Here is a 72,089-nt window from a genome sequence, read left to right on the forward strand (position 1 = left end):
TATTCAAGAAAAAAATATATTTTCATAAATTTATCAGTACGATATTATTATAAAAAAACCTAAATCATATAAAACAATCTATATAATATTTTATTCTTAATTAATTTTCAATTTTTTTAGAGAAAAAAAAGTTTTTCGTATGTACCCCCAATGATTTCTAGTACATAGAATGTGTGAGTGGGGTGATAAATGGGAACCAGATTACAGAATATGTTATCTGGAGTTGGCTCATTTATGGCATATTTACACTTTTCCATATCAAGAAATAAATATTAAATGATCAAATTTAAATTTGTTTGTCAGAATTAAATGAGTGGGAATTGGTAACTTGTCGAAAAGTATTTGGAGAAGAGCCAGACATGGCCATGCTATGCCAACTTAGCATTCACTCAAAATCTTACCCAATATATAAAATATGTCTCTTGTGAGACGGTCTCATTAATCTTTATCTGTGAGACAGATCAAACCTATCAATATTCACAATAAAAAATAATACTCTTAGCATAAAAAAGTAATATATTTTTTCATTGATTACCCCAATAAGATATATGTCTCACAATATACGACATATGAGAACGTCTCTCACAAATTTTTGATATATTATATCCAAAATAAGAATGTGCAAAATTAATTATTTCTAAAGTTTATCAAGTAATTAATATTTCTTAAAATGTTATTTTTCAAAACAATCTTTTTTACCAATTAATCATGAACAATATTTTTCTTTATATTACAAAAGCGTCTATTTTTAATTCTCTAATTTTTTACTTTGTTGTAGCTGATGTAATATACATGATTATTTATTTTTTTAATATCTAAAATTTGGAAATTTTCATTTTTGGTTCTGTATGATTGTTTCGTCGAAGGTGTAGATACGACATCGTACACGTCAACGTCACATAAGAAAAAAGATTAAATTTTTTTTAAAAAAAATAGCTAACATAGACTGAAATTTGACAACTTGATCAAAAATACAATTTTTTTGTACAAATAATATCAGAAACCAAGCAATGAATGCATCATCCTCACGTAATATAATGTATGATAGTAATACATTCGTTCAGAATCATGTGCAAAAATGCTTCCACCAGCATGGAATCCTATAATTCCATGCGTGTGGATTTTTTACCAGATCAGATCTTTCCTTAAATACTCCAAACTCATATCTTTAGATCTGTAGGTACCAAGATTTGATAAACGTACTATTTTCTGTGTTTAATGTTTATTTTTTTCAAACTATTTTACGAGTCAGATCCCTTCGAAGAAAAACGACTTCACTTTTTTTAACATTACATTGACGGTCTTAGGAATATCTGGATGAAATTGTGGGTAAACAAAAGTGTAATATCGAGTGTTGAGGCCAAACCTCATTGAATAAAAACAAACATCGTCCTCTGTCGTTCTATGTTATTAATATTTTCTTAACACGAAGCGTTGCTGGTCATTGTGTCACAGCTGGATTTGCTTTTAACTTTTCAAAGAAAATATTGTACGAATTTCACGACAAATAATTGTTTAAAAGATTATTCAATCTGTGGCTTTGATCCCTTAATTTTGTGTGTGTGTCGAGATATATATATATATATATATATATATATATATATATATATATATATATATATATATATATATATATATATAGTTTTGATATGCTGCACACCTACTGTGTACATCTATGTGAGCACCAATGAGGTGTCACTCACCCATTGAATGCGCAATTTCTCTATATTTCATCACATCCAATAGGTGAGTGACACCTCATCGGTGCTCATATAGATGTGCTCGGTAGGTGTGCAGCATATCAAAGCTGATAAATATATATATATATATATATATATATATATATATATATATATATATATATATATATATATATTGTGGCGTACAATAGGAATGCAATAGTTAGCGAACAAACTATTTAGTTTAGATTGTTATACGATTTAAATATTTGAGTAGCAATATCGTTACCATCAACTATAACTTTTGAGAAAACAATAAACATTCGTCCGGCATATATGCACATTAAATATTATAGTTTTGTACAACACAATAATATAATTAAATTTCATATATTTTTACCGATAATAGTATTTGATAAAAAAATGAAATATTTAAATTTGTATGTTTTTTATAAGACGATCTCACTAATTTTTATCTTATTTATTTATGTTAACTCTATAGCTTCTCCTCGTTATTTTAGGGAAATAATATATAATAAAAAATGATAAAAACTTGTGTTAGACGGTCTCACATGTCGTATTTTGTGAGGCGGATCTCTTATTTGAGTCATCCATGAAAAAATATTATTTTTTATGCTAAGAATATTATTTTTTATTATGAATATCAGTAGGATGGACCCATCTCACAGATAAAAATTATTGAGATCGTCTCACAAGAAATATACTCTAAAAAAATGTAGATATTTTAGAATTGCTCACATTTTTATTTTATATTATTATTGATTTCAGATAACTTTTTTTATGGATATGAAATGTCTCCTAGAAGGAATCTGTGACCGAGTTGACAGCATAAAAAAGAGACATAGGAAAAAATAATAATGGATTGCCCACATATTACTGTTGTTTGATGAGATGGTCGAAATTCCTCGCTAACTAATGATAATAATACTTAAAATCAGTGTTTTTCTCGCAATTTGGATTGAAAGTCAACCGAAAACAATTATTCAAATACTCCCATTTTATAATAATATATTGCACATAATGTCGCTAATAATGTAGAATGCATCCCATACATACCTTTCAGTTGGGAGGTAGGATTTAATTTTTATTATGTATCTCCAAAGAATAGATTATCTATAAATTTTTTTGTATCTGTTTATAATTTTATTGTGTCTTATTTCATTTTGAATTCAAGGATTATATGATTTTTTTTGTAATCATATATTTTATTTCAATTATTTTCATGGCAAAAACTTGTGTGAGATGGTCTCACGGGTCAAATTTGTGAGACGGATCTCTTATTTGGGCCATCCATGAAAAATTATTACTTTTTATGCTAAGAATATTACTTTTAATTGTGAATATCCATAGAGTTGACCCGTCTCACGGATTAAGATCCGTGAGAGTTTAGAAGTGGTAAATAAACCCTTTTAAAATTTTGCAAAACTATAGCGGTTCTTATTAATTTTTAGGTCGTGAAGACAAATTCTTGAACGGTGCTGAACCACTGAAATTATACAATTGTGGAAATGATCCGACTTATTAATAAAATATATATTTGATGCAAACAATCCGTTGACAAAAAAAAAAAAAATAGATATGCAAACATGTAGTATAAAATGGGTAAGGTAAAGATAGATATTTATGGATGTTCGGAGACGAATACTCTTACGTTGAGTTTGAACACTTTTAAAAACAACCTGTCAATCGATATTTGTTAGGATAATGTGCAATAATGCTTTATATATATCAGTTGAGTTCAAAGTATACATCTCATTTTGATCATATCTGACTGGTTGCAATGCTGTTGGATTTTAATGTTTATACTTGTAAAGTCAGATAATCTATTACGACTTGAGTTAATTGATAAAATATGTCTGACTTGATCTAGCGTTTGGAAAAATATGTAAATACAAAGGATAAACAGCTGGATAATGAAATAGTTCGATGATGTTGTTTCTCAATAATCAAACTTAAAAAACAGAAATATTCAACAATTTTGAAAATCAAACCAAAAACGATGTTAAAAACAACACAATTAAAAGCCATAAATTTAAGAGAGAGTGATTACAGGCATTTTACTTAGTAAATAGTAACGAAATTTATATGAAAACGAGACTAAATAGTCTGATCAAATTATATATAACTTGCAATAATAGACAAAATATCATCTGTTTTTCTTAAACTTTCCATCAATCCTAGTATAAATCAAGATTAATAAGCCATAAATGACTATCTAACGTAACCACATAAAATATGTAGTTAATCCACCCGTTTTAATTATTATTATTATTCAAACATACTTTTCTTTCACTGTAAAACTATCTAAGTAGATTGGGACTTAGGTTTATTACCCAATTAGAGATCTTTCTCACAAAATACGACTCATGAGACTGTCTAACACAAGTTTTTAATATATATATGTATAAACCGTGTGAACCATATCCATCATGTTTAAATCCCTAATTTAAGAAATAAATCGAGAAAATAGTAAAATATTTTGTTTCGTTTAGAACAAAAAGAAAAATTAATGGAATCGAATCCATAATCAACAAGTCTACTTGTGTTACATAGAAAGTAACAAATCCATAAGCAACAAGTCTACTTGTGTTACATTTTCCAAAAAAGACCAAACTAATCGTCTGGCTATTTTTTTAAATAAATTAAATTATATTCAATACAAATAAAAACAATTTTATTCTCTTGTGGCAATATATATAATCATGTAATAATTGAAATTAGTTCTCTATGACATACACACACATATATATATATATATATGAATCGATTACAAAATTAAATAAAAAGAGAAAATAATAAAATATGTGAATATAGGCAACAAAAGGATGTAAAAAAGGAAACTATTTTAAAATAAAATTATAATTTTTGTTTTTCTCATCCCTATGAATACTATACATATATACTCTAATGGAGATAGATATATAGATAGATATACACGTACATTTGGGTGGTAACAGCGTCGAGAGAATTAAGAGAGATTCTTCACAAAAATATGTGCAATCCCAACACTAATCCTACAGTCTGCATCTGCATAGAGAATGGGCATGATTATCACAGGCAGCAGCAGCAGCCCCACCTGTTTCTTGATCTGATATCAGTCTCCGCCACCTTCAAACCCCAAGAAACCACCAAGAAGGCTCCACCGGAGGTGAGCAATCTTCCGACCCCATCTGAATTTGTTGAGGAGACAAGAGCGCTTTTCAGATTAGCATTTCCCATAGCCCTGACAGCCCTAATTCTGTACTCGAGGTCGATGCTTTCTATGCTGTTTTTAGGCCATCTGGGTGACCTAGAGCTGGCTTCGGGTTCATTGGCCATGGCTTTTGCTAATATAAGTGGCTATTCGGTTCTTTCTGGGCTAGCATTAGGGATGGAGCCTCTTTGCTCGCAAGCCTTCGGAGCTCAGCGGCCCAAGCTTCTTTCTTTGACGCTGCAGAGGTCTGTGATTTTCCTTCTTGTTTGCTCGGTGCCAATCTCCTTTCTTTGGTTGAATTTCTCTAATATTTTTCTGCATTTACACCAAGACCCGAGTATCACCTCATTGGCCCAGACTTATCTTCTCTTTTCGATCCCTGATCTTGTCACGAATTCCTTTCTTCACCCCATAAGGATTTACCTTCGGGCTCAAGGTATCACCCATCCTTTGACTTTCGCTTCCTTTGTTGGAACGGCTTTCCATTTGCCCATAAATTATTTGTTTGTTTCTCGACTCAAACTCGGCGCTGCTGGCGTGGCGGCTGCTTCCGCCGCGTCTAACGTCATGGTGCTGCTAGCCTTGGTTCTGCACATCTGGGCTCGGGGGCTACACGTCCCAACGTGGTCCAACCCGAGCCTGAAGTGCTTCACCGGCTGGGCGCCTCTCATTCGGCTGGCGGCGCCGAGCTGTGTCTCCGTGTGCCTTGAATGGTGGTGGTATGAGATCATGATAGTGTTGTGTGGGTTGCTTGTGGACCCCAAGGCCACCATGGCATCCATGGGTGTCTTGATTCAGACAACTTCGTTGCTTTATGTGTTCCCTTCTTCCCTCGGGTTCGCCGTCTCTACTCGGATCGGGAACGATCTGGGGGCGAAACGTTCACAGAAGGCAAGAATATCAGCCGTCGTCTCCATTTTTCTAGCAGGCCTGATGGGATTATCCGCGATGACATTCGCTACCTCTGTGCGGAGCTTCTGGGCACGAATGTTCACGAGCGATGAACACATCCTACGGCTGACATCGGTGGCGCTGCCCATCCTAGGGCTGTGCGAGCTCGGTAACTGCCCGCAGACTGTTGGATGTGGGGTTTTACGAGGGACAGCGCGGCCTTCTATCGCCGCGAACGTGAACCTTGGTGCATTCTACTTAGTGGGGATGCCTGTCGCTGTTGGGCTCGGGTTCGTGCTCGGAGTTGGGTTCTGTGGGCTTTGGATTGGGCTTCTGTCGGCCCAAATATGTTGCGCCGGGCTGATGCTGTACGAGGTGGCGATCACGAACTGGGGCTTCCAGGCAGCCAGGGCTCAGATGCTGACGTGTGGTGAATCATCGTTGCCTCGTGAATGTGAGGAGAATGACAGAGCCCTTGATTTGTGTACAAGTGACGTCACACGATGAGGACCTTTCGACAAAAGTGACACCCTCCCCCATTGTGTGATTTCATTTTTTCTTTTTTTTTGGATTTTAGACAGTATCCGTTTTGTGTATTAATGAGTTTTTTTTTTTTTTTTGTGGGCATTTGTAGTTTTTATTAATTGGGTTAAAGATATTTATGTAATGTAAAGATATAAGATGTAAGGAGAGAGTGGTTAATGAGAAATTTTTGTCCGTAATCTTTCCAAAAACTATGTTTTCTTATGCTCATATTAGACTATCACTACTCCAATATATTAGACAATTTGTTCAACGCTGATGTGATACTTACTTGGATATACAATTCTGATATGTTTCATCACGTCTGACATATAAATGTCACCTCAACAATGATCGCAAAAATAAATAAAATTAATGAACAACATAACAAAATGATTTTGTACACATTTTGTCCATCTCGTTTCCTCCAAAATCAAACAATATTTATCAACACAATTATATTCCACTATATTTCTATGAACTAAAAATTTCATTTTCATGTCCAATAAAATCAGATATAATGAATTCCATAAAGAATACATGAAATCAATTAATTAGATTTTTTATTTGAATGGCCTTGTCTCTCGACATGCGGCAGCCTTTTGGGTCACTATCAACAATAATAAGTTTGAAATGCGAAGTGACGACAAAGGTCACTCTCCAAAAATTGAATTATACGAGTGTGATGTAGTTTGAGGCTAAGTGCATTTATGCAAAAAAAAAATGTTACCTAATCCAATATTCATATGAAACTGACCAGACCAATATATATGGTTGTCTACGGAATAAAATGGTCTAACTCCATACTCCAGTTGTTCATTTGTCATGGCCACAAAACAAACCTTTCCTGGCTCATGGCTCAAGTAAGTACGAGTTATAGCCATGAAAACGAATCGCTTCGAAATTATGCGTAAAATGTTAAAAACGATATTTTTTCGTTAATAGTTTCGATTTTAAGAAAGGGCAATTTTTTTTTATTTAAATGCAATTTGTTAGTAGTGTAAGTTCATTTCAGAAAATTTGGATGTGGTGAGATATTTAGATGTATTATTGGGATAGATATATATATAATTGGATGTGCTGATTTCTGATATTTTCTGTAAACTTCAATTTGTGGGGCAAAAAAAGCCAATGAGGAAATTAAATGTATCCAATTTGTTACACCATATGGTGAGTGAGACAGGGAATGAGAGGTGAAATTATATGTTCGTTAATTTATTTTTTTTAAAAAAATTATACTATGATTTTTATCAGCACCCTCGGATCTCTCTTCGGGGAAGATACTATAACAAATAGGTCACCGATGTAACTTGATATTTTTAGATTACGCGAGTCTCTCATATTATGGATCAAGATCCACCCGTGAGTGAGTCGGTAAACCCCGTCCCTTTGTGTATGTTCTTGATAGTAACATATCTGATATCGAGGCCAATGGATAGGGAGAAAATACGAGTCCAAGGGATCAAGTGGAAAGAAAATGAAAAGTGGGAAGGGTGAGAACGGGAATATGATTGAAATAGAGCATCGGAAAAGGGAAACAAAAATGGGGTCTTGTCCACATTTTGAGAGGCAGAATCGATGGTGAGCAGGACTGGTCCGCTGTGCCAGAAAAAAAGTTTCGATCCAATTCCCACTCCAAATTGTAACGTAGCGAGGTACAATTTCAGCCGTTTGCAGAAGAAGAAAACAATAATAGAAGTGGAACAGAAACTGGGGCTTCTGTTGTTGCTGTACACGTTGTATTAAAGGATAGAAGCTCAGAAATGGGGTCGTGGCACTCTTTTCTTCGCCATGCCCTACTTCCACTCACGTCCATCAAATCCACTGCTATTTTAGCAACTTAGATTAAACCATTCTCCACTTGCAACTCTTGCACCTTCTTCTTCATCTTTTTTTTTTTGTTATTTTTATTTACCTCATTATATATATATATATATATATATATATATATATACAATGTTTATATCTGTCAAGATTAGGATTTTGAAATAACTTAATCTCAAAAGTGAGTAAAATGAGGATAATTGTCCAAGTCCACACACACACATATACACACACACACACACACACAACTCTCATGACTAGCTAACACACCTCCTCATGCCCATGAATGAACATTTGAAGCGTTAAGTTTATAAATAACTCAACTATGAGCAGTCCAACACATAACGGTGAAAATGAGCTCTGATAAGATGTTAAAATTAAGACTTAAACCTGAATTAACCTCAAAAACTAATTCAAAATAAGTTGTCCACATTCATATATGTAAATTTTATCCAACCGACGTAGGATAAATACAAGTGGTCAACCTATTGCCTGTTCTACGGTCAGGGGCGGAGCTACATGGGTTTGTACCCGGGCTTTGGCCTGGGCGGCCCAATTTTTTTTTGAAAAAATATATAGATAAATTTTATATAATTTTATAATAATATGATATTAGTCCTGGTATATCAATTTAAAATATTAAAAAATTCTAGAGTCTAAAATTATAGTCCGGATCGAACGGAACCATATTTTTGACTCCGCCACTGTCTACGGTTGCCTCTAGATTCTATAACCGTTCTATAAGGTTTATAACAATTAATCACGAGACTTAAATATTTTGATACAAATATGTAAATAATCAGAACGAAAACGGCAGAGATAAATTTCTATATTTGTTACGTTTATTGGTTTCATTTCTTTCTCTTGATATATTCCTTAATATATTTGTTTCCACTCAAGATTGTTGTATTTAAATGTTCTTGTTGGCAAGGAAATAGCATCAACTTGGTAAAAAAATTTGAAAAAAACCTCAAAAAATTGCCCCCCAACTTGGGTTCGGTGGTGAATTGAAGAAGAGGCCGGGAAAATAAAATTGAGTCGTTGACAGCTAGCTAGATAGAATGATACACACTCGTGTAATTTTTGGCTTATTTTGACAAGTCCAATATTCTCTTCCTTTTTACTGTTTTCGGTTCAATCTCTCCAAACAATGCATGCAAATCACGTGGTCCCTTCGAAATGTTACGCACAACCCAAAAATAATTTTCTCTCCAACGGATTGTTAAATCATTTTTTTAAAGACTAATTATTTCACTAAATTTAAAACATTTGTATAATTAGTGTTTTAACTCATTTTTCGACATAAAAAACAATTTCTTCTTTTTTTTTTAGGTTCAGCTAATGGGCCCTTTTTTTTGTCAGAATTTTGGAAACACGTACGTTTGTTTTTAGCTTAGTAGCTTTTTCTGTTTTTCGAAATTTGAGAGCAAATATAGAGTACCAACAAAATGAAAACAAAACTCACATTTCAATAATATTTTCACCAAATTATTTTTTTCGTAAACTAAATTTTAAGATAATATTATAATTAAAAATAATAATATAGAATATATATTAATTATTAAATTTAATATATTATGAATTTATTAATTAAAACTAATATATATAATATATTAATTAAAATGAGCATAAAAATATATATATTTATAGTATTATATAAACGAAAATTATAAATAAAGATAGTAAAAAATATATAGAATGATGTATTAATTGATAAGGTCTGACAAAAAAATTGTTTTGTGGTTGTATGATTGGGAGAAGAATTTTATAGAAGTTAGAGATTTTTTTAACTTTTGACTGTGACAATAATGTTGAATTTTAAGTTTATGACTGTGGACACCCTTATAGTAACAAAAGAGGATCAAGTTGTGGAGGAAATCTTTCGTGAGACGGTCTCACGAATCTTTATATGTGAGACTGGTCAACCCCATCGATATTTACAATAAAAAGTAATACTCTTAGCATAAAAAGTAATTCTTTTCACAGATGACTCAAATGATATTTAAATAACTTGATCAAAATGCACCATAAGATACTAAGATCTTGGGTTGTAATGGATTCTTTATTCTATGTATTTAATATGAAAACATAAAAATTACTCTCCTTGATTTTTTTTGAGTTTTCGTTTTTTTTCATATGTGAAATTTCTTAAATCCTAACTCTGATGTTGTCGATGATCTTTTGATCTAGTAGCAAGAACAAAGCTTCAAGATCCAAATTATATATACGCGCACACACGAATAGGACCAAAAATAAAATTTATCGACTATGCACATTTACATTTTATGACGATGATATAAATGTAATATATATATATATATATATATATATATATATATATATATATATATATATGTGTGTGTGTGTGTGTGTGCAGTAAATTCATGAGAAATTGAAGAAAAAAAAAGCATAGGTAAATTTATGACTAAGTCATAAATTGTATAAAATATTTTACTACATCTAGCACAGTAGGATGCTACGGTGAAAAATATATAAATAAAATGTTTAATCACCTGCGCTGACCTAAGTCAACGTCATGATTGAAAGTATATTTTGCTCGAATTCTCCATGTCAGATGAATCTCATTAAATTATGTCTCGCTTATGATCAATTCATTCCCGTTCATGAAAGTTGATCTATAAACCTAAAAACACATGTCATTGATATATATTTTTGTTCTAAATTTTCTCGTCATCTATGTACACATATGTATATGCAATCGCTCCTATAGCCTGAGTTCCTAAAATCACGGTCGAGCTAGACAACTTTGGTCGGGGAAAGATTTTTTAGAACATTTAAGTTTTGATGATGAGTTAACAGAAAGAATTTACTCAAGATTATTAAAATCATAATCGTGAAATCATTCAGTAGAAAGTAGCCAATAATCTTCTATGTAACTAGAGTACACAGAATCTAATGGATAAGCAACTACCGATCATTAACATACTGTTGAATCTTGATAACGGTCATTTATGAGTATTGAATATATTCTCGTACGCATTGAAGCATAAAATAAGAAGAAATAACATGTTCATCATTCTAGTTATACCTTCTGACTGTTTGACAGACAGTGTCAAGAATTAATTGTCGCTTTCTATTTTTAGAGCTAGTCAATTTTATCTGATATGTTGTACAAATGTATTACTGATCTTGGTACGACCATTTCATAGCCATTCAGATCCGACCGTTGAAGATCGTCAATATAAGGTAAGATCATATTTTAACAAGACACACAATACAACAAAACGCGAACATATCATATGACTCAGCAGTGCTGAAAATAAATTAGGATCATACTCATACTATATCTTCTAAGAGAACAGTGTTTGTCATTTTCTACTGTTTGTAATCTCATTCCTACATTAGCATTTTGAGTAAATTTTGGTAACTGACGGAAAAAGTTTTTCTGACAAAAGTCAGTACATAAGTTGTAAGTGGGTTGATACTAAGAGTTTCAGTAGACATTGTTAAGTTCTATTGAAATTGGTGTTTACAGAAGCTGTAAACATAAAAGTCTTTTAGTGAATATTTTCTGAAAATAGAAGAAGAGGTAACGTAGAAGGTTTTCTTCTTTCGAACTTCCAGAAACAATCACTGTGTCTTTTGAGTACTTCTATTATTGTTCACATAGTTCAGTAGACTCTTTCTAAATTACTCATTAATTGCTTACTAACATTTGAAGGTTGAGATCAGATTTCTACTGCTAAAACCAATAGAGGTCATCTGAAAAAGAAAAAAATAATAAAACTTAGTAGTTTTTATTCACTCTTCTTTAAAATACCATATTCACAGATATTTTTCCCTCCGAAGAATTTATGCCTCTTTAAGTTTTCCATCTAATTGACCAACGATCACACTAAATATCGTTGTCCTTTTTAAGAACATCGCATGCGACTAAATTATGAAAGAGTGGATCTCACGTGAAACCGTCTCGTGGATCATAATCTGTGAGACGTATCAACCCTATCCATATTTAAAATAAAGAGTAATACTCTTAGCATAAAAAGTAATACTTTTTCATGGGTGACCCAAATAAGAAATTCGTCTACACAAATACGATCCGTGAGACCGTCTCACACAAGTTTTTGTCATTATGAAAACAGGACAAAATTACTTGATTTATCGCATATTAAATTATTAATCAATAGAGTTTGACAATTTCCATTTAAAATATATTTTAATGTTAGTTATTGCATAGAGGAATATTGTACATCTTTCGTTAAATAATAAGGTTCTTTAAAATATACTTTAACGATCAATATTGTTTTTAGTCTCAAAGTAGAGATCATTTTTTATTCGATCTCTAATTTCGTTACAAATCCGTGTTTTTCTCATGTTATCATATTTTCTTAGTTTTTCTCATGCTATCATTTTTTATAAGAAAATTAGTCACTTGACATTCTCTCTCAAATTTAATTCCATGATCATATACACATGCATTATTGATCAATCAATGATTTAATTAATACGATATTCGTCTTTTTTCAAAAGAAATAAGTTGATTTGACACTCTTTAAATTTGATCATAATATATTCGTGTTCCAAAAAAAAAAAAAGCTGTGTGACTTGTAAATCGTGTTTTAATTCTATGTGATATAATGAAGCGTTTATCATTATGTCAAAAGCCATAATTATTAGCCAATGCGCAACTTTATTTCTTTGTACTGGCATAGCATAGTGCACCTAATTGGGTATCGGTGGTCGGGTTGTTAGACCCGTGAGTCCAAAAAGGTGGATGTATATATATCTGGTGGTATTGTCATATATAGAGATCAGTCTTATACTTTTCTTATCATTGGTTCTATCCCCAGCAGATACATTATTACCCGTTAAGATCGACGTCACTCTTTTACGACTCATCTAACCAACTAGATTAAGTTGCGCAACATGAGCAGCTCGATACACGAGAACTTCTCAATATGTCATTCATCTCTCAATACTATTCTCATTCATTCGTGCTTAACCCAACACTAATTTAAGCAAATGATGCATTATGGACCACAAGTTTCTTCTTATGTTTGTTGTTCGATTCCCCCCTTTTCATTTAATTACGAGAACATACTGAATTTTATTGGTGTAGATTCTCTAAGAATACCCTCATTAGATCTGCAGCTTGAAGATAACAAAACTCAGAAAGTATGTTAACAAATTTGAAATAGAGGTAAGAGACAAATCTTTGTCCTTGTGACGAATTTTTTTCGCACATAGAGCTTATGAGATATGACAATCATATCCTAATATACAACTGTTAGAAAAATGAGTTTTGTATCTATTTATAATCGATAAAATAATTCGAACGAGCTACGTGACGAACATTATTATTTCTCGAATTTTATAATATTATATATATATAAATATAATTTTAAAAAATTACAAGAAATGGAAATCGCACGGCAAAATTGCCATGTGACTCTTCAACCACAATTCATTGACTTGGCCTCATTGAATGAAATGAAACAATGCATCGTTTCATGCATGGCTTTTCATCTTCTATGGATACGACTCCATTCATTTGCATTCAACGTACACATTTGTAAGGCCCGAGATTATATCATTTTAATCCGAGATTATTTAATTTACGAATTTTGGAATGAGGAGTTAAATTCCATGATTTTTGGTAATTAATTAGGATTGAAATGAGATTAAAAAGAGTTTTGAGGACTGAATTGCAAATAGTGAAGAATTCAGGGGCTAAAGTGCAATATTTGATTGGAGTGGACACTTGTCCTTTAGCCATGCAATTGATATGTATATAATAATCATTTCCTCGACATTTGCAAGGAAAAACCGAGAGAAAGCTTTAGAAAATTCTCAAAACTTGGTTTTGTGCGAGAATTGTGATTTTGGTTAATTCGGTTACCAGATTTTGAATCCGACTTCGGTATTGAGTTCCTGGCAACGTAGGCTACAACTGGACGTAAGTTTTACTACGTTTTGACATGTTTTAGAATTATGATATTGTCAGAATTGAATGGAATTCCTATATGATGTTCTTGACATATTAGACATCGTAGAATCGAAGTCAGATTAAGAAACGGACTGATTATGTAATTGTTATGAATTTCTGAGGTATATTGATCTATACCGGACAGATTTGAATTGTGACAGGATTACGGATTGTATTGGATATGAGTTATGGATTGTAACTATTATCTGTTGAATTGGTATTGACGGGGATATTGAAATTGTACCGTTATACCGTTGATTTGAATTAAATCCAGATTAATCAGATTGTTATTGAGTTGAACGGTATATTGACATGAGATTATTGATATTGTCATTGCCAGACAGGCTGTGAGTTCAGGATATCGACTGAGCCAGAAACCGACGAAAGAAAGGTATAAGTCAATGTGGTATTGGGAGATGGACTTGAGTCGGTTTAGACTTGGGTTTCCCTAAATCACATACTTTATTTTATTGCATGGATATTTGCATTAAATTGGCTAATGTACTTGTTCTCTTGAATTTAGATGACAGGTATTAGACAAGTTATCTTGTGACAGAAGTGCCGGATAGTGGTGGTATCGCCACGGCACATTGCACGATGTCTCAAGATAGGATGCTAGCGATAGAGCTACAGTCCTTAACGGTTAGGTCAGGACACTGGATGTTTGGTTATATCGAGTAATGGAATCTATTACGGAATTCGATATAGGAACACCATATTTGGTTATATCGAGTAAAGGGTATTGGAATTCTTCTATTACGGAATTCGATATAGGAATACCAGGGCACTGGTTATATCGAGTAATAGAGATTATGGTTCCATCCTTTACGGAATTCGATATAGGAATACCACATCTGGAAACCGGGATCCCTAGACTATGATTGAGTGTAGTCTGAATTATGATTGATGTCGACAGTTTGATTTGATATTGTTTATGTTTCAGATTTTGATACGTATTCATGTTACCTGATTACATGCTTTATATGATTTATATGATTGCATGTTTCATTGATTTATACTAGGGATTATATTCTCACCGGTATATCCGGCTGTTGTCTTGTCTGTATGTGTACTTGACAACAGGTGGGACAGGTCCAGGGTCGAGGAGATGAAGAGTTAGATCGTGATTAGAGTGGTGGCACCGGACTTGGACTAGATATATGGTTAAACACTTGACTTTAGTTTTAAACCCTAGTTTGAATAAATGTTGAAATACAGGATTTGTATTTTATATACTGATATGTATATATGTTGTATATCACTACGTTCCGCAGTTTAAAAAAAAAAAAATTTAGACCCTGTTTTATTATTGATTAATTGGTCCCAATGATGATTAAGAACTTGATTAGCGTCCGGGTTCCACAACATTAATTTTCCAAGACAAATAAAATAATATCAACCCATAACGACTTCAAACTTGTGATAGTAGCACCACAAATCACAAGTTACATAATCAGAAAATGAAGCGAACTTCCTTTTGAGAAGAAAGAAGAAGATAAGTTCAAAATGAATGCAAATACCCTTAATTTGTTTGATCCTCTCATAGTTGATGTTATGTTGTTTCTCATTGTCTTAATTCATTCAGATTGATTGATGTTTAAGTCACAAATCTCGAAAATGTGACCAAGAAACACATTTTGGTGACAAAAATCCATGAATACTCACGGGCGCAACCCTCATTAGTACTCCTGCAGCCTGGATTGTTCCAGGATGCATATGGGGGTACCTCCACACCAATTCTAGGCGCCTCAGCACCTCCCCTGGCCCCTGGAATAATTCCCTTCCAGTTTCATATACTATTAACTTAATTATCATTCGTCAAGCTTTAATTTATCTAACAAATTATACACAAAAACCAAATCAAACTCGACTTTACATGAAAAAGGAGTAACACGACCAAAGTAATTGATTACCGATCTAAGAGGACCTTACTATATATTTAGCTAAAATTAATTAAAACAACTTATAAATCCTATATTTTATTTGTTTTAGAAGCTGATAAAATGTAAAGTCAAAACAATTATATTGTGGAAATGTTCGAATAAAATAAACATAAAAAGCTTAAAGATTATGATAATATCAAGATAATATATATTAATATTATCCAAAAGATTCGATACTTTGAAAAATAGTCCTACAAACATTAATTCTAATGTAAAACTTTTGTTAGAAAGGCTCCCCTAATATATTAAAACCAAAAACACAAAACTATCAAACTTGAATGATAATTGAAAAAACAAACTAAAACTCAAAATCAACATATGGACGTACGTCCGTCCCTTAATATGCTTCTTGAGAAGTCCTCGAAGAAGTTCACCTCAAGTACTTATTATCCGAATAGGATGTGATCCCCGATTCGATCCGTGATTATAATACTTATGAAAAATCATAAAAATATATATAAAAGTGAGTCAAACACTAGATGAAACAAATATTTAGAAATAATAGGTGTCTTGTTCACTGCGCCGATCGGGTAGACATATGGGCGGAGCTATACGTGGGGCTGGCCACCTAATATTTATTTAAAAAAATAAATATGTTTTATTTTAAAAAATTTGTTGATTAGCCCAACGTCCAATCTGTTTTTTCTCTCTCTTTCCTGATCACAATTTTCATTACTTTAAATAGGCCGTAACTTTATCACCGGTCGCCAGTTTTCAAAATCGATTGTAGATTCGGAAATCCCACGGCATAAGTTTTCTTTTAATACCAAATTTTCAAAGTTTCTTTGTCGTCTTGAAATCAGTCGTCGCTCATCGGTTGTCGTTTTCACCGAAAATCATGAGGAAATTTTAGTGTTAGACTTTCTACAGCTCGTTCTTGTTGTTCTTAGTTAGATTTCAAATTTTAAAGGTAATTTCAATTTTAGTGTTTCGAAATTTGGGTATTTTGATTTTTTTGAATTTCGATAATTGATATATATTAAATTGTTGATTGTAGGTACTATATTTGAGCTGATTGATGATATTGATAATTTTTTGGAATTTATTTGAACATTATTTCGAATTTTCAGATTATATATTGGAGATTGTCGATTTTTAGTGTTGATATATTTACAGCTGCAATAGATTTTCAAGTTGAAGAGCTTAATAATAGATTCGAGAATGAGACAGTTGAACTTCTTAAACTTAGTTGTGCTTTGGAACCTAAAAAACTTTAATCTTCTTAATGTTGATCATATCTATCGACTTGATGAAAAATTCTATTATCTTGGTTTCGATTCACAAGATTTGCATCACTTGAGAATGCAATTGAATCATTATAAAGTTGATGTTGCTGGCCATGAAATATTTCAGAATTTATCAACTATTTCTGAATTATGTCGGAGATTATTTGAGACAAATAAGTCAGGAATTAACCTACGATTTGCTTGACAGATGATTTATATATTTTTATCTACGTCGTTTACTTAGTTATCGAATCTGATATATTTATTTAATTGGCAGGTTGATTCGTCTTGTTTTAACTCTCTCTGTTTCTACATCTACAGCGGAACGAGCATTTTCAGCAATGAAACTTGTTAAAACAGCTCTTCGTAACAAGATGGAAGCAGAGTTTTTCGAAGACTCTATGGTAATCTACATCGAACGAGATTTGGTTGCAAAAATGGATAATGATTTAATAATTAATGAGTTTTATTCTAAGAAGAATTGAATAGCACAACTTCAGTAGTGTTTTATCTCCATGTTTTTGAAGGTACTAGGTAAAGACACGTGCGACGCACGTGAAAATACATTTCTATTATCAATAATTGTTGTTAAAGAAATGAGATCGGAAGAGATTAATTTACAAAAAAATTATATATTAATGATTTTATGCTATATTAGTCGATAGAAAATGAGTAATGCTAAATGTGCAACCAAATTTGTATAATAATTCTTACAATTCAAAAAAAATCAATACAGAAATTTCATTTATAAAAATCTCATGATAAATTAAATATAAAATCACATTAGATAATAACAAAATCTCGCGATATAATTGTTATAAATATCGCAGTACGATATATTGGTTGTACCTTTAGCATTATCCGTAGGAAATTCAATGTAATATAATTTGTACTACATGTATTATAAAATGAGTGCAAAAGATATTTGTTTAAAATTTTATGTGTTATAAATCTAAGGTTATTCTTGAATGGATGGATTTCAATAAATTCAAATGTTTTTTTGTTATTTAGAAAAGTAACATCATAAACTTCAAATCCACTCATTTCATGTTTATATAGTAGTAATTCATGTTAATTATGATATTTCTCAAGTCCACCCAATAATAATGTTAATTATTTGAAATTTATTCTACTTTATATAAATAATAATATGTAAATAAGTAATGTGTATATTCAAGATTTGATATATTGTTTCATTGTTAACAAGAAAATTATAATTCTAATCCATAAATTTGAAATCAATTTATCCAAGTGCAATCTAAATAAATTAATAATTGTTGAAAAACATAGTAGTAATAAATATTATAATTTTGTATAAATTAGACATTGGAGAAAATATAATATAAAATTGATATCACAATAGTTATTAAAATTAAATTTGAGAGAAGAAAAAAAGATAATACATATCGTTGACCACTTATTTTACCATGTGTTATTGATTTATGAAAAATAAAAATATAATATAGATAATATATTCTAAACCTTAAATTAAATTATTGCGTCAAATGTTTTCTTATTTCATATTTTCAATTTATATTGCTTTCATGATTTTTTGTTGTCATCAGTTTTTCTTCTCTGTGAAAAACAATATTCTCGACATCTTCATTAGCAAATCTTATGAGAAGAAATGTATATTCTTCTCTAGTTGATTCCTCTACAAATCTCCACACAAATTAAGTGTTTTGTAAAAAAAAAAAAAAAGTTTGTTTCATCAAGCAAATAAAACCAAAGAATTTTGTTATTTCAGTATTCTACAAATTATATTTATTTTTTGTAAATATTTTAACTTAATCTACAAGCAAATAAAATCAAGGAATTTTGGTTATTCTATCTTCTAGACAACTGACAAAATACGATTTAATTAATATTTTATTATATTTATAAAAAAATGTTCAACTCTTAATGATATAACATATTTATGCAATATTTTATTTAAATACAAAAATTCAAAATTACGATAACATATATTTTTTTATATTTCATACTATATTATTGGAAGTATTAAATTTGTATATATTAATTTTTTCTAAGAAACTTCTTGCATATATAACTCATTCAAAAGATTATAGATTTACAAAATAAAACAAATCATATTCAATTCAATATTTTGTGAAAAATACATGTTCACTTCATCTACAAGCAAATAAAAACAAATAAATTTGACCTTTCTTATTTTCAATCATAACTCATAATGAGAAATATTGAGCAATAATGAAGAATTTTTGTAAAGATTTATTCATAATAATTTTAAAAATTTACCTTAAAAGACATGTCATTTCAAATTACATAAATCTATAATTGCTTTACTTATATCCATCCTTCATAAAAATACATCTTCGTCAACTGCAAGATCATCAAATAAGTAATTGTTATAGTTTATGATCTTTACAAAGACGAAAAATAGTTAAAATTAGTAAAACTGTATGTATTCAATCATATATTGTTAAATTTTAATAATAAAATAAGGCTTTGAAAAATATTAGTTGGATTTTTTTTAAAGAAAAATAGATAGAATAATTAATACTCACGAAATATTTATAAGGTCATCTTCCTTCTATATCCAATAATGCTTTGTATCATTTTTGTAAAATATAATTAACCGTCGAACATTCTTCATAACACCAACCCACATGATTTAATTATTTGGCTTCATTATTTTAATTCGTCGTTTTAAATTAATTATTCTCAGTTAATGCAAAATAAAGGATATTTAATATCATGTCCTTACACAAATTATGTTTTTTTGTGGAAAAAATTCACTATATTTACAACCAAATAAAACAAAAGAATTTTGGTATTTCAATATTGTACAAACTAATTTTTTTGGGAAAAAAATTATTTTGGCTTCATCTAGAAACAAATAAAACCAATGATTTTTTGTATTTCAATATTCTCAAATTAATATTTTGCGGAAAAAAAATATGTTCAATTCATCTACAAGAAAACAAAAACCAAAGAATTTTTGAGTTTCCATCTTCTTGGCAACTTGATCCTTGCCTAGTATACGTAGATTGATAATCTTGACATCATCATAATAATTGATTTTACAAAAACATCCTCACCAAATTAAAGATAAACTTCTTGCATATATAAAATCATTCAAAAGATTATAAATCTACAAAATAAAATAAATCACATTCAAACAAATATTTTTGTGAAAAACATTTGTTCACTTCATCTACAAGTAAATAAAAACCAAACAACTTTGACTTTGTCTATGGAGAAGCAGTGAGTATTGCTAATGAATAAATTTTATAGAAAATTTATTTATTATAATTTTAAAAATTTAGATTTGTCAATATATATCTCTTATAAAAATAACATTCGTTAATTGCAAGAATCTCTCATAAAATAATTGTTATAGTTTCTAGCCTTTAAAAAGAGGAAAATATAGTTAAAATTGTAGGACCGAACGCTTACCTCTTTACCAAAAGCTATAGCTAGTAGTAATGGTGGAACTCAAATCTTTTAAACCGCACAGCAGCTCAAGCACCACGGTTCGATCGCTCTACCAAGCAGGGACAATTATTGTACCCAACAATCTCCCTCCCAATAATTGCTTTTCATGCAATCAATGAGAATCGAACTCGTGACCTTGGCTCTGATACCAAATTGTAGGACCGAACGCTTGCCGCTTTACCAAAAGCTATAGCTAGTAGTAATTGTGCAACTCAAATCTTTTAAACCACACAGCAGCTCAAGTATCATGGTTCGATCGCTCTACCAAGTAGGGACAATTATTGCACCCAACAAAAATTAATACAAATATATTATTCAATCTTATATCGTTGAATTTTCATAATAAACCAACGCTTTGAACAATATTAGTTAACTTTCTTTTTCATAAAGAAATATAGATAAAATAAATATCAATGAAATATTTATTAGGATTATATCTGATAATTCTTGTATAATTTTGTAAATGTAATTAAATATCGGAACTTTCTTCGTGACACTAACCTTGTTAAAACAAAAACAAAATTAGTTTAATTATTTGGCTTCATTAGTTTAATTCTTCATTTAAAAAAAATTAATCTTAATGAACATAAAATAAAAGATATTTAACATCATATCGTTATACAAATTAAGTTTTTGTGGAAAAAATATTTTCACTTTATTTACGAAAAAATAAAACAAAAGAATAATTTTAATCTTCTAAAAAATAACTTTTAGTGAAAAAATTCTTTCACACTTTATCTATTAATAAATAAATAAAACTAATATACTTTTGTATTTCATTCTTTTCAAATTAATATTTTTTTATGAAAAAAGTTTGTTCAACTCATCTATAAGAAAATAAAAATAAAAGAATTTTAAAGTTTCAGCTTTTTTGGCAACTTGATCATTATCTAGCATAAATGTAGTTTGCCAATTTTGTCCTTATCATGATAACTGATTTGACAAAAACATCCTCACTAAATTTTTCCTCTATGTACAAACTAAGGACAAAGTTGACAATACACAATAAAAAACTCTGACCTTGATTCACACTTTTATAATATGTATAGAATCATGATAACTGATTTGACAAAAACATCCTCACTAAATTTTTCCTCTATGTACAAACTAAGGACAAAGTTGACAATACACAATAAAAAACTCTGACCTTGATTCACACTTTTATAATATGTATAGATGTATAGATTAATTATTAAATACTCTTGTTCTATGTTTTCATGAAGTCAATGTTTACATATTATTTATTTTAATTTTTTAGTTAATTATTTATTTTTGTTAAATACGACATGGGACGGAGCCAGCCCCAAATAATTTTGAATCATGGATCCGCCCCTTGGGGAGACACAATCAAGAGACGCTAAGGTGTATATTAAAAATGCATGGAATCAAATATATTTGTTGACGAAGGTATTTCTGCTCCTTTTTTGTCCACTGGATCGAATGCGAAGCCATGACACGGATTCTTTAATTTGCAGGTCCACACATGCACAGTCTCTCAGAATAGAACATGCCGATAATTAATTTTATAGTTAATTATGAACATTTATTACTAAGAAGCCTGCAGGGGAATTACTCCACAGACAACGTACACATGCAGACATTATTTCAAGGGTGGATGGAAATAAAATCCAGCAGCTCCATTTTGGGAAACATGTCATGATATTTGGTGAGATAAATTAAGAAACCCAGTTTTTAGTTATATATGAACCCCATTTCTTTCTTTCTTTCTTTTTACGCCCAAAAAGAATATTCAGAATCAAGTTGGAGTCCCCATGAAATTGTTGGACAGATGCTATATTTAGCGTCGGTTATTAAGTACAGATATCCTGGCCATATATATATATATATATAGGGCAGTAGCTAGCTAGGTGTAGATACAGTGATTGGGTCATATTTTAAGATGCAGACAGGCATGATAGGCGTGGGTGGGTGATGGCCTTGTTGGAGGGTTGTGAAACAGAAGAAATGGGAACAATTCATACCATAAAAGGTATTATATATGAAAAGTTATCTTGTAATTTACAATTTTTTTTTAAAATTTTGATCAATAATCATCAATTCGCAGTCTTATTTCATTATTGTGCATTTTAATCACTTTTTATCGTAATGTCCACGTGTTACATACATGTAAACAATTTTATTTGACACGTTCATTTTTCAATTTCATGTCACTAACTCGACGAAAAAACACTAAAACTGAAATTTTTCTCATATATAATGATATTAAGATAAGGTGACAACTGTAGAGAATGTGGAGTAAGCAAGAATTAGTTGATCGTGCATGCATGTGAGCGTTGGAAACATGGATGATGGCCTAAGATGAGTATGTCTACATTTTCTTTTCCTTTCAAATTTTTATCATGAACAGATCCAATTTTCCAAAGATATAATTCACCCTATAATTTATGCACGTGCATATATATATATATATATATATATATATATATATATATATATATATATATATTATATATCATGATTTCAAAATGTTTCTTTAAAAAAAAGTAGAATGGCCATTCTCGATATTCATATCAAAACGGCATTCCCTCAATGCGGAAAATTTTAATTGTTTGTGTTTTTACACTTACTTTTAAGGATTAGAAAGTCTAATGTTATATGGTATCACAAATCTATATCTGTGAGATGAGTCGATCTGGTTCACACATGCAGTGAAAAATAATATTTTTTTATGAGTTGATCAGATTAAAAATCCGTCTCATATGAATTTTTGTGGTTAAAAGATACTTAATATTTATATACATTGAAAGCTTCACCTCGTTGAATACCATATTAAGAGCTACATGATCAAGGATCATAGGTGGTTGGACTTTACAATCTTGAATCTTTGTAGGGCAGGCAAAGTCACCATGTGCTATTCATTTAAGTGCGTGTGTGTGTTTATATATATATATATATATAATAAAGCAAAACATGTATACTTCCACTTTAATTACCTAAAATATAGTTTGACACCAAGATTAAATTGCATAATTTATTGCAATTAATTCTTTAAAAAATGATAAATAATTGGAATTATACATAAACCGTGCTAACTCAAAATATTTACCAGTTTCGGATTGTTTCAACTCTCTATTTTTTGTGCTAATTCTACCTCGTCGTAGAAAATAAAACGAACTCATAATTTGTCTTGAAATGTATATCTAGTGCTAATTAAGTTAAAAAAAAATGCGAACAATATAACTTCTAATCATTCAAGCGATAATGTATATAAAATTTGATTGTCGATTCTAATATCCTAATAAAATATAACACTAAAACACTCGAATTGATGAAATAATCTACTGACATTTTTTTATCTTTAGTAGGAATTTACACAAACATTAAAATACATTAAAACTTGCCGGAAGAAACTAGAAATGGGCAAAAACTTGTGTGAGACGGTCTCACGGGTCGTATCTGTGAGACGAATCTCTTATTTGGGTTACCCATGCAAAAGTATTACTTTTTATTGTGAATATGGGTAGGGTTGACTCGTCTCACAGATTATGATCCGTGAGACGGTCTCACATGAGACCTACTCCTAAAAATGAAGAGGACGTGGAAGATTGAAAAACCTAATAAGATTTCTAAATTCTAACAATGCGTAAATATGAAGACTGAAATTTGCATAATGTTTTGTCCGACTCCATTTCTTCATTTACCGGCAACCAACTGATTCAAATTATTCAAGTAACTAATGGGCTGCTATTTAATTCCGTCCACCAATTTATCCTATTGGGCTTGGGCCAAAATTTAATTTTAGTCCAAACACATATATTGAGCGTCTCATGTGAATACACGAGAACTAATTAACTGGTTCTGATATCAATTGTAGGAAAATACAGTCGGATTTCATGAATTTGTGAATCGTGGCAATATTATTAGACAATGTAATCAAGTAGTCATTGTTTGTACAGATTATGACAGCATGAAAACTACCTACTCATCATGTAAAACTACATCTTCTGAACCTAAAATAAATCGGATTATTTCATCCTACCCCTGCAGGCAGTGCCTGCAGGGGTACATCCAAGGGCCAGAATTTTTTCTGGCCCAATTTTATTTTTTTTTAATTTTTTTTTGCCCCATGAGATGGAATCTCAACCACTCATATGGGGTGTGGGCACTGCCCCCACACCCATAATCGAACTAACCAAATAAATCTAAGAAATTCTGATCTAATAATTTGATGCACAACCATGCATGCATGCTATCAACATCATTATCATACATGAGCATGATCGATGATCATATGTTGACCCATTCGGATCCATCGATGAATGTAAGAGAAATAAAAGGCTTGGCTTCTTCGTCAGTCAGCTCTCTGGACCAAGGCACTCTCCCTGCATGGTTTGCTCCTGCTCCACTGCACTTGTATTGCCCGTAGAACACAGTCCTGGGTATATGTTATTTTTAAAGTTAACGGATGTAAATGTAAGGTTGATTAAAAAAAAAAAAGTTAGGAGAATTTTTAATATGTAAATTAAGAATATATACTTACATTTCTCTGGAGGGATCTCCCCAATTATACCATCCTTTTTGAATGATGATATTGTCCATATATGTGTAGGCGAAGACCACCCTAGAGAAGGCTCCCCATGCTCTCCCCAGGTACAGTGCGCCTGACCCCGTCACTTTACAGTTCACGAACGAGAACCCACTGTCGTCTAATATGCTCTTTCTTGCTTGTGCTGTCACTGCTCCTATCGCACCTGCTATCGCATGAACGGCACAGTTCTGCACCGTACGTACACCTCTACTTGTTAGTGTGTGTATATATCTACCAACCATGCATCGATCCAAATACTCTATTTCTTAGGAATTACATAATAAATTAAGTTAAAATGCGAGAGATGCACCATTAATGGAGTGAGAACATTTCAATGGACCATAGCGGAATAGTTGCAACAGTACTAGGTGGTGAGTGTGGACCCAAAAATTTGACGGTACCAATTATAGAACCGAGCACATGTGGTTTGATTTGCATACGTCACGTGGACGTAACAAAATCAATTGATTTTAGAGAATGATTTGTAATTACGTACCTCGAACATGGAGAGGCCATTCCCAAAGATGAAGTCCACGGAGCCTTCGATATAGCAATCTTTGTAATAATGCCTTCCTAAATGATCGTATAGTGTGTCCTGTGCACCCAAGAACTTGCAACCAACAAACGAAGCAGTGTCCGCAGATATTCTAAACGCTACCGCTTGTTTCCCGACCGCTCCCGGCGGGGGAACCGGTGCCGTATTCTGCACTTATTATTCAATAGAATAATTAATCGCTACCTAAAAACGGGATTCCCATTAGGAAAAATAGCGAAATTAGTCCTATTTTGGAACTCTAACAAATCAAATTTCGATCTTAATCTTATATAGGAGTATTGATCATTTACCTTGACGGTAATATTTTTGGCTATGAAGTATGGAGAATTGACTGCAAAAGTTGCGGAACCAAATGTGCCGAGAGGCTTGCCGATGGGGCCAATTGTCTGGGCAGTATCGCCCCATTGAATTATTGTTTTGTCGGCTCCTGCCCCCTCTATGCTTATGAATGATTTGCTTGCTGGTATTGACACCTTCTCCCTGCAGCATAGTCATATTCATATATCTAATTAATTTTCATTTAATTGCAATTACTTGCTGAATTATTCTAAGTTACATATGATGTATTTCTCTCTTTATTATGCAAGTAAATGTAAATCGTTGGATCATCAAGATATATGTCAACTCCTATAAACATACGAGGAATCCACGTGATATAATGATATTGGAATAAGGGAAGAAACACTTCTGACATAACATAGACTAACCTTCCATTGCTAGTCAAATTAATTAGTAACGAGTAACTAAACCATATAATATGTATTCAATAGTTTTGTAATAATTTAATAATTGAAATAAATAGTTTAAGATAATTTGTTTTCCTTTTTTTTATTATTATTATTATTGAGATCGTTTTAAACACAAAATAAAACAAATTTGACACACTGTTCCCCCCATCCTCCGTCCGAGTTCAAAACAAAATACAAAGAACATTAATAAGCACGTGTAAAAAGACAAAAATAAATTACTTTTTTAGAAATTTTCTTTTTTTAAAAAAAAAAAAGATATAGATTTGACCAGATCGACAGATAGTGTATACGATGTGTGATAATAACAAGATGTGTAGACGCTACCGATATTCAAAATAAAAAATAATATCTTTAACATAAAAAATAATATTTTTTCATAGATGACCCAAATAAGATATCTGTATCAAAAAATAAGCTCGTGAAACCGTCTCACACAAGTTTTTGCCTAACAAAATCAACGTAGTATTGTTACATAAATATTTATTACATTAATTCATGAGAATCGAACACACGACCAAAGCCAGAAACATGAATACTAACGTGTAAACTCCTGCATGAACTTTGATGACAACCCGGACAAGATTGATCATCGGCAACGAGTCGATAGCGTCTTGGATACAAGTAAAATCCCCGAGCGCAGCGTTCTTATCGACCGTAAGAGTAAACGAAGGGTTCACCTTATTCTTCGCAGCTTTGAAAGTGGTGTGCTTGTGCTTCCCAACAAAGCTAACCCATTTCATGAATTGTTGCTCCGAGTGTACTTGTGCTTGTACTGTCGCGTTCACCTTCATTTGCTTCCGGCCAGCATGACTTTTCTCTGTGTTGCATTCTTGCGTCGCGTTGGCTTTCGTTCGCTTCCCCGCATGATGACGCTTCATTGGCTGCGGTTGCTTCAAGTGGCAAAGTGTGTGGCTTGCATTTACAAGTAGAAAAAGGAAAGTGAAATACGAAATTTGCTTGAAATTCGACATTTTTTTCAAGAGAGAAAATGGTGTTTTGATTTGGAGTAGTTGCTTCGAGGGGGGAAATTATATATGAGAATGTGGTACACTAACTAAAGATTGGTTATCCGTATATCTTTATTAAATTGGTCGATATATATTGGATTATATTTATAGAACAAAAAGATGGTTGTGATTAAATTGGTTTTGTTTTTTTGATCGGAGAAGGGATCGTGAGGTGGGATTGAGGGGGTCACGGACGGTGCAAAGTACGTAAATGGAATGTGGGGCTTCGCACGAGTGCACTTTTTAGAGCTTTATTTGGCGTATAAAAAGGGTTTCGTGTCCTATATTTTGCCTTTTGTTGTTGTGGGTTTCAGTGTCACCCGTGACTGCGTGCTGTTTGTGTGCGGGGGTGAGTATACCCGCACTTGACGTTATAAATGTTTTTAATTTTTGATATCGTTCAACTCATTATAAGTTTATGATTAAGTCACGAATCTTTATTTGTGAGACGGCTCAACCCTACCGATATTCACAATAAAAAGTAATATTTTTAGCATAAAAAGTAATACATTTTCATGGATGACTCAAATAAACTATCAGTCTCACAAAATACGACCCTTGAGACCGCCTCACACAAGTTTTTGTCTGATTTTAGTCATTTTTTATTGGAGTGTTAACTCGGCAACATCATTCGCTATGTCAACAATTTTGGTGATACGTCGTTGTTTTTCGATGTCACGTCGATATTAATAATAATAAAAAAGACTAATCAGAAAACATACAAATTAATGGATTGATATATATAGTAAATTAACTACAATAATACAAATGAAAAATTAACAAATTACATTTAAAAAAAATAGTTAATTCATTTTGTGAGCTTAAAACTAAAAAATTAGAAGAGACTCGAAAAGTAAAAAATGGAAGGAGATTGTGTGTTTATTGGTGAAGTAAACATATTTGAAGTATTTTATCATGACATCGTAAGATAAGGACTAATATTGTGTTTTAAAAAAATATAGGGATCGAAAATGTTATATTAATGTGTTTACAGATTGAAAATATGACTCGCGAAATATTAAATAAAATAATTCAGGGTTGAGTTCTGCTCTGAAAAAATTCGAACATGTTCGAGTTCGGCTCGAATTGAAATGAAATATTTTTTGAGCCGAATCGATTCGTTTACACAATTTAAAACTCTGTTGGATCGCAAAATCATAGATAATATCAATTAGCAAGTGCGAATGATTTATAATCAAACTATTAATTTCTTTGTAAGACCTCGCCAGTTCGAAAACATGTAAGTGCAAAATCAGATGCGTATTCTCTATTTTGATTCTCTTAATTTACGTTTTTTTTTTGTCAATAATGTTTTTTCTTTATATCAATAGGGCCGCTCTCTTGCATCAAATTTGGTGCAATAATTTTCATTTTTTTAATAAAATTATTTATTTTTAATAATTATTAATAATGTGTAAATAATAATTTAATACCTATTTTAATAATTTAATAATTATATAATAAACATAAAAAATTCATGATAATTATTCATTAATTTTACAAATAAATGTTTAATTATTGTTTTTTAATATTTATTTATTTATGTTATTATTAATAATTAATGAATATTTCGATAATATTTTTTTTGGTGTAAGATTTGAAATAAATGATTTGGAGATTAATGTTGTATTTGGTGCAAAAATCGCACTATTTTAGTGTAAAATTTACACCAAAATAGATTTGTTGTTGTAGATGGCCTTAGAGAACAAAAAAATTGGGGTAAGTGCTACTAAAACTTGAAAAAAATTATCTTACAAGTGAATGATGTTAAGTTGGTAAGAAATAATACACAAAAACTCTCGTGAGACGGTTTGATAGGCTAATTTTGTGAAATATATCTTTTATTTGGGTCACTAATGAAAAAATTTATTTGTTTATATCAAAAATATTATTCTTTATTATAAATATAAGTATAGTTGATTCGTCTAACGTGAGACCTTCTTACCTACTCAAAATAATAATTATATACCCATTTGTCACTATTAGAAATATGAAGATGTGATTGCATCATCATACAGCGATGGTTGATAGAGAACAAATCAAGATCTGGCCAATGAAAAAGTATTAGATTTAGAACGAATCATTGGATATTATATCCTTCTGTTAACATCAATGATTAAAAATCTAAACATAAAAACTCTAATCATGAGATGGTCTAATATGTCAGATTTGTGAGACGTATATTCTATATGTGCCACTCATAAAAAAAAACATTATTTTTATTCTAAAATATTATTTTTTTATTGTAAATATATGTATGATTGACCCGTATCACGAATAAAGATATGTAAGATTGTCTCATACTAACAAAAGAATAAGGACATGAAGCAGATAATTTATAACAATTAAAGGATTAATCTTGCAATATTGCTATTCGAGCTCAATCAATTTCATTATGGGAGTGCCTCAGCATCCACTATTGGTTCAAGCCGCCTTTGTGATGTAATTAGGAAAAAAAAAAGTTAAATAATAAATTGGTAGCTTTCGGTACGTACATAATTTGTTTATATGTTTGTGATTATGTCATATGATGATAATGGAGTGGTTCTTAATTTAGAGTACGAGTGCGCATTATTCGAGCTTGACTCGATTTAGATTTTTTAGGCTCGAACTCGATCGAGTGTTCAATTTCGAAATCGAGCTCGATTCGTGAAATATCAAATTACTCGATCTCGTTCGTCGATTGATTTTAAGGTTTAACTTTTGTCTTTATATTGACAAAAATACCTTGAAATTATATATCTTGTAAAAATATTAATATATAGTTATTCAAATAAAAACAATTAAACTCGAACTCGAATTGACTGAAAAATTAAGATCGGTCAAATCAAATCCGAATTGAGTTTTGACTGAACCGCTTTCAAGGTACTCATGAATATCTTGATTCTTGTGCACCCCTAATTTGGAATACATAAGGTGGCTAATGTGTGGTGCATTTAGCTAAATCAAATCAAGAAAAAAAATTTAATATGGATTTTGGAAGTGTGTAAAATATATAACAGGGAAAAACTTGTGTGGACAGTCTCACGGATCGTATTTTATTAGACGAATATCTTATTTGGGTTATCTATGAAAAAATATTATTTTTATGCGAAAAGTATTATTTTTTATTGTGAATATCGGTAGGGTCGACTCGTCTCACATATAAAGATTCGTGAGACCGTCTCACAAAAGACATACTCTATATAAAAACATCTTCTTTTATGATTATGCATTGACAACATAAAATAATATGTTAATAGAAAAAAAGAAAATAGAGAAAATGTATGCAATAGACATAATTTCTTTGTATTATTAATCACATCAATATACATCCTCCGACCATATACAATGTACATTAACTTCTTTTTATAATTTATTACAACAATCTAGCTCTACATAATTAATTTAAAAAATTAATATAGTTAATCTAATATTTTTAATAATACATTCCAAACAAAATTGTGAAGAAATAATTAATTTTTGATCATATGAACAAAAACATGCATTTTACTTAATTGAATTGGTTGTTGACTCTAATATATATTTTTAATTGTAAGGATTCTTATTTCAAAAATTGTAGAGAGAGCCCGAATTAGTGGTCATAATGTAATGAATAATTTAGTGGTCAAAATTATAGAGAGCCCAAATTTATCTAGAAACTAGGTGATGATATGTTACTCTTATGACGCTGAATTTTTTGAAATTTAGGGAAAATTAGGATTTCGGTTATTTAAGCGTTAAGTTTATATGTTTTGAATTTTAGTTTTGAAACTTGTCAAAGTTTCATCCAATAACTTGATTTTTTTTGTTCTTTTTTTTTTCTCGATGGGTTAGTACTGAGGAGTGTGAGAGGATTGCAGATGAAGAGGTTGAGAAGTTCGGGGACATGCTATTGATACCGTCTTTACCGGTTTCTTGGGAATCCGGGGATGTGGTTATGAGGTCGATCGGTGGAATGGATGCCAATGAGGATTGGCAGGAAGGAAAAGGTGCCGAGGGGAAGATGGTGAAGAAATTTAAATCTAGATCTCCATATTATGTCACATTCTACTCCACAAATGGTGCATACAATCCATAATCCATGGGCGGTTTGTGGATTGTATTGCACGTAAGGTACTGTGCATACTGTGTGATATAATATAAATATCGCATTTATGTTTGAAACTGATGGCATAATGTTTCCCAGGTGACCTAAATTGCAGGATGATTCTGGACTGAAGTCAAATCAGAACATAATAGAAACAAAATATCCAAAAAGTAGGATTAGCAAGGCGTTTTTAGACAATTCATTTGATTCTTCTGGGGAAAAAATTTCTAATGCATAGTGTACAACAACTTAGTTCAATCAAACTGTACAATAAGCTGTAATGAGATGCCCCAAGGCTCGATTATCAGAGCAACCTCAACCATTGCTTTCTATATCTTAAATATATATATTTTTTACATGTATTCTAACTAAATATGTACAAAAAAAAAACCAGTAATCCATGAATGTGAAAGGCCCTTACTTCCATACCTTTATGGCTCCATCTCGGCTGCTTGATATCAGAAGTCTCTGGTTCAATTTCACAGAAGCCAAAGAGAGGATAGAATCATGGTGACACCCTGCAGAATCTGTGGCGGCAGCGGCAATAATAGCTTTCCTAGTCAATTTGGTTGCCAGTGGTCGTCTCTTTGCTTCCTGTTTGGAATTGCGCCAGAAAATAGTCTTAAGTACAAGTTTATGGATTACATGGAGATAATATGTTTCAATATTTAAACAAAGAAAAAAATTGCAACGTGATTCAGTAAATAAGGCATGCCAAATTTATTTTTTAAAACAGGCGATGGCTTTTAAGGGGTTCGAGTATTCAGGACTCATCATCCAAGGATTTTCTGGAATTATACAAATTACATGCGATGGACTTACTTTACTTGAAATTTCCCTATTCTTTCATGCTGTTATTTCATAATAAACTCGGAAAGCTAACATAATAAGATGCAAATCCACAAAGAAGATTTTTTTAATCAGATTTTTAACACTTCAATACACCACTGGCAGGAAAAAAAAAGGAGAAACTGGAGTCAAATATTTCTTTAGGCTTTAAAATGTAAATAATGAATACCTCACACAGATTTTGTTTTGTCAAACTAGGTTGTACGTAGAAGTGGAAATCTACCATAATAAGATGTAAATTTCCTTTGATTGCGCTTGGATTGTGGGATTTAAAACAATGGATTTCATTCCATTTGGTTGATTGAATGAATTTTTGTCGGATGAGTTTCAAATCCAACCCTTCTTTTAACTTATGTAAATGTAATGATAATTATGATGAATTTAAAAATCAACTAAGATAAGTGTTATTTCAAATTCATTGTTCAAATCCCTTATCAAATCAAATCCCTCCCTCCAAATCAAATATTTCCATCTAAGCGCTACATTAGAAAAGGTATCTGACCCATTTAAATTTTAAAGAACTTTTATTGCACCAATACCAACTGGAACAGAGAAATAAGAGGCAGATCTTAGCGGCTGATTACCTGCACAACTTGCACCCCGAAGCTAGATTTTGTCTCATAAAAATCATCATTTCCAACTCCTTTAACAGATGGTCCACATACACAATAACTCCGATCCGGGCTACACATACAAACAGTATCCAATAAGATGAGCAAAATTGTATAAGAAGTAAACGGAATACAAACACAAAAACCTCGATCTCAAAAGAAAAGAACAAATGAGTACCTGCAATGGTCCCATCGGCGTATCTTCAAGTCAGTTCCCCCAGTCAAAAGATCTCCACCAGGTAATGGAAGCAATGCACGGATACCAGGAAGACGAAGGGGGGATTCATTCAGCTCATCAATCCTATACTTCGAATTCAAATTTTGCCTCAATTCTGATTTAGTGTTGGTCTTAGCAGAGGGTCTGGCAAGTGCCCATGGCGGCTCATAATTCTCAGCTTCAGCCTCATTGTTTGCTGTTCTCAACACCTGCAAAAATGAGCAATGATTCCATACTAGAGTGACTAGTCATAGGTAGGTTCCTAGCTAAATTTCACCACTGGAAACAGCTTTTCGAAGTTCTTATGAATGACATGGAGAATCCAGAAAGTGCTCATGGAAATTGGTGACAAATCTAATGGAAGTAGCCATCTCAATTCTCATACAACTTTTTAATCCATGCACATTCTGTTCTTTTTGGTAAAATCAAAACAGGGCATACACCATGTTAAAAAAAACACATTATCACCCATTTTTCTTCAGTTTCATAATTGAAACAAATAACAATGTTACTTTACAAAACCTCTATTTAATACTGACATTGCCTCACTCGAAAACATGGTCATGAATCATACAAGAAAGAAGACGAATAAAATGGATCCAATCACACAAAAATAATAAACATCATGTAACAAGAACTAATATTTCATTTAATACATCAACATTATGATGCTGTGCAACGAGAAATATATAGGGGAAAACACCATAAAACAGGAAATATGACAAAACAGAATATTCTGTACCTGGTGGCGGCTTCCATTTTCTGCATTCCAAAGCGAAACTTCATTACACCCAGCCGCAACATACACCAATGGTCTTGTAGCCACAGACAAGGGTGTACCAATAGGAGGAACAAAAAGACAAATCTTTTCAATAGGGCATGCAGGAGAATATTGCCATGAGTTAATAGGTATGCAGAATCTCAGATCCCACAAAGTAAGCACACCCCTTGATGATCCCGACACAAACCAATTACCACAAGGGTCTGCCGCCAGAGAAGCTATATAACCCTCCTCAGGAAGCACTTTTGTACGCCAGGCATGAGAGATTGTTCTTGTATCCCAGAGATGGATCCCGCAATTTTGTGTGCTGCATAGAACTGTTTTGCCAGCACTTCCATCTGCAGAGTAGTTCAGAAGGCTTAGTATAGCACCTTCTCCAAAACCATTCCTTTTAACATCTGTTATACCAGAATAATTTTCAACAACATTGCCAAGCCCTCTAGAGATGTGATCAACAGAAAATAAATGTATGATCCCATCACTTTCCCCAACAACAATTTGTGTTGAACCTTGCAGCACAGCACAACAAAGTGCTCGACTACCACCCAGTGAATAGGTTAGCCTAGACCTAAATGAGATGTCCTTCTCCAGCTTCTTGCAATCCCATATCTTTACAGTAGAATCTTCAGAAGCACTAACAAAAAAGTGGTGGTCCACGGAAATAGAAATATCATTGACAGTAGATTTGTGCTCCTGGAGATGTGCAACCAACATACCCCGAGGCCTCCAGCCTGAATCTGGAACAGTGGATGACCAAGCTGCCGGGGATGGTCCAGCAGCCTCAGTGTTTGTAGAGTGATTTTCTATAGAGCTCCTTTTCGTCCTATCAGACAATCCCACTTCATTAAATTTGCTAGTAATAGGGGTGGTTTCATCAATTTCTCTGTCTTCTACTTCATGCACCACTCTTCGCAATTGTGCAGGACCATTGCCAACATAAATTGATCCCGATACTAGCTTAGGAGCTGGGATCGTACTGGCTAAACTAAATGATTTATTTATTGGATCCATCCAATGCAAGGAGGAAGAACTAAAATCTAAAGAATTTTGTGGAAATGAAGAATCAGATGTAGCAAGAGCAGCGCTACCTGTTCGCTGGTTGTCAACCTTAAAGAAGTACAAAGGTATACTTTCTGATGATTTATCAATAAAGCTGTTCATGCAACTCATCTGTGGTGACATAAATCCAGACAACTGAGACTTTTCTGATGCTACACGATCTTGGGCTTCCTCCAGGCTCAAATCATTACGTATTATTCTTCCCATGGATTTGAACTTACTGTCTTTATCATCTGAATCAGTTAAATCCATGTGTTCCCCTGTGTTACCAATAAGGTTATGATGTATATCATCATGTTTTGTCTCTGACCAACACTTTATTAGATCCAAATCCTTGACGGTTTTCTGGATCAATTCTACAGCTTCCAATTGCTTAGATTGTGATGACGTGCTGTACCAAATCTTTCTCTGTCTCTCAAGCATGTCTGAACTTCTGGTATTTTCTAAAACTTGATAATACAATTCTCTCGAGGCCGATGGCTTCAGACACGAGAGGATAGCTTTTTCTGAGGCTAAAGATGCTGGTTGTCTTCGTAAGAAAGGACGTACGAGCGGGACCATAAATACATATGAATCAATTGCTCCTAAGTTCTCACTACATGATGCGATGAAGGTGACAGCTGACCTCCTGACCCACTTACCGGGATAGCATAACAGAGGAACAGCACGCTCTATCATATCAAGCAGGATCCTCTTCCCTAAATAATTGCTTCTGCACAAGATAGCTAAGCAAACTAGTGCATTCACAATAACAGACTCAGTTACGTCATTTAATGCTTGTTCAATGTAAGGTAAGAGATATTCCTCCACGCTTCGCTGGCCCACAAAAAAACAGACATATACTATTTGCCCATAAAATACAGCCCTTAGTTGTTCATCTCGATCATTCAAAAAAGCTGGGAGTATAGGCAGCAAGAAGTCATTGCTCTGCTTCTGGCCCAAAAACCAACAAAGGTTACCGATTTCATGCAAGAGTGCTCTCCTAATGTTTGGTGTTTGCTTTGGACCCATTACAAGTTCTTGAATAACCTCTGAGATAGATTTTCTCAACTGTGTAAGCTGTTCATCAGTACTCACCCGCTGTGGCTCATCAGAACGTCCTTTGGTAATAAATGACTTTTGCGATAAACTTGCTTCATTAATAACGCCTGCCTCAGTCAGGCTTTTTGAGTGTATAAGGAACCCATAAGAAGTCAGTGCAAGCTTAGATATATTGCTGGCATAACAAATTCTAACACTTTCCTCAGGATCGTCAGGAAGCATGGAAAGCATAGGAAGAATATATTCCGGAAAAATTTTGGCATCACTAGGAGGAAAATCTCTGACTAGAGGAAGAATGTCACACAAAGCCTCTAATGCAGCACAGCGTACAATTGCAGCTGAATCTGAAAGCAACGCTATAATATAAGGAAGGACACGTTGCAGTCGATCTTCGTCATCGATATATAAAGAACAAGATTTCAGAAACAGGACAGCAACCCGCCGTATAAAAGGTACCTTGACATTTCGAATGCAGGAACAAAGAAGTGAGGTAATCAGTACCATGCCCTCACAGCTTATCATATCACTAGGTAATGGAACAAAAGGCACTCCATAAGTGTCTGATTGATTGTCATAATCGAATATCATTGAGGTCAAATCTGTCATTGTAATCTTCTTCAAGAATGGAAGGTGACTACGTTGGAATATAGTGGAGATGCTTTGAATCAATTCCCCAGGTAGTTGCAATCCATTTTGCTTCTGATCTTGGGAATAAACTGAATTAACGACACTATCTGGCACTTGATTCATACTAAAATGAGCATTGTTTTGCTTCACATCCCTGAGCAGCGTACTCACATCCCCAAGAAGATCGAAATGATTATGACTTGAGCTCTGCTTGGTCTCTTCACCTTTGCTCGATAAAATATTTGCCCTGTTGGTATCTTGTTTTGCATCTATCGCTTGCGGCAATTGATTTGTATCATTTGGAAAAGTTTCCGTAGAAGAGAAGATATCATTGCCGGTCCTATTGCCTGTCATTTGCCTGAGTATTTCTTGGAACGAGGTCTCACAAGCTAGAACCTGCAACGGAAATAATTATGACTGAAAAACCTAGGACAACAATACAAAGAGAATTATCCAAGTTCCTTACCCTTGCATCAGAACTTAGAGGATTTAACAAGGAATAGAATCTGTGAAGAAATGGTGAAAAGTAAGTTGGAAACACAACAACGGCATAGTTCTGCAGGTAGCTCTCAGCAGGCAGTCTTGACTCTGAATCCAACTGAATCATATGAAGTATCATTTTACGAATTCCTGAATCTGGAATCTGAAGTCATCCAAAAGGACAAGTTAACATCTTAGTATTCTGGGAATCCAATTCAAGAAAGTGTTCTGGATAGTATATAGTATCACAATTTAGTATGAGATGTTTACTTGCAGAATTATTGGACAAATTTTAGCCAGAGACAGATAGTGGGTAAGATTAAACAACTGAAAAAAGTGAATGGAAAACTTAACCAGAAATAGGATATCCCTATGCGTAAGAAGGTACCTTTTCCAGATGTTGGCTAGGGTCATACTGTCCTCTTCGATATGCAAGAAGTTGAGATAGCTCAAACAATGGCTGACCTTCAAGAAAAAGCTCAGCAATCACACACCTAAAAAGGAATGTTCAAAACGTCAGGAATTGGAAACCAAATATGATATATTTCCACATAAAAAATGATACATAAAAAAAACACTAAATTCAAGTGGTTATGCTTGAAAGATCATGGTAAAAATATTTATTCTAAAACTAATAGCTCTTGAATAATAAATCCTCCTAAAAAGGTCTCATATAATCCATAAAATAATTAAAAACAAATAAAAGACATTGAGCCAGTAAACTAATGAATTGGCTGATAGAGGAAGGCATTGGATAACTAAAATAACCTCTTTCAAAGCAGATAAAAGTTGATAGAGAATGTTATTCCCAAATTCTTCTAGTCTGCGGCAATCATATTATAAATTTTGTTTATACTATCTACCCAAATTGTAAAAACAAACAGTCACTTGAGATATAATAAAAATAACCGGGATAATTAATAGGCTAATGCGGAGACATGGCATTGCAGATTAAAATAATTACAAAGCTGTGTGTTTCAGCCTACACTCTACTACCACGTGTCATTCACATTACGTTAAAATTGGATAAAACTTGTCATCAGCACTAACTTCAGCATGGCAACGTCCCGACAGATTACAATGATGGTTCCACCCATTTTGGTGTAACTTTCTCTGATAGGAAAAAACTAGTCAAATGGAACAGAGATGGCAAAATAAGACGTCGACGGTTCGAGAAAATTATTTTTCATCCATATTTAAATGCTATAGATGGATTTATCCAACTAACCAAGGAGTTCTTCAAATGTTAGATCACTTGATCACATCACATCATGCAAGTATAAAAATAATGCCTGATGAGAATTTCCATCAAAGGTTATGGCATCAAGCAATAAAATTCTCACCCTACTGAAAAGATGTCCATTGCTGGCGTCAAAGGTGCATCTTGTGCCATTTGCGTCTTGCCTCCATGCTCATAAAACCTCTGGAATGTAGTGTATTATTTGATCTCATGGTATGAAAAACAGAATACTCCAAATACTAGAGAAGGGAAAATACAATGCAAGCTGAATAAAAACCCACAGAGATCCACATTATTTTTTTGATTTATCGCTTGAAAGATGATGGGCACTTCAAGGCGCAAATGCATCAAAATGCAGATGCCATTAGAATCTTGATGACTGAAGCCCCTAAATTTTCTGAGATTGTTCTGCACTCTCCATGCAACAAAAGTTACAAAACTAAAAATGAGGATGGGAAGGAATTCAGGAATTATGATAAAATTTTCAACCCATTCCTTTGTGCCTAAAAGGATCTAAGATAATAGTTATGATAGTGGTGTGGATGAAAAAATACCCTAAACTTGCAAATGTCAAGGCAATATCTGAAGAGGATTAGTGATGCCACATAAGATTCTTCACAAAGATTACACAAACTGAACTTTTCATAAATTTCAAGGGGAAAAGGAAGAATAAATTTGGTAAAAGTTTGTATAAACCCAGAATCCAGATCAACGACAACAAAATGAAATCCAATAGCTTTTAGAAAAATCTCCCTTTTAAAGAAAATCAGTACCAGAACAATTTGATATTAAAATGGTGGTAAGATTATATTTGTGTACTTTGACTGAGGGCAAAGATCGGTCTTTGACGAGGAAAAAAATAGTATACACGGTGCTCTTTTTGGAACAAAAGAAAAAACAGAAAATTAACAGGTAGAAGATTAAAAAGTGGAGTGGAAAGAAGACATAAGACAGAATGCAAGTTGATATTATATTCAATAATATCCTGTAGAATATGAATCCAACATTCATATAAGAATTGTACAGGGAAACTGAAGTTATTGTACAGGGAAAGGTATGAGTAAAGAGAATCAAAGTAAAACGAATTCCAAGGACAGAATAAGAAACTAAGAAGATAATCAAGCATGAACAAATGGTACTAGTGAATTGGTTATGCTCACATTTGCTTCCGCACTTGAAAGATCATGAGTTGATACCGTCACATGAATATGGAATATGTCTCTTAGCGAAATAAACACTAATACATCTAAAGTCTAAAAAGATTCTCTTAGCCTCAAACCACTAAAACATATAAGCCCTGTAGATATGAATTGTTCAGCACGGAATCATTAAAGTATTTATACTTTTGACTGAAGTTCTGTGTCTATAAAGGTTATCATCGTCAACACATGACCAGAAAGGATTCAAGAAACAAAATAACAGAAAAACAAACCTCAGGTGCAACATAACAGCGTCTTCTTTCTCCAGTATCAAAGAAAAACGAAAAATCAGATGGATCATCATGCGGAATATATGTGGGCTTAAATGATGCGAAATCAGCGAGGTACAGCCAATTCCAGGAAGTGACCAGCACATTCTCGCACTTAATATCACCTGCAGTAAATTTATTGACCAAAAAAATAAGTGGACGAAAAATAGAAACCTTGCAGCTATGCATTTTGAAATTTTGGCTTCTTCTCACCATGACATACTCCATGCTCATGGCTCTGTTTCACAGCATAAAGTAACTGCAAAATGCATTGAGTAAGTTTCTAAACATTCGAATCTTTTGCACAAATTCAAACTCCTACAGCATCAAAAGGATTTGAGTGAGAGACATGAACCTGAAATGCTAGCCATTTCTTTTCGACAAGAGAGAGAAAAGGTCGAGTGCTCAACCGATCGTGAAGATTGTTAAAGAAGTATTGCCTCAATAAATAAGCAGCTTTATCTGTTTTAAGCCAAAACTGCAAAATGAACCCAAAAATGGCATCTGTTTAACTGTTTGGAATCTGAGGAACTAATCGGCAGCAATGAAATTCAATGCAACTATAAACCTTAATGAATAAAACTAATTATGATAAGGCAGTCTCTCTGGAAACTAAAGGCACAAATTTCCAAACGACAGAAATTTAGAATATAAACTTTACTTTTTACTGTAACTTGTCAAACTACAAATTCACAACCAATTATCTCTTCAATACCACTATAAGAAGGCATGACACGGAACATTCCTTACAGACATAAGTTTTGTGAAAATTACCATTCATAGCTTTCGTGATGATTGTTCATCCACTAGACACTTGGAATTTCAGAGCAGTGCCCTGCCCCAGCAATTCAACAGCAATCGTGCGAATTACATAATCACCCAGTTCAAACAAAAGAACTGAGCTTTTGGTTCTCCGAGTAAACAATTTTCAGAATCAAATTCAGCCAAATAAAAAAAAGGTATACCACTCCAAAAATGCACTCAATCCTCTTCTACCTTTAACAGCAAAAAAGACCAAAGATTGCACTATAGAGCATCCACAATCATCATAAATCAAACTCCTCACATCCACAAAACTTGTCGTGTTCATTACAAGAAACATAGCAGCTGTCGCAACCCTTGTTTAATACTCACCCTGAAGCTAGCTATCGAGAGGAGGGTCCCCAAGAGGTTATAAACCCACGAGGCAGACTTTTCAAAAGCAATGTGGGACAAACCATGGTACGTTACAATCCATCCCTTAGAGAACCGACATCCACAATGGTGGTGACTTCGCGGACCCTATACGCATGTGGGTAGCAGCCCTCCTCGTGTAACTTCGTGTGCATATGCCGGTAGCAGTCCTCCCTACCCACCAGAATGACTAATGAGGGTCACCCCCAAAACTCACTTTCAAAAGCTAGATATCGAACAGAGTGCCCAAGAGGTTATAAACCCATGAGTAGGATTTTTCTAAGCGACGTGGGATCAACCATGACACGTTACAGCAGCCTTTTTAGCATATAGGACTATGATACGTTACAGCAGCGCTAATAACAAGTAATGTAAATTATTCTCGGACACTACACACATATTAGAAGAGTCAAATAAACAGAATCGCATCCTCAAAACCATAATCCACATGGAGTTAATATTTTACCTGGAAGGGCCAAACGTGGGAGTGATCAAGGTTGGAAAAGACATCTCGAATGTGATTGAGACGGCGCTCGTAATCTCTTAGAGTGATCGAATCGCCTCTCTTGAAGTAGACCTTGACCAGAACCAAACCCTCGTCATGCTTGCACAGTATGGATTTGAGGAAACGCCCCCTCCCCAACACTTCCTTCAGCACCAAATTGTAAGACGATGGCAAATCGTGCAGATAATACTCCGTCGCCGACGCCTGCGTAGTCCGCGCGATCTTATTCCCCATTTTCTTCCTCAACTGTCTATTTCTCTATAAATTCTACTGTTACCATGAATTCGAAATTGATCGATAATGGAGGGGAAGGAACTGCGACTCGCCAGTAGAATTTGAAGCTCTGGAGATTTTTTGGGAGTGAAGACAATCGATTACAGAGCTCAGGCCATCAATTTCCCATTGTCCAATTCTTTTTGCAGATGATCGAAGGGGAGCTCTTCCTTTTTTTTCAATTAATTTATTGTTATCATTGATTGGATCATATTCTACCCTGGATTAAGGAGCAAATTCAGTTAATTTCGGTTCATACCCGGACAATGGATCCGATCCAATTGTCATCGATTAATACATTAAATTAATAAATGTTTTTATTGGATTTTTTTATTTATACTATATGTATTTCAAGCCAGATAACTCTTCACTAACCAGATTTTATATATCCAACCTGAATTATAAATATTATTTTGTATATTTAATTAACATATAACTGATAATTCAGAAAATGTATCATAAAAAATCGAGTAGTATATATCTTGAAAACAATTTTTTCATATCTATTTCTATATAATAAATCAATTCGTTTCATAGTAGGAACGACAATGAAAAAACTAACATGTTTACAATTAGATAACTTTTGCATGGAGTATATCTCTTGTTGAGATGTTCTTACGAATCTTTATCTATAAGACGGGTCAACCCTATCGATATTTACTTCTTAACATAAAAAGTAATATTTTTTATTGATCCCAAATAAGAAATATGTTTCACAAAAATACGACTCGTGAGATCGTCTCACATAAGCCTTTGCATTTTGTATGAAGGAAAAAGTATATTATTTTTCGAAGTAAGTTTGAAAGGAAAAGATACCAATAATTTACAGAAAGATAGGATGGTCGAAGTTGAGACGTGAATACCATACTATGTGTGATTGTAATCAGTGGCGGAGTCACATGTATAGATATACAGGCTTTAGTCTGGGTAGTCTAATTTTTTTAAAAAAAATTATATGTAAATTTTGTATAATTTTGGATTAATAAAAAAATTTATATGTAAATTTTGTATAATTTTGGATTAATATAATATTAATTCGGGTAGATCAATTTAAAATATTCTAGAGTTTAAAATTTATATTTTTTATTCCGGCTCAACAAATTGTTTTTTTTCCACAAGAGCTCATGATGTCTTTCTACGGGATCGCTGATTTCTTTTCTTATTTGTGGTTTTAACCCGAACAAAACCTTATTCCTGACTCCGCTCCAACTTATTGTAATGTACTCTTTAAAATGTTCACACTCAGAGAGCTTCCTTAAAATAACACGATTATGTGCTCCAAAGATATGAACATTTTCACCTGTAGGATCTGTTTAAAAATTGAAGCTTCATTTTATGCTCAATCTTAATCTTCCATTTGAGCCAAATGATACATTAAAACTTGGACAAAAACTTATGTGAAACGATATTATGAGTCATATTTTATGAGACAGATCTCTTATTTGATCGTCCATAAAAAAATATTTTTTTATGCTCAAAATATTATTTTTAACCCGTAAAGATTCTTGAAACCATCTTAAACCTACCCCACGTAAAGATTCTTGAAACCATCTTAAACCTACCCCAAAACTTGATGAGGCTTAAGCTCACCAAAATCTCAAAAAATTCAAGATAACACGTCCAAAGAAACAATCTCAATTGTATATTGCCAATGGATGATCTTCAAAGAAGTTTTGGATCGATTATGAGAAAAAGTTTGGCCCTTCGCTAACATTTGTCAACAAGTGGTTGCTCGTATACAATACAAACAATGAACACTTTTCACAACTGAATCTGCGTAGCATTCATTCCTCCGTAATTCGATCATAACGAAACACACCACAATAACACCGCAGAATTCCTTCCATACATCAAGAAGAAAAGGCGAGACTAATTACAAAGAAGGTGGGCACCCAGATCATATCTCTAAACGCGAGGAAACAGATCTGAATTATTGAAATCTATATACACAGCGGGCGATCCATGGGTCAGAATTGAGGAGGGCGTGTGGAATCAAGGAGCAACCACATCGCGATCTTCGATGTTCGGATAATTGGCATCCATGGCTTCCTTGTCCGCCCATCCCAGCTCGGCAGGCGAGTATCCGTCGCCTGCCCACGTGAATTTTCCGCCATGGCCGCCTTTCTTGGGGGATCCGCTGACGCCTGTGGCCGATTTGCGGTCCTTCCTAGGCTCGGGGCCGTTGGGCTTGACGCTCGATTTGGAACCCTTGCTCGTGTTTTTCATCTTCTTTGCTCACTGATTCTTTTTTTTTGGGTCTTTTATCTTATTGGCAGATGCCTGGTGGCTTATGTGCTTTGACAAGGACTAGACCGAAATGGATAAGAACAAAGCATTAATTATTATTTATATTTTATTAATTGATTAATCTAATATTCGGATTCGAACTTGTTCGGAATTTTTTTAAACCGAACTCTATCTAAAATCATTTTGTTCGATAATTCGCGAACCATCTGTGACCTTTAATATTTTAATTAATATAATATACTTATACATTAAATGTATATACATTTCTAGTATTTCAATCATCTCGAGCTTTCGATCCTACTCTTGAAACTTACTATACAAACGATAGTTCGAAGAAGTCGCGAATATGTTCAAAAATTCCGAACCAAATTCAAACTGGAACTTTTTTGAGCCGAACTCAAGCCAAAATAATTCGATCTTCGATTGTAAGGGACGATTCAAACCTTATATTTTACTAATAGATATAATATCGTTGCTAGATTAGTAAATAATCATGAGTGTTCAAAATTCATCAATGTGTGATATACACAAAACATATATGAGTGAGTCTCATGTGAGACCGTCTCACGGATCATAATCTGTGAGACGGGTCAACCCTACCCATATTCACAATAAAAAGTAATACTCTTAACATAAAAAGTAATACTTTTGCATAGATGACCCAAATAAGAGATCCGTCTCACAAATACAACCCGTGAGACCGTCTCACACAAGTTTTTGCCAACATATATATTGGAAATTTGGGTTATAGAAAGAGAGTGGGTCTCATGTGAGACCGTCTAACGGATCATAATCTTTGAGACTGGTCAATCCTACTCATATTCACAAAAGAGTAATACTCTTAGCATAAAAAGTATTTTTTTTATGTGTGATCTAAATAAGAGATTCGTCTCACAAATACGATCCGTGAGACGGTCTCACACAAGTTTTTGTCATAGAAAGGTGGGGAATTACAATACCCATATGTCAGGATGAATTTAGTTATAATTTTGTAGTAGTTTTTCGGCAATCAAATTCAGAAATTGAGACCGATTAACAATCTTATTCATAAAAAAAAAAAAACAAAAACAAAATGTAAAGTTAGAGTGTAATATCATTCCTCTTTGTATTATACGTTGTTTATTTTCGAAATTTTGATAAAATAATTTTGTAATTTCAAATGTATCGTGTAATCAAGTTTTAAAATTCAAATGCAATGTATAATCTATCTCAAATCATAAACCAATAAAATATATATGTACGAGATCAGATAAATAATATGGAAGACCATTTTCTTTCTTTTTCACCCCATAAACGTTAAAAAAAAAACCCATTACAAAAAGGTATACAAGTTACAAAGTACTAGCAAAAACCCTTCAAAATATTGTTAGACCCAAAATATAGAAGAAGAAGAAAAAAAGAGTAAAAAAGTACAAAGGTGGTCAATTTTTACAATTGATGACCATGTTGGTGCCAACTTTAGTGGCCAAAGCAGATGTTCTAGGGCACTTCTTTGTTATGGTAGCCTTCGGACCAAATTTGTGGTGATTCAAATTGCCCCCATAGCTCTTGCACGACTTCATTCTTTCCATGTAAGAGCTCTCCTTCTTTGCAAGATCTTCTAGCTTCTTCACACTTGCTAATGACCCAAAAGTCTGTGACTTCCCATGATAGTACTTGGATAGACCCCTCCTACACAAATCAAGTTTCAGAATGTTGGTCCCACGTGCGGAATTTGAGATAATAAAACCCGAAAATAAAGAATAAACTGGACACCGAGATTTACGTGGAAAACCCCTAAAAATTATTAGGGTAAAAACCACGGGCAAGATGAAAAGAATTTCCACTATAATATTTTGTGGTGTACAACTCACTCACTGTGTTTCCAAAGAGAACACACACTCTCTTAATACAGGAGAACAAACACCTCACAAATATTATAGAACTAAGCACTCAAATGCTTATAAGATGAGAGAAAACTCGAAGAAGGGATGATTTCAGAATGAAGGGGGGAGCTCTATTTATAGAGCCCCTGGACCGTGTGAACAAGGAAATTGCCTAGCAATTTCATCACGCAATTCCACTTCAAATTGCCTACAACCAACCCACGTTTTTAATGCAGGTATTGACTGGTCCCCCCCTTGCATTGCCGACATTTCTCCCACTTGGAGATTTGATTTAGAATCAAACACATCTCCACACATCCTTTCAATCTTGCCATTACCTGCTGCTTACGTTTCCGCTAGGCCACTTGAGAATCTACACCACTCAAACTTTTCAATGTTCACTGGCTTTGTAAGAAAATCAGATATGTTGTCCTTTGTATGAATCTTCTGCATATCCACACTTCCTTCTTCTACTACTTCCCGCACAAAATGAAATTGTACTCCAATGTGTTTCGTCCTGGAATGAAAGGCTGGATTCCTTGCGATGTGCAAGGCACTCTGACTGTCACAAAACAAATGAACATTCTCTTGTTTGTGCCCGATCTCCTCCAATAACCTTTTAATCCATATTGCCTCCTTGCAAGCTTGAGTAGCTGCCATATATTCTGCCTCCGTTGTAGATAACGCCACAATTGTCTGCAGTTTTGAAACCCAGCTTACTGCTCCCCTCGCAAGTGTAAACACATAACCAGTAGTAGATTTCCTCTTATCAGGATCACCTGCATAATCTGAATCGACATAGCCCCTGAGTGTAAAATCCGATCCTCCATAACATAATGCAGCATTCGAGGTACCCTTAATGTATCTAAGGATCCTCTTAACAGTGCTCCAATGCTCTCGTCCAGGATTCGCCATATACCGACTAACTGCTCCCACTGCTTGAGCAATGTCCGGTCTTGTACAGATCATAGCGAACATCAAACTTCCCACTGCTGATGCATACGGTACTCGAGACATCTCCATCCTCTCTGCTTCACTGCTAGGACACATCTCAGAGGATAACTTGAAGTTAACAGGAAGAGGGGTCGAAATTGGCTTACTATCTTGCATGTTGAAGCGTTGCAAGATTTTCTTCAAATAATTTCTCTGTGAAAGCCAAATCTTTCTGTTACTTCTATCTCGGTGAACTTGCATCCCTAGAATCTTGTTTGCTGGTCCCAAGTCCTTCATATCAAATTCCCTAGCCAACTGTGCCTTCAATCCTTGAACCTGATCTTTGTTGGGGCCTTCTACCAACATGTCGTCCACATACAACAGCAAAATGATATAATCATCACCAGACCTCTTGAAATACGTGCAAGGGTCTGCACTCAGTCTGTTGTATCCAAGGCTCATGATATAGGAATCAAATCTCTTGTACCAACACCTCGGCGCCTGTTTGAGACCGTACAGAGATTTCTTCAACCTGCAAACCAAGTTCTTTTTGCCTTTTTCCGCAAAACCTTCTGGCTGGAGCATATAGATTTCTTCTTCAAGATCTCCATGAAGAAATGCCGTTTTCACATCTAGCTGTTCTAGATGTAGGTCAAACACCGCACACAATGCCAACACCACTCTGACTGTTGTAAGCCGAACCACAGGAGAAAATATCTCATTGAAGTCAATGCCTTCTTTCTGAGCATACCCTTTCACCACCAATCTAGCACGATACCGCTCCACTTGGTTGTTGCTATCACGCTTGATCTTATAGACCCATCTGTTTCCAATGGCTTTCCTTCCTCTTGGTAGTGTAACAAGATCCCAAGTTTTATTCTTGTCTAAAGCCTCCAACTCTTCTTGCATTGCTATCATCCATAAGGATACATCCGAGCTTTGAGTAGCCTCGTGGAAACTCGACGGCTCACCATCCTCTGATAATAGACAATATGCAATGTTGCTTTCAGTGACATAATCTGAAAGCCAACCTGGTGGTCTTCTGTCTCGAGTTGACTGCCTCACATTGGAAACCTCAGACTCAACATGTTCTTGTCCTTCGTGCTCTGGTATTGCTTCACAAGAAACTTGACTTTCATCCGTCTTATTTTCCACATGAATAATAGTAGTTTCTGAATTCGGTGTGCCTTTGTCTCCCTTTACTTTATCTTCCTCGAAGATAACATCCCTGCTGATGACAAGCTTGTGAACAGTAGGATCCCACAAGCGAAACCCCTTTACTCCATCAGCATAACCCAAGAAGATACATTTTCTGGATTTCGAATCCAACTTCGATCTTTCTTGCTCATTGTACAAAACGTATACCGGACTTCCAAATGTATGCAAATGAGAATAATCTGTCGGCTTCCCGGTCCACATCTCCATCGGAGTCTTCAGATCAATCGCCACTGAAGGAGAACGATTGATAATATAACAAGCGGTTTTGACTGCCTCCGCCCAAAATGACTTTTCTAGACCCGCAGTTCTCAACATAGCTCTTGTTCTGTCCAACAAGGTCCTGTTCATCCGCTCCGCCACTCCATTCTGTTGAGGTGTGTAAGCCGTCGTGAACTGTCTCTTGATGCCCTCATGTTGACAAAATGCATCAAACTCGTCACTGGTATATTCTCCTCCATTGTCAGTCCTCAGACACTTGATTTTCTTTTCTGAATCAAGTTCAACCCGCGCTTTGAAATCTTTGAAGATCTGGAAAACATCTGATTTCTTCTTGATTGGATACACCCAACATCTCCTAGAGAAATTATCAATAAACGAGACAAAGTATCTCGCTCCTCCTAGGGATACAACCGGTGCTTGCCAAACATCCGAATGAATCAGCTCCAATATGCTTTTGCTCCTGGCAGTAGAAGTGCCAAACTTTAATCTGTGTTGTTTACTGGTAACACAGTGCTCACAAAAGGGTAGCGACACTTTTGTAAGTCCCGGCAGCAGCTTCCGTTCTGAGAGAATTTTCAAACCTCGTTCTGACATATGCCCGAGCTTTCTATGCCATAACACTGTTAATTCTTCTCCTGAACCAATTGATGCAACAGCTAGTTCTGCCTCTTTGTGTGTTTCTCCCAAAAGTACATACAGATTTGCAGCAACCTTTTCCGCCTTCATAACCACAAGCGCGCCTTTTACAATTTTCATGATCCCTTTCTCGATCCGAGTTTTGCACCCGATGTCATCCAATTGCCCCAAGGACAAAAGATTTTTCGCCAGTCCTTTCACATGTCGTACCTCCTGTATGGTGCGAATGGTGCCATCAAACATTTTAATTTTGATAGTACCGACCCCAGCGATTTCCAAGGCATGATCATTTCCCATGAATACAGATCCTCCTGAGACTGGTTCATAATGATCAAACCATTCTCTCCGAGACGTCATATGCCACGTCGCTCCTGAATCCATAATCCATGTGTCACAAAATTTGTGCCTGCCTTCTGCAACTGTTGTCGCTTCGCTGAATAATATTTCACCACTGCCTGAAGTACTAGCCACATTTCCTTGAGAGCTTTTCTCGATACTCGTACACTCTCTCTTGAAGTGCCCTTTACCGCCACATTTAAAGCAGTAAATATTTTTCTTCTTACTTCTGGACTTTGATCTACCTCTCCTTTGGCTCCCACTGGAGTCACGGTCCATAAATCTTCCTCTTATCATCGGTAAAGCCTCTGCCTGCTTCGAAGTTACCAACCTATCTTCCTTATTCTTGCGCCGGCTTTCTTCTCCGAGAACCGCAGTTAAGACATCGTCGAATCTTAGAAAGCCCATAAGAATATTGTTGGTAATGTTGATGATAAGTTGATCGTATGAATCTGGTAGACTTTGAAGTAGAAGCTCCGCACGTTCATTTTCTCCTATTTTATGCCCCATGGAAGTGAGTTGGGCAAATAGAGTATTTAGTGTGTTGATATGGTCGGTCATCGATGAAGATTCCGCCATCCGAAGAGTATAAAGCCTTCTCTTTAGGAAAATCATGTTGTGTAGCGACTTGACCTCGTACATCTTTGTCAGAGTATCCCAGATAACTTTGGCTGTTTTTATCTCAGAGATACTTGACAAAACTTCGTCAGCTATAGCCAAGTGTAAATTGGCAACAGCATTATCACTCATCTCATTCCACTTTACATCGTCCGCCATTTCCTCCGGTCTATCTCCAATAGCCGCCAAACAATTTTCTTTTCTTAAAATTGCTTGCATCTTTATTTTCCACAACAGAAAATTACTTCCATTGAACTTTGTTATCTCGTACCTTCCCGCCATTACGTCTACAACAATTTTAGTAGACCGGACAAAATAATCTCGTCTTAAATAAAAAATCTCAAAAAATCTTTTCTGATGTGGAAGATCAGTCTAGGCTGCAACCACAGAGCATACTCAGAATCTTAAGAAATTTGAAACCAAGGCTCTGATACCACTTGTTGGTCCCACGTGCGGAATTTGAGATAATAAAACCCGAAAATAAAGAATAAACTGGACACCGAGATTTACGTGGAAAACCCCTAAAAATTATTAGGGTAAAAACCACGGGCAAGATGAAAAGAATTTCCACTATAATATTTTGTGGTGTACAACTCACTCACTGTGTTTCCAAAGAGAACACACACTCTCTTAATACAGGAGAACAAACACCTCACAAATATTATAGAACTAAGCACTCAAATGCTTATAAGATGAGAGAAAACTCGAAGAAGGGATGATTTCAGAATGAAGGGGGGAGCTCTATTTATAGAGCCCCTGGACCGTGTGAACAAGGAAATTGCCTAGCAATTTCATCACGCAATTCCACTTCAAATTGCCTACAACCAACCCACGTTTTTAATGCAGGTATTGACTGGTCCCCCCCTTGCATTGCCGACACAGAATATATACCGTAAGCATGGCTATAAACAAATCATTCAGGATATATAGCAGATGGTTATCGGAATTTAGTGTGAGTTTGCTTACTTGATAGGGAGTTGGGACATGAGCTCTGCCAACTCAAAAAGAGGTCCGAGTTGAGGGGAAGTAGAATCAGAGCTGGAAGATGGTGATGATGCATCATCTGCTAGCTCGGAGGATGAGGAAGAAGATGAACCCTCGACCGAATCATTCATGGAAGAGAAGGATGACTCCATGGATCCACAATATTCATCCGACTTCTTCGATCCCATTTCTTGGAAATTCTTCATTTCTTCTCCCATTGATTAAGAAAGAACCCAGAGAAGCCAAGATAAAAGAGAGATGGTTGTTTGTGAGGATAAGTTTCTTTAATGTCACATAAAATAATGGCATGTTTGGGGATTATTATATATGGAAGTGGGGTGCAAGTGGGATGCATATGTGGCTAAAAATGAGTGGGTTTGATTAGATGTACACTTTTGTAATATCCTTAATCATTGGAGGTATTCTTGGTTTGAATCTCACATTGTACAAAGGAAGAGGATAAGGTCTGTGTGTTTGAATCCATCCATATCCGAGTCACCGATGCCTTTGCCTTTGCCTTTGCACTTTGGGGAGACTAAGGTCACCATCTCCCGCATCTTTTGTCCCCACAAAGTCATGATACCAGGCAGACTTTGGTGGTTTTGGTTTTTTAAATCCCACAGTTTAAAGATTATGCCAACGAGTCCTTCACTTTCTTGAATTTTACATGAATTTTACACATTATCAATAACAATACACACACACACATATATATATGTGTGTGTGTGTGTGTGTGTGTGTTTAAGAATTTCATTATATGATTTTTACACATTATCAATAACAATATATATACATATGTGTGTGTGTTTTTTTTTTTTTTCATTTATCTACTTTCTCGATAGTCGATGATTAGTCTCATTTTAGGTTTATGCAATGCATTCTTGTAAAAAATTGTTTTAATATATTAATTTTTAATTTTAGACTATTTTTATTTATTTGGTGACGCTATGTCGTTATTTTCTGCTTTCATGACAACATTTTCTAATGCCATAAAAATATTTTCAGTGTCACGCTGACTCTAAAGAAATATGATCAAAGACAATAAAAATATAAGCTAATGCACCAAAATCAAATTTTAAATATTTAGTTGATGTCCAAAAAAAGATATTTTCCCTAAAAACGACCAACATATCGACTCGATCGATTTTGCTAAGCTCGAAAAAATCGATATTTGTTATTTATTCTTTTGGAAAAGTAATTACAGGCTTATGATATCTACTTGTCGACATCTTGTTAATAAGTGTTTTTTTTCCTTCATTAAATTTTAGGCTATGTTTGTTTGTTTTTTTTTTTTGAGATAGGCTATGTTTGTTGTTTGTAGCTAAAGTTTCTACTAATTGATGGGTAAAAAAAATTAAAAAAAAAATCTGGTAATAATAGTGTCATATGATGTATAATATTTTATGTGAAACGATTATATATATATATTTTTAAATATATCAATTTGATTTTTATTTAAATGAAAATTAATATTTTTAAAAGGAATTTTGTATTTCAAATTGATTAATATTTTATTTTGTATTTCCAGACTAATTTAATGATTTGTTTCCCTATATATACTTTATTGTATTTTTGGGAATTATTCGATATAATTTGGGAAATTATCCATATGATATAATATACAAATCTTGTGTAGAGTTTGATTTTAATTAAATGCTTGTTTCCTTGTTTATAGGTATGGAATATCTATGAAGATATAAATCAAGAAGTAATTAAAATATGATGATCGAATATTGAAAAAAGTGATGGAAGAACAACTATGTTGATGCTGAATTTCGGAATTGAAGATTTCCACGTGAAGAGTTTAAGTGATCGACTCACACAATCACGTGTTGTTGTTTGATGTTGCCAACACTCGAAGAACAACACTGAAACGATTATATATATATATTTTTAAATATATCAATTTGATTTTTATTTAAATGAAAATTAATATTTTTAAAAGGAATTTTGTATTTCAAATTGATTAATATTTTATTTTGTATTTCCAGACTAATTTAATGATTTGTTTCCCTATATATACTTTATTGTATTTTTGGGAATTATTCGATATAATTTGGGAAATTATCCATATGATATAATATACAAATCTTGTGTAGAGTTTGATTTTAATTAAATGCTTGTTTCCTTGTTTATAGGTATGGAATATCTATGAAGATATAAATCAAGAAGTAATTAAAATATGATGATCGAATATTGAAAAAAGTGATGGAAGAACAACTATGTTGATGCTGAATTTCGGAATTGAAGATTTCCACGTGAAGAGTTTAAGTGATCGACTCACACAATCACGTGTTGTTGTTTGATGTTGCCAACACTCGAAGAACAACACTGGCGTGTTGATTGTCGAGTGGTTCTGTTTGGTTTTTTAAGCATCACATATTTTAGTTTATGCATCTCGGTTTTAGTTGTAATTTATTTTGATAATATTTAATTTGTGTCAAAAAATTTAGTTATGATATTTTCACTAGCATTGGTTGGTGTAAACGGATCATATACTTGCTAGTGAATTTTTTTTTGTCATGAGTCATCGCACAAGTATTCATACTTGTGCATGATTTACGACGACTCTCTGTTTATTCAATAAAATTATTCTTGTGTGTTCGTAATTAATTTTCGCTGCGGTGTTGTGTACTGATGTTGACAACATCTAATCCTGATACATTAGTTATTAAATATTTCATTTACGTTTATGAGCTACGTCGCTTTCAATTTTTAATATAAAAGTAATATTTTTTAAATATAAAATCTTGTAAAATGAGTTTTTATATAAAATGAGAATAAAAAAAATTTGGGGATTATTATATTTTATTTTGTTCTGCCACAATGACCTTAAAATTAAATGTCAAGGATATCATGATGGGCAATATATAATTAAAATAATTCTGTAGCATCAGACGACAAGTAACGAATCACGAAGTCTGTGTTTGGATTAAATATAATTAGTTAGTGCAATTAATGTATAATTTAATTATTAGATTAGGTTACGAGAGCACTAATACCTTTGTCTTTATTAAAGTCAAAGGATAATTATATTATAAATATATTTAAACAATCGATTAGGTACTTTCAGCTATTAGCAGCATTATAATATAATATAAAAAAGAATTACCCCAATAAACCAATCCAAATATTAGAAAATTGAGTTTTTTTTTTTAAATTAGTTGAGTGAAATTTTCGCAAACTACGTTTTAAAAAATATATTTTTTTATCATGCAATTCGAATATTTTTATATCGATTGTGTTTTTGTTATTATGTAAAATATTTAATATGTATTATGCTTCACACATAATACTATATATTTTTAAAATAATGTCTCATTGTGTAAACAAAAAATATGCAAATAAATAATGAGTGTGTCTTATTTGAGACTATCTCACGAATTTTAATCTGTGAGACGGGTTAACCCTACCGATATCACAATAAAATGTAATACTCTTAGCATTTCCTGGATAATATTCGTCTCACAAATACAACATGTGATACCTTCTTACACAAGTTTTTGTCATAAATAATTACTTAATTAATTTGATTAAAAGCTACTGAATTTTATATCTATTCTATTTATTCTATATATAGTAGGTCTTTTGTAAGACGGTCTCACGAAACGGGTCAAACCTACTAATATTCACAATAAAAATTAATATTTTTGCATGGATGACTCAAATAAAAGATCTGTCTCACAAAATACGACATGTGAGACCGTGTCACACAATTTTTTACTTATTCTATATTATAATAGTTGAGACTTGAGAGGGTCAGAAAAACTGTTTGAAAAAAACACCAAAATTTCTTCTTTTTTTACCCTCATCTTCAACACCAAAAAACATTTCTTTTTTCTACCATAATATATTATATTTTTTTATTGAAATTAAGTTCAATAGAAATATATATTTATTGTCATACGCAACAACGTAGACGAACACACTGACTATAATATTCATAAATGTCCAATATTTATTATATAAATTAATTAAATAATATTATAAATATCTAATATTATGTTACATACAACGCATTTGTCTACGATGGATAGTATACATTAATAACCTCCCATACGACTCGTGCGTGTACAAATTTTTTTTTTGTTAAAACAATTTAAAAATTATATTAATTTCCTATTTAAATCTATTTTGTAAATTAAGATATAGATTGAATTCCATTTCATTAAGCAACACTTTCTTCTGCTGCCAATTACAGATCGCTCAATTGGATTAATTGTTGTTTCAAATCTCCAGCTGATTTTCCAGATTCGCAATGTCTTCCCCGGCCGAGTAATTTATCAACTTTCTGCTTTATTGATGATTGTAGCAAAAAAAAATATTTATGACTGCTTTTGGCGTAAATGTTTGATTAAGATTTTGCAATTGAATGTGTTCGAGGGCTATTTGTTGTTGTTTTATGACTCGTGATTGACTGCTCTTCTTGCTATTTGATTCAAGTCTGTGTCTTCGGATGAGGCATTATTGTTTGTTGATATATATTTTAACGAATTTAGATGCTTTTTTTTCTTCCTTTTGCAAGTTTTGAGTGTTGCTTTGACTTTTGATTTTGTGCTTCGGGCTTGGACCTAAATCCTGATTTTTTTGATACCCTATCCACCACGGAATTACAGTAAAGGCGTCTGACTGTAGGCAAAACCTGAAGATTATAGCAAGTTTTGTGTCATGACATTATGGTAACATACGTGGTTGTCATGTAGGAGAAAATGCATCTTGTAGTTGTATCTATGTAAGCCAATTTTGAACATTTGAGACAAAGTGCTGCATACATTCTGTGATTCTAATGGTTATATGACTGTAGGCAACAAAACCTGAAGATTATAAGACCCCTAAGACTGCAATATCAAGTGGGAAATTTAGGACTCTTGAATGGGTCGTGTGAAGAAGATTGTTTAGTTAAACGTGGATGGAGAAAATGCAAAAACTCATCTTGGCATTTTTATATCCCTTACAATGATGGGATAAAAGAACTAATGGTTATGTGGTCTGTTTCTTGTTGTGAAACGTGATACTATTACCTTCTTTGATAAAAAAATGATAAATTAGTGGATTATGTTACCATTTTATTTCTTACACTAGTTGCATGACATATGAAATATTATTTGTAAACTTTTTAGGAATAAAAAGTGTTGTGTGGACACCTTCGTGTTTTGGAAAAGGGATAAAAGATTCGGGGAAGGGTATTTTGGGGAAATTTATTGTTCACTTTGGGAAAAAATAATTATTTGATGGCCATTATTGTATTTTCCTAATGAGAGAATTGGAGGGCAATTTGGGCATTTAAGAATGCAAGGGCCTAGGGCCTTGTGTGCATACAACAAAGTTGATGGGGCAGTTTTAAACGTTCATATATGGATGTGCTACTTGGGTTAATGTGCCTTTTTCTCTGGCATCTTATATATTCATTTTCTATAGGTTGAGATGCATTTGCCCGTTCGATACATTTTTTTACACATTGAGTTTCATCATGTATGTTGTAATGTGGGTCTATTGCTGTTAGCTAAGTCTACACCTTGGTTGATATCTGTGCAGTAAAGATTTTGTGAAATTTGATTGAACTCGAGGCAAATTTGCTATTTACTGTACTTTATGTAGATTCAATCGGAGGAAAGTGGTGCTAATAATGCAATACAGGGACTATTCTCCAAACTAATAAAGGAGTGCGGGAAAATATCATATTGTGGCGAAGGCTTCTCTTTTTTAGGCATATTTAAATGGAAGTTTTATATTTTTCTTCCAAATATTGGGTGTTTAAATGTGAAGTAAAACCTTTTTATAATGTAATTCATTGCGAAGCTGCAGTAGGACTGAGTGAGACCTTAAACAATCAAAAGTGAAAGCTTAAATTGCTGTAAATTTATTTAAACTGCAAATGCATGTTTTGTTTTGACAACTAAATCGTAACCTAATGCATGAGTTCGTTATTGTAGTGACATCAGAACTGGTTCATGGCTCATTGTCATTTGAGTGAACTTCTGAAACTACATTTTCCACTTGTGATGCTAGGAATGTCTTCTGAAATGATGTTTCTAGAGATTTGGACCTTTTATAGCCTACTGAATGAGACGTATATATATATATATATATATATATATATATATATATATATGAGCAAGTTAACTATGGATTTTTTTCCCCCTCGTATCATGTTAGTTGATTTAATGGTTTCCGTGGAACTAGTGTCTACTTCGTTTCCAATTTCTACTCATTCTTCCTTGCAAGTACTATGGTTCTGGATCCTACACAAATGTATCTGATTATACACTGACAGTAATTTTTAATCATTGATGTTCTTAATTTCAATTATTGATTTTTCTAATATATAGATACTACAAGTCTCTTCCACCTATAACTAAAGCTTATGGAACCACATGCTTATTGGTGACTATTGCATGTCAAATTGGGGTAATCAACGGAGGACAACTCGCAATGATTCCCTATCTGGTTTTCTTCCGTTTTGAGGTGAACTTTTTGCTTATTTAAGCTGCCCTCCTAATGCATGTGATATTAAATAAGTTTGTAGAATACATCTGTATTGATTATCAAATTACTACCTCCTTGCATTGTTTAAATAAATGGTTTGGTAAAGTCACCGTGAGTGTATGAGTGTGGATTATGAATCAGCTAATTTTATAAAATCCAGTCTATCTTTTTCCATTTTGCCTGTGCTCTAAATCATTTCGCATAATACAAAAAGGGTGCATGCAATACAAATGCAATTATTACTGCATCATGACACAGTAAAACAACTATAAGATCTGTTTAATGGGTGGATTTCTTGCAAGTTTGGAATACACTTAAGTAAATGCAGTTTTATATTGGCAGGATCCATCTTTCAAAATTTCATGTTTACTATCACCGATAAATTTTGTGTCATACTAATATCCCGCTCTCTTCTCTCTCACCCATGCACAAACATATCTTTCGTAATAAAATGAAAATGGATCTAGTGATTGTGAACTTTGTGACGTAAACTGGTATTGCAATCGAGATTTATTTTGGACTCGTTTTCTGGAAACCAATTTTTTTTCTGGAATCTCAATTTTATTGTCAGGTGTGGCGGCTGATAACCACATTCTTTTTTCTAGGCAAATTTTCAATCAATTTTGGGATTCGGCTCTTAATGATGTATGTTGCAATACAAATATAATAATTGTGTCGTATTCGAAAATTTACCTTCTCCAATTCTCTAGATCAAGATATTTGTTGAATAGTGCCTTCATAATTACTTTCTGATGCTGTAGAGCAAGATATGGGGTTCAATTGGAAAATGGACCTTTCCAAAGAAGAACAGCTGATTTCTTGTGGATGATGTTGTTTGGAGCTTTTTCTATATTGGTATATCAAGACTTTTCTCTATCCTCCCTTCTGTCTTTATATCTTCATCTTCTATTACCCTTTCTGTCTTCATTGAGAAGTTGATCTTATGAAAGAGGTTCTATTATACATTCCTGTGTTGTTCCTCCCCATTCTCGATGACAGTTCGTCTTACAGCATCATTATCATCATTTTGAACGCCACTTAGCTTTAAGAAGTTAACATGGCTGTTTCTTTGTTTTCTTCATTCTGTTTTATAAGATGTGCACTTTCCTGCTTGTATAGGCTCTATCTGCCATACCCTTCTTCTCGTCCTTTTACTTAGGCATATCACTTGTATTCATGCTTCTGTATATTTGGAGTAGAGAATATCCAAATGCCAACATCAACCTTTATGGCCTTGTAACTCTTAAGGTACTTTACTTCTTAGTTTGGGTATCTCAAATACAAATATACTTGGTTTCTTCTTTCATTCTGGGCTCATAGTTACTTTCTCGTTTGGCTTAGGCATTTTACTTGCCCTGGGCAATGCTCTGTTTAGATGCCATCTTTGGTTCTCCAGTTGGACCAGATTTTTTGGGTATTATTGCTGGGCATCTTTATTACTTCCTAACTGTGCTTCATCCGCTTGCTGGTGGAAAGAATATACTGAAGACGCCAATTTTGATGTATCCTTTCTTGTTGTCTGTACTCGAGCACACACAAACATGCGCTTGTACCAGCTTGCTTTACATTATCAGTTGCACCAGGTTAAAAATAATTTCCCAATGTCCCTAAAAAAAGATTCCAATGTGTTGTCTTTAGAATTTAGATGCTGTTAAATCATGAACATCCCATTTTGGCTAACGTGTTTTCTCACTTAACCATGTTATCCCCAATATTCTGGTGTAGCCTTAGAATTAGTATAGGAAGAATGGTTAGGACGGGTGGGACTGAAATGACACGAATAATACCGTCGTCCCATTGGAAATATGAAAACCTTTTGATTTACTCCCTCGTTTCTTTAATTTGTATTCAGACATAAAATAGTGGCTAGGTGGAGAATTGGTGCTCCAACAAACAGCGCACCTCAGCCTGACAGAACTACTGGTGGGGTATTTAGGGGAAGGTCTCATCGCCTCGACGGATAATACAACTGCTGTTCTTTACAATGGAAACGACATGAACGCTGTTGCACAAACTTCTGCTGACAAAGCACTAGCTTTTGAGGGAAAATCATTTCATGTTTAGATATGAGGCGGCTAACATATGCTGAATGCTAAGTTGGGTATTTTAAAAGATTGTGCAAATGTGGGCAGAGTCTGAAAATTTTCCTCTGGATAGAACTACATTTTATGCTAGCGCATCCATCCTCCTTTACATATATAATTTCGATATTTTGATTGACTTTGTATGGCAATAGACTTGCTAGCGAACGGACAGTATATCAGAAGCATTACGACAGCTCGATATTGCAATTGCTTGTGGCAAGGTAGAGCAAAAATTATTATTATTATTCACATGTAAAGGTTTTAGGTTAATGGTTTTCCTAAGCTGAGCTGAGCTGCAACTCCAGGTATGAAATCTTAACCTCATTTTACAGAATTTTTTCTAATCTACCAATCAGATTGAACTCCAATAAATGTTGAGAGCCATCCTGATTTAAATTGCTAAGAAAACTATAGATTATGCTGTACAATTTTGAATATCTGAATTTACATTATTTAAATTTATTTTTAATTTTCAAGGTAGGAATGGATATGAGAAAATAAAAGTTATGTTCGGTTGTGTGTATAGGATGATGGAGTGTTTGGTTGGGTTTATAAAATAATGTGTATTTTGAGTGATAAAGTATTGTTTTTAGGATTAAAAAAATAGAATTATTATTATTGTGGTTAACTTATCATATAAAACTTGACCATTTTCTCCATGTCAAAAACAATAACCTTTTATTCTTGTTCACATAGTTTTTTTTTATTGGTGTGTAGGGTATTGATAAAAAATGTGTAATAGTTACAATTTTTTAGAGATTGCGGAAAAAGTTGGATCAAATCAAATAATTATATATTTTGGAGTTAGTTGAACGAGTTTCATAAAATAGATGAAAAGTGAAAATTCTCGTGACAAAAAAGTGTGTGTCACTCACTATACGTTGATAGACATTGTGATTTACATGCTCGTATATTTATACTTATAATTTTTGATAAAATGACAAATGTTTAATGTTTGATCTTGTCATCATAAACATAGCCAAAGTCATCACATGGTGTACTCTTATGGATGCAATGCATGTAAATAGGAGAGCGCAACTAATAGAATAATCATTGCGTGATATTTGAGTTGTAATATATTTATAAACTTCTTTTTCCACTATAAAAAAGATCAATCGTTATCTTCAAAATTAAAAAAATTGTTGGCCCTTATGTATGAGGGTTTTTTTAAAAAATAATATATTTTTAAAACTTATTTATTAAAATATAACAGTTTCTAAAATATTACGAAAATATAACAATCCGGAGTTTGAAGTTCCGGATTCATTGTCCCGGTCAGAATCTGGGACAGTTTGACACGGATTCTAAGAATCCGATTTTAATTTTTTTTTAAAAAAAAGAAATCGGCGACGGTTTAACCAAAACCGTCGCCATAAGCGACGGTTTACAAAACCGTCTCTATTGGCGACGGGGTAACCAAAAACCGTCGCTACGGCACGGATTTCCTGCTGGTTAGCAAAAGCAATTTCATGCCTATAAATTGCACCAGTATTTGGCGAATTCATCCTATCCTTCAGCTCAACTTTTCGGTTTCGGCATTCCTCTTGAGCAGTTTTTTTTCTTCGGTCCGTGTTTTTTTTTTTGTTATAAAAATTCAGTGATTCTCTCCCCTTATAAATTGCGTCGATCGTGTGCTTCACGGAATTCTTAATTTGATTTGATAGTTTTCTGTCGCATAACAGAATTTGAGGGAATCGCGTCGATTCTCAGTAATTCGGAATTTGATTTTTGAGAATTGTGTTGAGTATCAGAATTTGGGAGAATTGCGTCGAGTCTAATTCGAATATCTGTTTTTTTTTTCTATATTGAATTGTTTTTTGTATATTATTTCTGATAATGTTTGTAATATGAATAACTACAAATATTTTGATTATATTAATACTCCAAATATTAATCTCAATATAAACGATTAGTTAAATAATTAATATCATAATATATTTATATTCTATGTTGAATTAAAAATTTGTTTAAACGTGGATGTCAAAATTAGTACACAATTAATACTATTATTATCTAAATTTAATTACTATAAATAAATATATTTAAATTACTGTCATTCGTATAAATAATGTAATTGTTTAAATTTAATGTAACTCAACAACGAAATGTTTAAAAAATGTTAAAAGAAATTGTAAATTCTTTTCTAGCTATAAATAATTGTTTTCATATTTTAAGAGGAACATGAAAATCTTAATTTGTTTAATTCCAACAATATTAAAAAAAGTTACCGCAACTTCTAAATCCCAAAACAATTAAGATTCCCAAACAATAATAAATTCTTTGATTCAATAGTATGAAATATTGTTTGGAAAATAAATTTATTTTATTATTGTTTAGGAAAGAACATTTCTTAATTTTTTTTTTTAAATTTTGGGAAGCAACGACGGTTTTTGGTTAAACCGTCGCAAATAGCGACGGTTAAAAAAAGTTGCCGCAACTTCCAAATCCCAAAACAATAATAATTTTTTTGATTCAATAGTATGAAATATTGTTTTGGAAATAAATTTATTTTATTATTATTTAGGAAAAAACATTTCTTAAATTTTTTTAAAATTTTGGGAATTAACGACGATTTTTTGGTAAACTGTCACAAATAGCGACGGTTTGATAAATCGTCGCAAACAGCGACAGCGACGGTTTGGTAAACCGTCGCCGAGTTCTTTTTTTTGAAAAAAATTAAAATCGGATTCTTAGAATCCGTGTCAGTCTGTCCCGGATTCTGACCGGGACAGTGAATCCGGAGCTTCAAACTCCGGATTGTTTTAGAAACTGTTATATTTTAATAAACTAGTATTTAACCCGTGCGATGCACGGGATGATATTATTAAAAATTAGTGAAAAATGAATAGATATTTAAATTTTAAAAAATAATACAATTATAAAAAATAAAAATAAAACTATTTTTTCACTAATTTTAAAAAATTTCTTATATACAACGCATGTCGATTAATTTTTTTGGATAATAATCACTATCATATATCAAAATTTTAGATCGTGTTAGCCTAAGGCAATAACATGATGTTTATCGTGTTTAGTGTATTGATGTCGGCCATCAACCTTAATACATATTTAATTATTTACTTTTCGAGAAGTTATGTATTATTATTTTTTAACATGTGATAAGAAAATATTTTTAAATCACATTCAATAAAATTAATAAAAAATACTTTTTTAAAAATTAAGTAATTTCGTCTAAATCCACATTCACAAACAATTTTGTGATATGATACGTGTTTGACACATTTGAATGATAACAATAATTTTTTTCATCAATATCTTTATCCAAATGGGTTGTGATTTAATTTACAAAATCTCTTCGTAATATACATAATAGCCTATTACTCCGAAAGAAAATGAAACGTTTGATCATAAGTAGATTATGTATAAATCAGAAAATTTATTTTATTAACATTTACTATGTGTATTCCAAAATAATGTCAACAAATTTTAAAAGGTGTCTTCTAATAAGATGTTTGCTTTCTTTAGAATTGGTCTAATCATTTCCATTACGGGACATTATACTATCTTGTATCCATGAACTTTGTAATAAAAAAAAAAAAAATTTCACATTAGTAACAAATAATAATTAAAATTTTGTATATATAGAAGAATAATATTTTTATTTCTTGATCATGAAAGATAGATTTCAAACTTAATGTCTCGTTGTTTCTATATGTAGATATTTCATAACAACGAACAAATCTAAATTTAAACGAACATTACATCTTGAAAAGATTCAACTCATATATGATGCTGAAAAGAAGAGCCATTTCAGAATTCAACTTTAGAATAAATAAATTTAATAAGATAAATTTTAATAAAATTGGTTTCTAATATAATATGCAATATTGTATTATTTATAATTTAAAATTCAAATAAGACATCTCAAAGGACAAAAAGTATACATTGGATGCTTTTGACAGAATTACAACATACATTAACTCTTTCAAATTATGGAAATCCCGAATTGCATGCATTGAGTGTCAAACATTTCTGATTATTGAGGATAATATCGAAAGTAATTTAATGTTCATTTGAAATTCTTTTGAATCTATCTCTTTTAATTTTCTTGTGCTATCTTATTTGAATTTTTAAGAAGACAAATCAAGATATACAATATACATATGATTTTGGAAGAAAACTACAATGCAATAATTCTTTAAAATTAAGGTAATTTCGAAATAATATGTATTTGGGATAAAAAATTTATGATTATTAAATAGTACATTAATGTCCATTGGAATACTTTGTTGTAATGATAGTTTTTAACACTCAACCAATTTTATTTTTAGAAAATTTAAATAAACTAATTAAATATAGTATTTCTTTTTTAGTAAGTATTTTGAGAAATAAATGACTTAAAATAGCAAAATTTATTTTTGGATGATTTACTTCATGAGTGATACTGAACATTGCAATCATTTTTATTTTAAATTTATTTATATAGTTTTTACTTAAACTGATTGATATAATTAATGCAAAAAATTTTAATATAGTTTATTTTTTCAATATAGTTTAGTTTTAATTTGAGTAAAAAAATAAAAAAATATTTAATACTTAAATTACATTTGAATTAATATAAAAAGTAATTAATTCAAAATTTAATTAAATGAATTGATATAATCAATGTAAATAATAATTGAAGTGATCATTTATTGCAGTGCACATATTTCAATATTGATGATAAATTTTTCCTTTTATAGAAATGAAATTTTGGCGGGAAATTACTATTTTTAGCAAAAACTCTGCTTTTATATATACTAATATTTAACCCGTGCGATGCACGGGATGATATTATTAAAAATTAGTGAAAAATGAATATATATTTAAATTTAAAAAACAATATATTTATAAAAAAAATAAAAATAAAAATTATTTTTTCGTTAATTTAAAAAACTTTCTTAAATATAACGTACGTCGATTAATTTTTTGGTTAATAATCACTATCATATATCAAAATTTTATATTGTGTTAACCTAAGACAATAACATGATGCTTATCATGTTTAGTGTATCGATGCCGACCACCAACCTTAATACATATTTAGTTCTTTAATTTTCGAGAAGTTATACATTATTATTTTTAACATGTGATAAAAAAAATATTTTTAATCACATTCCATACAATTAATGAGAAATAATTTTTTAAAAATTCAGTAATTTTGTCTAAATCTACATTCACAAACAATTTTGTGACATGACATGTGTTTGACACATTTGAATGATAACAATATTTGTTTCATCAATATCTTTGTCCAGATTGGTTGTGATTTTATTTAAAAAATCTCTTCATAATATACACAACAACCAATTATTTCGAATGAAAAATGAAATTTGTGATAATAAATAAATTATATATAAATCCGAAAATTTATTTCATTAACATTTACTATGTGTAATCCATAACAATGTCAATAAATTTTATAAGGTCTCTTCTAATAAGATGCTTGCTTTCTTTAGAATTGATTTAATCATTTCCATTATGAGACATTTTATATTATCATGTATCCGTGAACTTTGTAATATAGAAGAAAATTATCACATTTGTAATACGTAATAATTAAAATTTTGTACAAATAGAAAAATAATATTTTTTTACTTTTCGATTATGAAAGAGATTTCAAACTTAATGTCTCATTGTTCTCGTTGTTTCCATATGTAGGTAGTTCATAACAAAGAACTATCTAAATTTAAACGAACAATACATCTTGGAAGGATTCAACTCATATATGGTGCTGAAAAGAAAAGTCGTTTCAGAATTCAATTTTGGAGTAGATAAATTTAGTAAAATAAATAGAATAAAAAAAAATTCTAATATAATATGCAATATTGCATTATTTATAATTTGAAATTCAAATAAGACATCACAATGAGACAAATATTATACATTGGATGTTTCTGACAGAAGTATATCATAAATTAACTATTTCCAATTATGGAAATCTCGAATTGCATGCATTGAGTATCAAACATTTTTTTTTATTATTGAGGGGTACTATACATGTTTATTGAGAGTAATTTAATGTTCATTTGAAACTCTTTTGAATCTATATTTTTTTAATTTTTTTGTGCTCTCTTATTTGAATTTTTAAGAAGACATATGGTTTTAGAAGAAAACTAAAATGCATTAATTCTTTCAAATTAAGGTAATTTCGAAATAATATATGTATTTGTGATAAAAAAAATATGATTATTAAATGATAACTTAATGATTATTGAAAAACCTTGTTGTAGTGACAACTTTTAACGCTCAACCAAATTTTTTTTAGAAAAATTAAATAAACTAATTAAATATTGTATTTCTTTTTTAGTAAGTAATTTGGGTAGGAAATTATTTAAAATAGCAAAATGTATTATTGAATAAATTTATCTCATGAGTGATATCGAACATTGCAATCATTTGTATTTTAAATTTATTTATAAAGTTTTTAATTAAACTGGTTGATATAATCAATGCAAAAATTTTAATATAGTTTACGTTTTTAATAGAGTTTAGTTTTAATTTATTAAAAAAATAAAAAATATATAATACATAAATTACATTTGAATTAATATAAATATTAAATAAATTTAAAATTGAATTAAGTGAATTGATAAAATCAATGCAAACAATAATTGAAGTGCTAATTTATTGCAGTACACATATGTCAATATTTTCCTTTTTTAGAAATGACATTTTGGCGGGAAACTACTATTTTTGGCAAAAACTCTGCTTTTATATATATATAGATATAGATAAGTTTTAAAAAAATATTATTTTTTAAAAAAACCCTATGTATGATGCTTAATTAATGAAAAATATTGAAATTATATTTTTATAAACATCTTTTTCCACTATAAAAAAGATAAATCGTTCTTATCCTATAGATATAAAAATGGTTGGCCCCAATGTGTGATGCTTCATTAATGGAAGTACCAACAAATTTTGAGCCATTTTCATTGAAGACAAGCCATCTCGCCCTTATTGCTGTGGTCCCTCGCCCTTTAATCTTTCAATCGAAGCACGTTGTTTTGCTGTTATAGAGGTCACTGTTTTTTGTGATGTTGCAAACCCTTTGGTAAAATTACTGCTTGTTTAGGACAAATTAGGACCACGACCCATAATTTTATCGTTGTTGGTATGAGGGAAATGCTTCTAAAACACGAATCCATGATTAACTTCAAAATTTCCCGTTTTAAGTATGTATCTTTTGGTTCGTGAGATGGGATAAATTACATCTATTTTCATTAAAAGTTATCATGGGTGGAACGTGGATTTTGAAATCGAATTTTTTTCAATCTTTGCAACTCATGATTCCTAGTGTATGTTTGGTTCGATATTTACAAATTTTAAAATTCTTAAAAAATGGAATTATATGGACAACTAATTTTGTGAATTCTTATATTAACTTTTAATTGAAGTTATCATATCAATCTTTTAACTCCACTTTGCAAGTGTTATATGGTATATATTTTGGCAAAAGCTTATGTGAGACGGTCTCATGGGTCGTATTCGTAAGACGGATCTCTTATTTGGGTCATCCATGAAAAAATATTAATTTTTATGCTAAGAGTATTACTTTTTATTGTGAATATGGATAGGGTTGACTCGTCTCACAGATTAAGATCCGTGAGATGGTCTCACATGAGACCCACTCATATGTTTTATGTTTGCGGATAAATGTATGGTAGGAAATTTATGGTCATGTAAACACAACAATATCACTTAGGCTAAGAGTATTACTTTTTATTGTGAATATGCATATGATTGACCCGTCTCACATATTAGTATCCGTGAGACGGTCTCACATGAGACCCATATCACTTATACAATTGTATAAAATCACACGACACGAGTTCTAAGATTGCATTTGAATTAATGAATTCGATTCGGAGGGAAATATTTGTTTTGTTGAAGCGGTAAATTTAAAATAATGCTATTGTTTGTTAACAAATAAATCATTTTTCCACAGCACACTGCATATAAAATGTGACAAAAATTTGTGTGAGATGGTTTCACGGGTCGTATTTTATGAGACGAATATCTTATTTAGATCATCTATGAAAAAATATTATTTTTTAGCTAAGAGTATTACTTCTTATTTTGAATATCATTAAGGTTGACCTGTCTCATAGATAAAGATTCGTGAGACCGTCTCACAAGAGACCTACTCATAAAATGTGTGTGTAAATATTTTTCGTTATGACATGTTCTTTCATGTTCTATAAGAATGTGATACGTTCCATTTCAAACGGCCAGTCATCCTTCCTTTACACTTTACAGTAATAAATTTCGATTAAGCCACAACCTAAAGAAAAATATTTAAATACATAATAATTCCATGCTTGTGAGACGCAGCTGCCAAAGTAATTTTATGATTCTACTAGACCATGACCAATTACTAAAAATTATATATTTGAATTGTTCATTAATTATATATATTTTTTAAAAAAAATTAAAATTATCCACTAGTTTGCCTATTTTATTCTTATTATAGAGTCATCAAATATTCAAATTAACTTTCGTCTTTCAGGGTCACTGTGACGGAGGATTTGATTCACAAGTCGTATCGATACACGATATAAATAAGAATACGATTTCACAAAACAATTTTGTTGTTATTTTATTATTTCAACTGTAAAAGAATGAAAGTATAAAATTCTTTCATAAGTTGGTCAACAAGCCATGGGTTTGATACAAAATCTTAGAACATAAAAATTCTTGAATTTGAATGAACTTCCCTTAGTTAGTTGCATCAAAGTATGGGGTAATACCTGATGGATTTTGAAGCTCAGGGACCAGTATCCAATTAGATGAGGATTGGAGGGGCTAAGACCATCTCCAACCCTTGCTCCACAATGGAGTTGCTCCATTGTGGAGCAAGGATTTTAACTCCAATCCAGCACCAAAAATGGTGCTGGACTGGAGTTGCACTAAATGCAACTCTAGATGTGGCGCAGTAAAAAGTGCTGCGCCACATCTCTTTTTTTTTTTTTTAATTTTTTTAATTGTTTTTAATTAATTATAAATATTTAATAATTTATTATATATTAATTATATAATTAATATTTTTATTTTTTAAAATTTTAAAATAATTTCCTCTTGTAACTTAAATTTTAATTTATATTTTTTTAAAACTTTTTTTTTAAAATTAAATAGATTTTAAATTAATTTAATAAACAACCAAATTATATTACTAGTACATTAAAATGATACATTTTACAACATAATACGAAATAATTTAATTATATTTATTATGTATAATTGTGTAATGGAATTATAAATAGTTATTATTGAATTAAAATTAATATTATAAGAATATTCTGAGAATATTCTTTTTTAGTGTAGAATGTAGTGTAGATAGGTTGGAGATGAATTTAGTGTTACACTATTGTAGTGCAGAATGTAGTGCAGAATGTGGTGCAGTGGGTTGGAGATGATCTAAGGAAAACAATCCCTACATTTTATTTTATTTAATTTGCATTGAAATTGACAAATAACTTTTAAAATTGGGATAAGGCTGTCAGGAGAAATGTGCATGATAGAGAAAACGTCCATCGTACAAAATGAGACGATTTCACGGATCGTATTTTATGAGACGGATCTCTTATTTAAGTAATCCGTAAAAAAATATTACTTTTTATGGTAAAAATATTACTTTTTATTGTGAATATCAGTAGAGTCGACTCATCTCATAAATAAAGATTCGTGAGACTGTCTCACAAGAGACATACTCCTCTGATTAACAAAGTCAAAGTATATAGATTTATATTAGTAAAACTGTATATTTATCATGATAAATGATATTTTTAATATAAAATATAATATTTTTCATGAGTTGGTTTATATCGAATATTTGTCTCATAAAATTAACATGTGAGACAATCTCACAAGAATTTTTGTGTTCAATCAATAATTTAAAATTGGACATAAGCTAATAAATAAAAGTTTTGAATTACTCTTTTTGTCTCTAATTAAAATCACTTGGCTGATCGTATAAGTAGGAATCATTTTTGGCTAAATATAACTTCTAATATTTTGCCCCATTTGTTTCTGAATGTATAAAAATATTGAAAAAAACATTTTTTTTGTTTTTCTGATAATCTAACCTGTCGTTTTTTTTTTGGAGGATCATATTTAGTTTAAATTATGTTGAGGATCGAAGTTGAGTTTAGAGGGGGGGTGAATAAACTCTACTCGTTTTTCGTTCTGATGAGGTACTAAAATCCTGTTAAGGATAGTAGTTGATCTTGTGCGAATACTTTCACCTGATTACAGTAGAACGTGCGGAAACAATCTGATTAAGTAGTTGAAACAACAATAAAGCAGTAGACAGCAGTTGTTTATGGAAGTTCGAAGATAAACTCTTCTACGTCTCCCATTCTTCTGTTTCCAGAAGGTATAACTAAAAGACTTTGGATATTACAGTACAACACTTGTACACACCCACTTCAGAAGGACTTACACCTCAGCCTACTGAAACTCTTAGTTTCTCAACTTACAAAAATGCGAAACACAAAGTTCTGAAAAGACTCTTTTCAGATTACAGACTCTTCTGATAAAATATTAGTGCAGTAAAGATCGTGAAGAGTGTAAGAATTAGTAGCACAAGATGATCTACAAAAGATCAGATATAAGCTATGAAGCGTGTGCTACTTTTCTTTGTGTTGAACTTTTAAAATGCTCAAGGAAAACTGATATTCGTTTGATAAGAGAGTAGCTTTGTTCCTTGAAATGATATTATGCGAAGTATCGTGTCGAACAAGGATTTGATCCAAGTATATATAATCGATTGAGTTCAACGTTCACAATCAGAGAAGTCTTCAGATAACTGATACAATCAGCTTTATTACCGAAATAGGTTCCTGCAGAAAAGCTATAAAACAATCAGTCATGTTTTATACTTAATTGGGTAATATGCATTAAATGACTCCGTATAGTATTTAATGCTGCAATTAATACTAGTACTAGGAATTCTTTAACGGTAACAATTAAGATAGCAACGTTAGAAAACATTATCTACTGGTTTGTATTGTTATCCCTTTTCTACTGGTTTAGTTTTACTAGAGCAGCAGCTACTGATAAGCTATTCTGTTGTTCTGGTCTGCTGGTCTACTGGTTTTAGTTATCATCGCCACAATAAAATTCATATCTAACAATTTCCCCCTTTGTGGTGATGCCAAAACCTAAACAGTAGAAAGTCGTTAAGTAAAACAGATAATCATTTAATCAAACGGATAATCATTTAATTAAGATAGCAACGTTAGAAAACATTCTCTACTGGTTTGTATTGTTATCCCTTTTCTACTGGTTTAGTTTTACTGGAGCAGCAGCTACTGATAAGCTATTCTGTTGTTCTGGTCTGCTAGTCTACTGGTTTTAGTTATCATCGCCACAATAAAATTCATATCTAACAAATTATCTTGATTCTTATTTTTTTTCCCATAATTATTTTTATCTACATATATATATTTTTTACAATTATAGATCATAGACTGTTTTTTTTTTCGTTCTTATGTATTTGAAAAATATGGTCATCGAGGGATGTGAATAAGTGCACCAAAAGAATGTTAAGATAAAACACTAGGTGATTCCAATTACACAACCGGATACATTTACATAAAAATATCTCCAACGTGTCACATTTTTTTTTGTGTTTGATGTGTATGATAACGTGGGATTGTAGTTCTTTTCTGGGTTTATCCAGAAGTAGTATCGTATCAAAATTTCATATACCGTATATCTTATCGAAAATACTGACATACGAAAAATGATACAGTTATCGTACCGATTTTTCGGCACTTTTCGGTGTACCAAAAAGTCGATATGCTGAAATTTCGGTACGGTATCGGTAAAATATCGTCATACCGAAAGTATATATATATACAAAATTCATTCTCTTGTAATTCCAAAGCCAATGATCACTAATACTAAACAAATCCCTCAAGAGAGTCAAAGAGACCAGGAAAGATATATGCAAAACAAATTCATTAAGACAGTAAACACCAACCGCAACATGTGTCTGGAGATCTAAGACATCAATGAATACAAATAAACTTCAACCGTAACATGTGCGACTTCTTCATCCGCTATCTTTGCAACTATATCCGAGATTCTGTGATTTTTTAGCCTGTCAGCTTTTTAACACGAGACCTAGCATCCAGTCCTCTAGCTATATGTAAGAATAGGTGACAAAGATAAGACTTTTCAACAGTTTAAATTCTCAACTATGAGTCGAGTTGCTTCACTGAACTTTGATTTGGACTATTCCAACATGATGAGTCCAAATAGAAGTTAAAATTTTTATTTTGGTACGATATCGATATATATAGTTTTATACCAAAAAAATATCTTATATTTTAAAAAAAATTAATTTTATTATTTAAAAATATTACATATATTTTAATTTATATATTATTTCGGTATTTCAATGTATACCGAAAATTTCAAATTTCATACCGTTATCGTACCGAATATTTATTTATTGGTACCATACCGTAACAAAAATTTCGGTACACCAAAAAT

At 32.4% G+C, this 72,089-nt stretch overlaps 5 protein-coding genes across 7 annotated transcripts; 2 read left to right on the forward strand and 3 right to left on the reverse strand.

The window, feature by feature from the left end:
- Window positions 1–4,664: 4,664 nt before the first annotated feature.
- LOC140818490 (protein DETOXIFICATION 52-like) lies at window positions 4,665–6,401 on the forward strand. Its single transcript, XM_073178447.1, is given in 2 exon segments — window positions 4,665–6,251; window positions 6,253–6,401. Coding segments are annotated over 2 exon segments (1,638 nt in total). The 5' UTR covers window positions 4,665–4,692; the 3' UTR covers window positions 6,332–6,401.
- An 18,225-nt stretch (window positions 6,402–24,626) lies between these two features.
- LOC140818355 (probable pectinesterase 53) lies at window positions 24,627–27,584 on the reverse strand. Its single transcript, XM_073178288.1, has 6 exons — window positions 27,100–27,584; window positions 26,101–26,290; window positions 25,751–25,957; window positions 25,207–25,442; window positions 24,861–25,101; window positions 24,627–24,679 (listed from the first exon to the last, which is right to left on the reverse strand). Exons 1-5 carry the CDS (start codon window positions 27,528–27,530, stop codon window positions 24,954–24,956), a joined length of 1,212 nt encoding a protein of 403 aa, XP_073034389.1. The 5' UTR covers window positions 27,531–27,584; the 3' UTR covers window positions 24,627–24,679; window positions 24,861–24,953.
- Window positions 27,585–31,813: 4,229 nt separating this feature from the next.
- Window positions 31,814–42,153, reverse strand: LOC140818489 (serine/threonine-protein kinase VPS15-like). 2 transcript variants are annotated; one of them, XM_073178445.1, is made up of 11 exons: window positions 41,648–42,153; window positions 40,364–40,486; window positions 40,222–40,267; window positions 39,973–40,133; window positions 38,644–38,723; window positions 37,689–37,794; window positions 37,287–37,463; window positions 34,055–37,216; window positions 33,274–33,521; window positions 33,069–33,168; window positions 31,814–32,229 (listed from the first exon to the last, which is right to left on the reverse strand). In XM_073178445.1, exons 1-11 carry the CDS (start codon window positions 41,918–41,920, stop codon window positions 32,053–32,055), a joined length of 4,653 nt encoding a protein of 1,550 aa, XP_073034546.1. In that variant the 5' UTR covers window positions 41,921–42,153; the 3' UTR covers window positions 31,814–32,052. The 2 variants fall into 2 exon arrangements, with proteins under 2 accessions (XP_073034546.1, XP_073034547.1); XM_073178446.1 differs by lacking the exon at window positions 41,648–42,153 and adding an exon at window positions 40,783–40,980 and having other exon boundaries at window positions 31,815–32,229.
- A 1,564-nt stretch (window positions 42,154–43,717) lies between these two features.
- LOC140818106 (protein OXIDATIVE STRESS 3-like) lies at window positions 43,718–51,319 on the reverse strand. Its single transcript, XM_073177961.1, has 2 exons — window positions 50,998–51,319; window positions 43,718–45,877 (listed from the first exon to the last, which is right to left on the reverse strand). The coding sequence occupies exons 1-2, from the start codon at window positions 51,231–51,233 to the stop codon at window positions 45,628–45,630; spliced, it is 486 nt and encodes a 161-aa protein (XP_073034062.1). The 5' UTR covers window positions 51,234–51,319; the 3' UTR covers window positions 43,718–45,627.
- Window positions 51,320–55,142: 3,823 nt separating this feature from the next.
- LOC140818542 (derlin-1-like) lies at window positions 55,143–60,029 on the forward strand. 2 transcript variants are annotated; one of them, XM_073178534.1, is made up of 7 exons: window positions 55,143–55,290; window positions 57,345–57,480; window positions 58,073–58,146; window positions 58,263–58,356; window positions 58,621–58,749; window positions 58,843–59,003; window positions 59,354–60,020. In XM_073178534.1, the coding sequence occupies exons 1-7, from the start codon at window positions 55,274–55,276 to the stop codon at window positions 59,463–59,465; spliced, it is 723 nt and encodes a 240-aa protein (XP_073034635.1). In that variant the 5' UTR covers window positions 55,143–55,273; the 3' UTR covers window positions 59,466–60,020. The 2 variants fall into 2 exon arrangements, with proteins under 2 accessions (XP_073034635.1, XP_073034636.1); XM_073178535.1 differs by lacking the exon at window positions 58,621–58,749 and having other exon boundaries at window positions 59,354–60,029.
- Window positions 60,030–72,089: the final 12,060 nt, after the last annotated feature.

This window comes from Primulina eburnea, chromosome 17, assembly GCF_022965805.1.
Source record: "Primulina eburnea isolate SZY01 chromosome 17, ASM2296580v1, whole genome shotgun sequence".
Taxonomy (NCBI): domain Eukaryota; kingdom Viridiplantae; phylum Streptophyta; class Magnoliopsida; order Lamiales; family Gesneriaceae; genus Primulina; species Primulina eburnea.

Bases quoted from the DNA above. Each gene is read 5' to 3' on its own strand.
- LOC140818489 (XM_073178445.1), bottom strand. From the start codon at position 41,920: ATGGGGAATAAGATCGCGCGGACTACGCAGGCGTCGGCGACGGAGTAT. The intron at 40,487-41,647 runs GTAAAATATTAA...TTCATTTTGCAG, and splicing joins CCCACGTTTGGCCCTTCCAG to TTTTGGCTTAAAACAGATAA. The intron at 38,724-39,972 runs GTTTGTTTTTCT...ACTACATTCCAG, and splicing joins GCTGTTATGTTGCACCTGAG to AGGTTTTATGAGCATGGAGG.
- LOC140818355 (XM_073178288.1), bottom strand. From the start codon at position 27,530: ATGTCGAATTTCAAGCAAATTTCGTATTTCACTTTCCTTTTTCTACTT. The intron at 25,443-25,750 runs GTACGTAATTAC...CGTACGGTGCAG, and splicing joins ATGGCCTCTCCATGTTCGAG to AACTGTGCCGTTCATGCGAT. The intron at 25,102-25,206 runs GTAAGTATATAT...ACATATACCCAG, and splicing joins GGAGATCCCTCCAGAGAAAT to GACTGTGTTCTACGGGCAAT.
- LOC140818542 (XM_073178534.1), top strand. The intron at 58,357-58,620 runs GTATATCAAGAC...CTGCTTGTATAG, and splicing joins TTGGAGCTTTTTCTATATTG to GCTCTATCTGCCATACCCTT. The intron at 58,750-58,842 runs GTACTTTACTTC...CGTTTGGCTTAG, and splicing joins ATGGCCTTGTAACTCTTAAG to GCATTTTACTTGCCCTGGGC.
- LOC140818106 (XM_073177961.1), bottom strand. From the start codon at position 51,233: ATGGGAGAAGAAATGAAGAATTTCCAAGAAATGGGATCGAAGAAGTCG. The intron at 45,878-50,997 runs GTAAGCAAACTC...TGATTTGTGTAG, and splicing joins ATGTCCCAACTCCCTATCAA to GAGGGGTCTATCCAAGTACT.